Source organism: Anoplolepis gracilipes, unplaced genomic scaffold (genome assembly GCF_047496725.1).
Source record: "Anoplolepis gracilipes unplaced genomic scaffold, ASM4749672v1 Contig18, whole genome shotgun sequence".
NCBI lineage: Eukaryota > Metazoa > Arthropoda > Insecta > Hymenoptera > Formicidae > Anoplolepis > Anoplolepis gracilipes.
The window spans coordinates 956227-1028315 of NW_027328669.1; the positions used below are offsets into that span (position 1 = coordinate 956227).

The 72089-nt window shown below is 35.8% G+C and overlaps 2 pseudogenes; one reads left to right on the top strand and one right to left on the bottom strand.

The window, feature by feature from the left end:
- Positions 1-37939: 37939 nt before the first annotated feature.
- LOC140675778 (uncharacterized) lies at positions 37940-40409 on the top strand (annotated as a pseudogene).
- A 2246-nt stretch (positions 40410-42655) lies between these two features.
- Positions 42656-52437, bottom strand: LOC140675779 (uncharacterized; annotated as a pseudogene).
- Between the last annotated feature and the right edge of the window lie 19652 nt (positions 52438-72089).

Genomic DNA, 72089 nt, shown 5'->3' on the forward strand with positions numbered 1-72089 from the left:
AGTTTCAAATTTAGCTTGCCGTCTAATCTGCTTCAAACCAACAAATATCTGTAAATTGCTTATACTATAACTAGGAAACTCAATTTTATCACATTCGAATAAATTTTAGAGTATCGGCTCAGATCCAAATAAGAAATGCACAAATTAAGCAAGCTGTAAAAAAACCAATTAAACTTAAATTAACATAATAATTTTATTTTATAATGTCTACGGTTAAATGATTAAATAATCATTTAAATATGGAAAAATTGTAAGATCAATGTCAAGACACAAAATAAGATTGTAATAGTTAAATAAAGTAGAAAATGGAAGTCTAACGTCAGCAACTGTTTCAAATCAAGCAATAATTCAAACAAGACAAATAAACAAAATAAAATATAAATGACATTAAAAATTTTACTATATAAATATTAATTTGAAATAGTAGAACTTTTTACATAAAAAGGGTTCTTAAAATTTGTTAAAACTTTTCAAAAAATGTTAATGAAATACTTTAGTCCAAAAAAAATTAATTTGCTCTTAAAATGTGTGAGAACATATTCATATTATTTGATTTTAAAAGTAACATTTTATTCCAGACAGATATTTTTTGTTACGTCCACACTCGGGAAGGATGTGTTGGGAAAACCTGTAATACCGACGCGATACAGACATACATACCGCAGAGAGAGCGCTGACGTAAAAAAGGCCCTCTCGTTTTCGAAAGCTCGAGTGGGACTGTCAAGGAGGTTCTGTGCTTTTGCTTGCGTTGCACAATACGTATCACACGCGATTTCCTTTTAGTTTTGGTGATTTTCGTTGTGTTGTGATCTATTTGGAACCGCATTTGATTGTATCTCACTGACCTAAGTCCAACTCCCCAGTTGGGAGAAAGGGACAAAAAGGTGACGTCTCGCAACGAGATATTTGCAACAGAATTAGCCGAAAGGTGACAAGGAGACTGCAAATCTGAGCGGCTCTCTCAGACTCGATAACTCTCCGTGCCACAAGGTGATAGAATCCACGTTCGATTCTTTTCTAACATCTCTGCCGACGACCCCCGCAACGGGGCGAGGTGCGTTAAGCAGTAGCTTTTCCTGCAATACTCTTTCATCAGGTAACAGGACAAAGAAAACTCAGATTTTGACTCTCCTCTGTCTTGTTTCAAAGCGACGTAAATACTCTCCGCCCCATACTGAGGGGAAAGGGGGATGAGACAGTATTTCTCATTCTATCCAATCACGGTCTAATTGATCTTTTTTCAGGTTTATCTTTTCAGTTAGTTATATAAATATATAATTTCCAAACGCCGCTCAGACAATATAATAATAAAAATAGTATATTTTCAAGACTCACTAGTCAGTTCGTTACACATTTTATTACATTTATTTGTAAAAAACAGATTCGCATTACATCTGTTCTCTTTATGTTTTTTTTGTAAAGCGTCATTAATTATACTAAGTTCATAATAAATCTCCTTTTTTGTCATTAGATTAAGCAACATTCGGATATTTAAATTTGTTAGTACAAGTATTCAACTTATTCTTTTGTTGTGTACATTAAGTACATTGTGTATTTTATTTTATTTTTAATGCTGTTATGCAACACATTGTTTTATTGTTTTATGAAAGGTTAATTACATGTAATTTTTGCAAACACGTCCAGCATTAATTCTTTGTAGTATCCAAGCATTCTTCAAGTAAAGAAACGACATTATTGGCGCACGACAACCAGGATAAAATAAAAGGGAATATTTGACTATAATACAACAGATGAGTTAGAAGGAAGGGTGTAACAGCCAGTTCTCGAAATCGTACGGATTAGGATGTAGGTTTCGAGTCGAACGAATTATAAGGTTCAAAAACAAGTCAACGATAATGAATATCGCTATTACTTGTTATTTCGAACATTCGTCGAAAGGTCCTTTTTGTTAAAGGAAATTAATCCTTATTACGCGGGATAGGACCAAGTGCAATCTTTCAACCGATAGAGGGGTTAGAAGTCACGGAGAGAATTGAGTTTTAATATTACATAAATTTATTCATAGTTTTAAAAGTATATTACATTAAATTATTGCTAAGTTTGGTTATAAATGTGTGTATATAATATGTGTTTGTAATTGAATTATAGTCATTCTCTAATTTGTGTTCAGGTGAGTACGTGTGTGTGTGTGTGTGTGTGTGTTAATCGCGGGTGTTACATAAGTACGGAGGTCATCACCCAAAATAATGAGAGGGAGAGTGAGAGTCTAAAATTTTATGTTCTGGGTGGAAAGTTTACATATTTTATTTTTGTTGTAATAAGAAAAAACTGTGTGTGTGTTTTTCGAGTTCGTTTCTGATTCTAATTAAGCTCGCCTACTATTTTGATGATATCTTACGTTCGGTAGTCTCGTTCCCTTCGTCTCGGTGTTGTTCTGCAGCTGAGCGTTGAAGGTTGTGCTCGTGGATCACGCACTGAATTTGCGTTAAAAGGAGAGCCCGAATAAAAGTCAAGTTTCCGAGGCAAATTACTGGTACAACACTACTGACTATCGATCCCGAATTTCTGAAATAATTGACTTGGAAAGTTCTAAGAGCTTGAAGAGTGTTAAGAATAATGTTCATGAACGTTTTCGAAACTCTTCCCTTTTATATATTTTTTCTGAGGCATGTTGGGCGGACCACGTATTGAGATTGGTCCGAAGGTATCTTTTCTCCGTCTTGTTTTGTTCGTTGCTGAGCTCGAGAAAATTAGGAAATCTTAGAATTCACTCAGCTGTGTTTATTGTTCCGTTACAGAAGAGATTGATAATTTGTCGTTGGTCTTCTGCACTCATTTAGAAATCGTGTCTAAATATTTGAGTTACGGTGTGGCAAGAACGGTCTATTTATCACGCGACTTTTCTTTATTACTAATTGGGCGGTTATCATTTAATCCTACGTAGTGACGAACATCGAACTGTAATGTATTTTTATCGTGTATTCATTGTGAAATTGTGTTGAAATGTTTAAGGTGTTGTGTAACAAGAACGGTCTATTTATCGCGCGACTTTTCCTTATTACTAATTGAGCGATTATCATCTAATTCTACGTAGTGACGAAGCGTAATGTGTTTCATCATCGAGCCCTTCCGTATTCGTTGGGAAATCGTGTTTTAATGTTTAAAGTGTTATTTGACAAGAACAGTCTGTTTGTCGAGTGACTTCTCTTTATCGCTTATCAATTAATTCGTGTGAGAGGAAGAAACATGGAGCCGACAGGACGTAACATTTTTTAGAAAGAAATAATATTCATACCTTCCATGAAACAATCTAATTCATTCAAATTTTCACCTCTAGAGAAGTCAAAAAAGCTGAAACTAAAAACGACAAAAAATTAGCAAACTTTTACATATTAAAGTTTTAAAACAATATATATTATCATTGAATTATTAGATCTTGTTTTACAATGAAAAATTTACATTTTTTTCATTATTGCAGAGAGATTGATTAGGCATATAAAATAATTTAAAAAATATTAATTAATATAAAACATACTTTTTTTCTTTTTTTTTTAACGTAGGGGAAATGCATCCCCCGGGGATCGGGAACTCCCCGGGGATATGTGGGATTCTTTCTATTTAACGGGCATACCCACTAAAACCCCTACGAGTGCCTATACTGTCTCTTCGCGGGGAGGGCGGGCCTCGTCAGCGACACTATCCCGCGAGCGGCACCATCCCGCGTAATATAAAACATACTAATTGTTTTTTTCATATCAAAATTCAAATCAAGATTGTAGATCTATATACAGAGTGTCCGGTAATGACCACCTCACCTCTCTAGGGCAGATAGAGCAGGTCAAACTGAAGATAAAAGTCCTGTACCATTTTGCGATTTGCGCAATAATTATTAAACTATTAATTAAAAACGCTCAGCGAACGATATTATATATTTATACAGAGTGTCCGGTAATAATCGCCCCACCTCTCTAGGGCTGATACAGCAAGTCAAACTGAACATAAAAGTCCTGTATTATTTCGCCATTTGCGCAATAATTATTAAACTATTAATTAAAAACGCTCAGCAAACGATATTATATATTTATTGAAAGTGTCCGGTAATAATCGCCCCACCTCTCTAGGGCTAATAGAGTATGTTAAACTGAACATAAAAGTTCTCTACCATTTTGCGATTTTCGTAATAATTATTAAAATATTAATTAAAAATGCTCAGCGTATGAGCGCGCACCATATATAGAACTGAGCATACGCTGAGCGTTTTTAATTAATATTTTAATAATTATTGTGCAAATGGCAAAATAGTAGAGGACTTTTATGTTCAGTTTGACTTGCTCTATCAGCCCTAGAGAGGTGAGACGGTCATTACCGGACACCCTGTATATGAAAGAATAGCTTTCCAAATAAAAAATTAGAGAAAAATTGATAAAGATATAAATGTTATGATGCATTGTGATCACAGACTAACAGACGGAGCATTAACCGCTATCTTGGGTAAAGGAAAGTAGTAGGAGAAACCGATGCAGTTCGGTTTATTTCGGCTCTTTTCGGATATATTCGATTATTAGACGAAGTAGAGGCATGGCCACGGCGTAGCAGAGAAAGAGAGAAAGAGAATACATGCGTCAAGCTTATTATCAAAATGAGTTATTGTTGGGTTGATGGATGTCGTAATCGCAATTCTCCCAAAAGGAAAAACTGGGAACAACTATAAAAAGAGAAGAATAATAATAAATTTTCTTTTCACTTGTAAGTAAAATATACAAAATGTAAGGTTAGGTTATATAATTTATAATTTTTAATAAATTTAATAAATGATAGTCAATGTTTATTAAAGATAATATTGTGATTATTATATATATCACTACTGAAAATAATATTTTAAATAATCGTTAGGTTTCCTAAAGATACGAACAAAAAGAACAAATGGTTAGAAGCTTTAGGTATGAAAAATTATAATCCACCCAACACAGCAACTGTATGTTCTGTTACGTCCAGGCCCGTAGAGAGGATGGGTCAGAGGAAAGGCGTAACAAGAACTGTTTCGATGTCAAAAGTCTTATCGACGAGTGACTCGGTCGAGCGAGCTGCAGGTTAGCAAACAGGTAAACGACGGGTGTCGTTATTACTCTGTTATGCGAACGCTCTCTCGGTGGTCCCTTTTTGGTAAGAGAATCGAATCTCTTTTACGCGGGACGGGACCAAGTGTGATCTTTCGCGTGGAGAGAGTGAGGGAGTTAAATAAATTTACCGATCATTTAATATTTAATTTAACATTTATTCAATTAATTCCTAACGTTGTACATATAATCTTATTGATATCGGCCTTAAAATTATTTGTATGAGTGTGTGTGTGTTTGTGTGTGTGGATCGCGGGTGTTACATAAGTACGGAGGTCATCAACCAGAAAAGAAGGGGAACGAGTGCGATTCTAAAGATTTTATTTTGGTTGGTATTTGTTACAATAGTTTATAATAAGAAAAAAAATAATAATAAAGATTTGCGAACAGTGTTATGTATGTTACGGCGCGATTTCGCACATGGTCGTGTCGTCCGATCTATGGTCTCGGTTGCACGCGAGAATCGCCGGGTCGGCGCGATTTTAGGCACTTTAAATAAAGAACAGGGTTGAATAAAGGGGAAAGAACGGCGGTGAAAGGGAAAAGAAACTTACTACTTAGGCAGATTTGTTGCGTTTTTAGCTGCTGGTCAGGTCGTGGCCCAGTTGTGGCTCTTGCTCGGCAGGTGGTCGTTGTTGGGCACTGACTTTAATAGTTTTCAAAACTTAATCAGGACTCCCGATATGTGAAACAAATTCTTTGTCAGCGAACGACCAAAAATAGGAATGAGTAACTGTGCCGAATGAATCTAACGTTGTACTATCGACTGATTTGAATTTTTTGGTATTCGTAATGCGCGAATCTTCCCTTTTTATATTAAATCTTGAGGGCGTGTTAACAATTTGGGCGGGAGTATTTTTGAAATTTTGACGTGTAAAAAGCTGTCGTTCGGTGAGATCCTTCTCCTTCTTATTTTTTATTGTTGCTGATTGGTGGGCTCTGTACGGCTTCTTAGGAAATTTGGAGATTCTTCATTTGGTTATCTCCTCCTTGGGATTATGCAGCTGTTTTTATCCATTTATTTATTTAGGGGATCTCGCTATCGATCCTTTTCGGTCATTTCTTTGAACATCGATTTCAATGTTTAAAACATTTTTTCGTTCCGCGGCCCTCTTATGACTGGTCGGGCAATTATTGCTTTATCTTTATAGGAGGTAAAGACGTAGAGCCGACAGTGCGTAGCGGCGTTATTTGTTTCTTTCTTAAGATTATGCAGCTGTGTTTGTCGATTTATTCATTTAAAGGATCTCACTATCGATCCTTTCCGATCGTTTCTTTTGACATCCTTTTCAATGTTTTGAAATATTTTTCGTCACGCGATTCTTTTTATGATTAGTCGGACGATTATTGTTCATTTCGTGGGAGAAAAAACGTGGAGCCGACAGGACGTAACAGTTCCAAACACTTTAAAAAAGAAGATTACAAATCAAATTCTGCCAAAAGAAGACTAAAAGCAAATGCTATTCCATATGTATTCAAATAATATATATTTAGTATACTTTTTAATAACAATAAATATTTTATATTGTAAGTTTATATATTTTTTTTATTGTTTTACCGCGTTTGCCCGGAGGGCGATAATAGTCACACCCAATCACGGTAAGTTTAATTAACGTTGATTATAAATCAGGATCAACAGGATGCGGAAGAAGGACACGGAAGACGGACCGTTCGAGATATCGCAAGGAGCGTTCTTCAGGTAAGTAAACCAGACTGATTCATACAACAATCGTTTTATTCACAGATAATCACTTAAGGGGGGAATCTCTTTTTTTTGGTCAAAATAATCGATTTTTTTACGGAATCTTATAGTTTAAGGTCTTGAAAATATTTCTGTAAAGTTTTAATTTGAAATTAATTAAATTGTGAAAGTTATAAACCGTAAACCGACTCGGCGCGCAGATATATTTTGAAGCGCACAACAGCTGTTTGAACTACCTGTTGCGCGGTCAATACAATGTAAATAGATTTCATTGTGTTGACAAAAGGAAAAGAAGAAAGAAAGAAAGAAGAAGGCATACTGTATGGCCCTGGTATAACAGATTAGCTGTAAGTACTTGATAAACTCAACTTGGAACTTTAAACGCGTTTTTCTCAAAACAGGTTTTTTACAACTGATTACAACTGATCTCTAAAAAACTCAATCGATTGATTTAACTGTATGTTCAGAAAACATCCCTCTATCGCGTGAACTAAAGAAAAAGTGATACGTTATATACTTTTTTTTATTGCAAAAAAAATTACCAATTTTATGAGTAAAATCGATTATTTAAGTTTGACAAGTCGCCATTTTCTCAAAAAAATTTTTTTTGCTTACTTCTAGTTCAGGCGATAACATGTATACAGAAAAAAACACCGTTTGATTTTTTTGTTTCAGATGATCTCAAGGGTAGATATCGTGTCAACCAGCGATTAAGGCACTCCACGCGGCATCATAAATGAGCAGGAATAACAGGCGATATTTTTAATAAAAAAAATATTTTTAAATAAATAAATATATAATAAAAAACATCTAGAAAAGATGAAATTAAAACACCGCATAGTTTTACTAAAAAAAAATTCCCAAAAAAGTCGTTTTTTTTTTACCAAAAAAAAGAGATTCCGCCCTTAATGCTGTACTTGGCCAGATAACTATCTCTCTGTGAAACTAACTTCCGGATATCGACACGCTCGCTAAAGGATTCGCTCGACTGTACTATTAGACGTCCGGTGCTCAACAGCCCCGATCGACGTTCAGACTGCTGGTTAAATTCTCTCGGTCTCGCACGTGGCAATTTCGTATTCGGTGCCACGCTTGCTCCGGATTGGTGATGATATGATATGTCCGGAAATGGCGGTTCGATACATCTCGCACCGCTATCGATTGATATCGTGTTAATATCTTACAATATTATAACAAAAACATTTGATTTTAGTTGTCTATATTTAGCTCTAATGTACAAAGTGTCGTAGAACAAAATGTTCTTAGTCAGTCTTCGTCTAAATCTTTCTTTACAGAAAGTTTAGAAAATGCTAAAGTTGGTGAGTACAATATTTTATTTTTCTGTTTGCATAAAAGAAATACACTTGTTATCACTTATTACATTATATTAATAAAACATCTAATAACAAAATATTATTTATAGATACTAATAATAATGAAGAAATCTTAGCATCAGTAAATGAAACTACAAACTCTAATGTACAAAGTGTCGTAAAACAAAATGTTCCTACTATGGTGGACCAGTTATTTATAGATACTGATAATAATGGAAAAATCTTAGCATCAGTAAATGAAACTACAAACTCTAATGTACAAAGTGTCGTAGAACAAAATGTTCCTACTATGGTGGACCAATCGACACGCATTTTTCCTGAAAGAATATTTAATTCTCCTATCAAGAATAGATTTTGGAAGATTCATGCAGAAGAAATGCAAAAGCTGAGGAAAAAAGTACATATAGAACAAAGAGCGAACGAATGACGAAAAGAAAAATTAGTAAAGCTACTTTACAGAAATTACAAAAGCGTAATTTGATCACAGTAAGTGAATCTAACATTTTGCAACATTTCAGTAAAGGAACAAAAGAATTAGTAAGACTTGCAATAAGAAAACAAAATAAATTGCCTATAAAATATGAAAAAATTTGTATAAAATACTTTTATTATCAATATTTATTACTTATTAATTTTTATATAAACTTTAAATTAAATAAAATTTGCTAAAACATACAAAATATATGAAATATTAACCCTTAACAGTCACACTGGGTAAAATACACCCCAGCGTTTTTTTGACTTCGAAAACGACCCAGTAAACCAATGGAAATGGGCCTTGTGTCGCCATCTATAGGTAGTTGGGACCTTCAAATATATTGCTATTTTTTTCCATAAAAATGTCTTTTTCATTTTTTCGCAAAAAATCGCACCTTCATACCTCAAAATAAATACAAAATAAACTTTTTGGAACATCCGCATAAACTGCAATAATCAGTGAAAAGTGCATCATCTGAGGATGAGAAAACCGTTTGAAAAATTGAAATATCTTAAAAATTGAAAAAGTTACATTCGTTTTTGTGAAAAAAGTCACTTTTCCGACTTTTTTTTTCAACAATTTTTTACATATGTTAAATTAATTTTTTGCAAATCAAACCTATACAATCTTTTTAAGGAAGGCTTAAACTACAACAGGATATTTTTTTTTTAAGGTCACCTACAATTTTTTATACACGTGCAAACACGCTGGGGTGTATTTCATTCAGTGTGACCGGTACGGGATTCTCAGGAAGTGTGACTGACAAGGGTTAATATGAATATATAATATGAATATATATGATAAAAATTAAAACTATATATAGCTGACTGACAAGGGTTAATATTATAATATGAATATATATGATAAAAATTAAAACTATATATAGCTGAAAATATAATTTTCATTATATAATTATGTATATGTGTGCATGCATATAATAAAAAAGAATTAATATATTTTGTGTATTTTTTATTGACCTTTAAATATAACAATTTTATTTAACTTATATCTATCGCTTAAATTTACATTTTGTATATAATGCGTTAATCTAACTTTGGCTATATAAACTTATAATAGTTTTGACTAGGTGATTTAAATGATTGCTAAAAAAACATTGATCATTTATGTAACCATTTAACTCATTAAATATATCTTGACTAGTATAGGAAAGAATATTTTGCATTAAGTCATTCGAAAAACTATTAATATTAATATCATTTAAATTTTTATTTATTTTAATATACATAGTTATCGCGCTATCAACTTTTTTGCATATATAAATAACATCTCTTGATGGATATATTAATGATCCTCTGTTTTTTATATTTATCAAATTTTGATTTGTTTCATCATTTTTTTCTATTAAAGCATTAATACATTCGGCGCAACGTAGATTTTCCATTAGCTTTTTAACTATAAATCCTGTTATGTAAGAAATGACTTCATTTTTATATGTGTTGTATACAAGAGTAAGCACATATTAAATGAATAATCATGATCTACTTCAACTGTATGAAAAACATCCTACTATTCTTTATGAGAACTTACTGTTTTATTTATAATATTCACTGAAGTTTGTACTGATGAAACATGTAATATTTGTATGTTCTCTAAATTAATGCAGTTACCAGTACTTTTTTCACGTATTTCTGTATTTATAATTAATTTTTTTATAGCAGATTTAAATTGTTTTGTAGTTGGATTATTATTATATCTACCACAAGATCTTATACTTCCAAACATTAGTTCAAGATGATCTTGACTAACTTTATACATACTTATATATTTTAAATAATTATTGTCAACACAAGCAAACTTGTACATTTCAATCATACTTTTAATATTGATTAAAAATCCAAGAAAACCTGTCCTTACTCTGGAATTTAATATATTTTATTTATTAGGTAATGACAATTTTTTAATATATTCAGCAAACTCTTCGAGTTTTGTAATTATTGCCGAAGAATTGTCTACACTTATTGGTTTTTTGAATCCATGCTGTCTCTGATTTTTGGAGTTTAAAATGTCAAATAAGTCATTAAAAATGGATATAAATTTAACTGTTGCCAAACAATCTTGAAACTGTGACAATTTTAATGTATCTTTTCAAAAAGAAAGTAAATTTGCAACTGACATGCTTAGTAACTGAGCAGCTAATTTGACTTTCATTTTATTTTTCTCAAATGCTATATGTTTACTTCTAATTTTATTGGCTAAGTGCAAATCTTCTGCTTCTTGTAATTGATGCAGTTTTTCAAAATATTTCCATTCAACTGTATTCTCAGCTTCATCAAAAAATGTTTTTAATTTGGCAAGGATATTAAGTATTAACTTTAGCATATGACTAGAATCCAAATATACATAAACATTGGCTGCTTAATCGTTAGCTGGATGTTGAAACCAAGTCTGGATTATCAACGTCATTAAAATTACAACCTAAACTCTCTAACATTGTTATATTACTTTGCAAACCATTACATGTTAGAGACACAATTAACATTCCAGTTTCTTGAATAGTTGTCAAGCATTGCACAGTTAAATTTCGTTTTTGTTCAGCAGTCATGCTGAACAAGTCATTTATGAGATAATACGCAATAGGTATTTTCCAGTCTTGATTCATGCAAACAACGCAAAACACTAATGCTTCTTTAGCAATTTTTGTTGAATCACACTCTATATAATCACCACAATCAACGTAACCAATAAATTTATCTTTAGAAAAGTCAACATGCTGACGAATTGCCATTTCGTCAAAAAGTAAGGCACCTATTTATAGTTTATATGAAACTGATTGTACATGTAGTTTTATAGCATGCAGAGGTTCAGTAAGAATGCCAACTTTTCCATCAATTGAGCAATACCAGTTAGAAATTGTTTTAGGCAAAACATTTTTAAATTTATAACGAATAAAATCATAATCCCTTCGTGAGTAGAAATGTAAAGATAGTGCAAATTTACGTAAATTAGGATTATATTTTCTAGAGATAGGCAAATTATTTTATTATATATGATAAATTAATGATTGTATAAATTTCAATTGAATGCACCATTGGCAACTTACATGCAGAAACAAAATATGATATAATAATGTTACGTCCAGATTCGGAAAAAGAGTGAGATAACAAAAGGACAGAACTTACCTTTGTCGAAACGCGTAAAACCTTAACGCTCTCGACTCGAACGAACTGTACAAGGCCGGATCTGGTCAAAGACCTCGAGGATCTCGTTTACTAGGTCAGTAGGCTGTTCGTTCGGTGGTCCCTTTTTGGTAAAGGAAATTAATCCCTATTCCGCGGGACGGGACCTTGTGCGATCTGGGAGTCAGGGAATGTGTTTGAAAGGGTTAATAAATTTGGTTAAAAATTAAAAATTTTTATTTTTATTCATTTATTAAATAAAAATGAAAATATATATATATGATTTTTAGAAAATTATTAGCATTATAATTAGGTTAATTATTCTTATTAATGGATTGAGTGTATGAAGATGGGGGTGAATCACCCAAGATGATGGTGGAAGCTGATGAGGGTGGACGTGGAGGGGGTTCAGAGGTAGAGGGAGTTTCCTTAGAAGGTCGGTAAATCGAAAGGAGATGGGGAGGGGTGTTCGTGAGAGGATGATACTATGGGTTCTGAAGGGGGAGAGAGATCGATGGTGGTGCAAAGAGAAGGGTCAGGTGAGCGGGAAGGTCCCGGCTCTCTTGAAGGAGGAAGAGAAGGTTTATTGAAATAGGAGGGGAAGTGTCAGTGTTAGTTCGTGAGTTTGTTTACTTAGCTATAAGTAAATTAAATAACTCTACATTTATTTTTGAAAAATCTACTATGAAATTTTTATCTGCTAAGGTCCTGGCCGCGACTCTGAGTGTACGATGATTAGGGCGCCGTTTGTTTACTCTGGCGGTCGACTTAATTTTCTTGAGGGTGGCAGGATCCACTAAGAACCTCCACGAGGAAACATTAATACTTTATTTTTATTTGGGGAAACGGTTCTTGGTTAATTTATATGTTAAATTACAAACTAGTAAGAATAACGAGAGAAACGAGAACAAAATAGTATGGAATACTATCGATAATAAGTGCAATAGCATTAAAATAAATAAAAAAATTGACAATAGTATTGAAATAATAGGTCTTAAGTTGGTTGTAGTAACAGTACGACTGTAGAAATTAAGGTTTATTATCAGTATTAGGAGGAACGAGGAAAGGGTATAAATTCCCTTAACTATATTTAGTAACCTGAGTGTGAACTCCGGTGTACATAAATACAGATATGAAGAGAAAAATAGAGGAATTACCTTTAAATAAATTTAGTAACCTGACGTGTGAATGTCGGTACACACAAATACAATGGTAAAGAGAGAAATAAAAAGATTACCTTTAACTGTACTCAGTAACCTGACGTGTGAATGTCGGTACACATAAATACAGTGGTAAAGAGAGAAATAAAATGAAAGTGAGATAAAGGAGAGGAGGAGAGGACAGACAAACAAAAATTGAAATATTGATACTTAAATCATTTACTGATAGACCAAGAACTGCTTCAATGATTTTTAATCTGAGAGGGGTAACAATCAAATAAAATTATTTGCTAGAAACTCACTACTTATTTCGTACGTCGGTGATTTTGTTATTGAAGAGGACCTCGGCAGCGGATCTCGTGGCGTCGGTTTGAATTTGACAGCAATCTTACGTCTATCCCTTTGGGTTGGATGACACAATCACTTGAAACGTCTAACACTCGATAATGTCTTGAAATTTTAATTCACACTCAACCACTTCACGGAGAGTCTGCGTTAAATATCAGCCGAAGCACACGTCGCAGAATCGAAAGTATTAATACCCGAAGGTGTTCACACTCGAATAACTAACAACGAAGCTGGAGTAATCAATTCCGCGTCTCGAAGCCGAGGTCGAAGAAAATAATTAGTACCGTGGACGAGAGATCAAACCGTAGTAGTGATCAGAGAAGCCAGATTCAGGGCGCGCAACATGCCAAATAGAGGAGATACACCGGTAGAAGGGATGATGCATACAAGCGCGAACCGTGTATCTGTGTCCTCGGAGATTCGGTTAGCTTCGGATAATTGAAAAGAACAGATGTACTGTTTTCTGTCTCTTTTCTATCAAGCCGACGATGAAAACGACGGCAATGCTGCTCTATTCTGCTGTTCGCTTCTCGATTCTTCATACGCGCAACAGTTAATAGGGCGAAATGCTTTCTCAAGAATTATTTAAAAAATGATTAATAATATGTAGAACATTAAAATTATAACTATAAATTATAAATTATGTCATTAAATTAAAATTAAATTAAATTAAATTTGAAATTAATATTAATATTAATATTTTTAATAAATTATTCAACTGTTAAATTGATTAAATATTTAATTTTATACATAAAAATTTAATAATTAAATAATTATAAATAATTTAATATTAAAAATATTAAATAATAATAATAATATTAATATTATATATAATTTTATTTAATTTTAATTTTAATAATTTAATTTATAAATAATTTTATAAAAGAGACTATAAATCTCGGAAAAGCATTTAACACTCACGCATATTAAGAACCAAGCCGCGTTGTACTAAAAAAAAATAATAATAGTAACAAATATATTAGTAATAAGAAACTATCTATTTATAGAAAATATAATATAATAGCGATTACATATTTAATTTAATTGTACTTTTTTATACGCGTATATGTTTGTAACACAATACGACACATAAACATATACTCATCACACGTATCGTTTTGACAATATTAAAATAACAAATGATGGTGAGTTTTCACACCAGCCGTGAGGTATCACCAATGGCGCGTTTGGTTTTTTTTTAAGTGGACCTTCGCCTAAAGCCCTATTATACCACATTATATTATGTTGCATTATGTTATGCTGCACGCGAATGTCATACAGATAAGATATCTTTTACACACCTATTTTTTTCAAATGTGATATCTTTTGCAGACAAGATAATTTTTACATATTTGTTCTTTGCAAAAATGTTGTCTTTTATAAACAAAATATCTTTTACACATTTGTTTTTTTAAAGTGTGGCGTTTTTTACAGACAAAATATCTAACACATCTGTTTTTTTCAACTGTGGTGTCTTTAATAAACTTTACACCTCTTTACACATCTTTTTAGGTATGGTCTCCTTCAAATATTAAAATAAAAATAAAATAAAATAGAATATGTAAAATTAAAATAAAAATATATAATTAATAAATTATTAAATAAAATAAAAATAAAAAATTAAGTAATAAAATAAAAAAATAAATAAATAAATAATTAATAAAATAATAAAAACAAATAAATAATTAATTAATAAAATAAATAATTTAATTATTTGTTTATTATTTCGAAGAGGGACCAGCTTCGTCAGTATCCGCAGCATATAATCTTAAAATCCTTTTTTTTACTTAACAGCGGGAGCATATAAATTATCTGCTGACATAAGAGACAAATGTTTTTTATTAATTATCATGTTTAAAACTGTTTCTCCTTTCGTTTTTAATGCTGATTTAAACACGCAAATATCATTAACAGAAACTGACGAAAATTTATTTCGCTTTTTAGTTTTAACATTATTTAAACAAGAAAACATTCTCTCCGAATCAGCATTTGAATTTGGAAGTGATCTAATGCTACTTATAAGTTTTGTTAAACTTGGATATTTAGCAATATTATTAATATACCGTTGTAAAATTTCTTTCCACATATTGTGGAAATTTAATTTAGAGATACTGTTTTTTTTTCCATTGTAAAATCTAATGGTAACGCAATCCATTCTTGCTTTAAACCATTTTCATCAATACTGCCGAAAGTTTTAGCCACGAAAGAAACATCATTGAAAGATGTTTCTCTATTATTACTGACTAAACTTACACATGGTTGAAAAACTTTTAATTTTGATAAGAATATATCATTTATAGGTAATCTTTGACGAATTTCCTCTGCAGCAGTCACATAAAATGTTGAACATTTTTCTCGAATAGTTGTAATTATGTTTACGTGACCTTTTATTATTAATTTATTAAGATATTCTTCACATTCTGATCCTAAACTAATTTCATTAAGACCTTTTTGATTTTGCTTTAGAAAAAATATAATATCTGTAGAAAATGGTTTTAAATGTTCCTCTTTTAAAAAATTTTAACAGATTTGGAAAAGAAAGTTTACAGATTTCGGTTGCAACAAATTAATTCTCGTTTCGGACGCTTGAAAAAAAGTGTTAAATGCGTTAAAGAAATTTAAAACGTACTTTAAAAAAAGAAAATAAGCTTTTGTTTCTACATTGTTCATCTTAGACAGCAGCTTTCCTGCATTGTCTGTTCTTTCACTCATTATCATTTCAGTAAGAAAGTATTTAATTGTATCCCAAGATTCAAGAAGTCTTTCGACACATAAATAATGAGAAACCCAGCGTGTATCACATAATTGTAATAATTTAAGATGTTTTTCTTGAAAACATTCGCAAAATTCTTTAAAAATTGCCGTACGTTTTGAACTAGTATTAAGATAACTAACAATTTTTTTTAAATTTCTCGCAAAATTCGGGCAATTTATTAGATGCAGCATGCGCTACTAATGCGGCAGAATGACAAGGACATGAAAATGTTAATAAATGTGGACATTTTTCTTCTAATTTTGCTTTAAAAGATAACATTTCCCTCTCATAACTGACGCATTGTCGCATGATAAGGCAACAATATTCAAAAATGGTATTTCTAACTTATACATTTCATTTTTAAATGCATTAAATAACTTTTCTGCACTTGAATCTTTGGCATCAATATCAATTAATTTAACTAATTGTGAGTGAATATTTAACGTCTCCGGATCAACATATCGAACAAAAAAAGTCATCCATTTTTCATTTGTAACATCGGACGTTTCATCAATAAAAATTGAAAATTTGGTATTTTGAAGCTTATTAACGACATGATTCGTTTCAACCGGACACAAAACATTTGTAATAATGTTTGTACATTTTGTTCGACCCATGCTCATGTTTTTCAATACATAAGAATCTTTACCTATGTTTTGAAAGAAGCTAAGAATCTCTTTCGCAGTTTGATGGGAAATATTTTTGTCAGTAATTAATGCGTCATACCTTATTTCTGCTGCTTTTCTACAGTCATCAAACGACAAAAGCGACTCAATATTTGTATCTTCGATTACATTCGATTTATTTTCATTTATTTTATTTTCTTTAAATTTAATTGTGTGACTTTTACATTTTGCGTGTCTGTGTATTTCCGACAGACCGCCAGCAATTGATTTATTACACACCAAACAAAAAAAAAGCGGTGTTTGGTACTGTAACGGTGCACCTTTCCCGACGTCTCGGACAAGCTCGTCGGTTCCAAGATTCGGGAGAAGGGGAAGACTTCAATTGACGAGAACGGGTTTTCGTATGACAAACGTTTATTTAGCGGTCGTATTTACATGTGGTAGGGTCGTGTGCTATATACATATGTAGTTGGGTACGTGTGAGGTGTGTATGTGAGTGTGCGGGGGATGTGAGTATGAGCGCAGGCGGACGCGGTCGGCAAGCGGGATGGGCGCAAACGGTTAGCGGCACGAGTGACAGCGGTGCTTATCTACAAGCTAGGTGTGCGGTTATCTACAAGCTAGGCGAGCGGTACATGCGGTTATCTACAAGCTAGGCGGCGCGAGTTGCGGGCGTGTCGCAATACAGCGTGAGTACCTACAACCTAGACGGCGCGGGTTGTGAGCGGGTCGCAATACATGCAAGTTTCTACAAGCTAAGCGAGCGGTAAATGCGGTTATCTACAAGTTAGGCGAGCGGTACATGCGGTTATATACAAGCTAGGCGCGGGTCGCGAGCGTGTCGCAATACGGTGCGAGTACGTACCAGCTAGACGGCGCGGGTTGCGAGCGGATCGCAATACATGCAAGTTTCTACAAGCTAAGCGGCGCGGGTTGCGAGCGAGTCGCCGTATGATGTGACTATCGCCGCGCGGGTGTTTGCAAGCGGGCCGCTGGGGCGGCGATCAGGCGCGCTGTCGTCGGTCACCGGGAACACCCGGCAAGAGAAGAGAACACCCTTCTCCCGGATCGACGGTCAGTCGGGATCGCAGCCGCCGGGAACACCCGGCAGAAGGAGAGCACACCCTCCTTCCGGATCGCGTAGTCGAGAACGGAGTCGGTCACCGGGAACGTCCGGCAGAAGAAGGGAACACCCTTCTTAAGGATCGACGGTCAGGAACTTGGAGAGAGGATTGAATCTAGCTGCTGACTTCGCTTCGGAGCTTAACTCTGAGGCTCTTGCCCGGCCGGATTCAGGATCAGGACAGGTGTCTGGTCGGTCGGTCGGACTTATATATCCGGGAGCCTTCCTTCTCTCTCGCTGCGTTCGAGAGAGAGAGGGATCCCAGTGGCGTGCGCGATAGTTCGCGCAGTGGGGGAGCCCATTGGCGCCGGGTCGTGATATCGAAGCGGGTGTTCGGCTCCGCCACCGCTAGTGACGGCGTGTCGTCACATCACTCCCTTTCAACGGGGCGTGGGGCGGCGGTGTTGTTCGTAGCCACTAACCGTCGTGTGGATCGTGGCCTCCCTTGGTGGTCGAACCGTAGTGGTATCAACCAGCGCCCGGTCGGTGTTGTGGCCCGGTACTTTCTGGCCACGTGGGCGGCGAAATGTGGCATGTCCGCTGTGGTCCCGTCGGTCAATTGGACCTTCAATGCTGGCGGTCGGAGCGGTCCCGCGACCGGCAGCAGGATGGTGGGCTCCCCCGGCTTCCGAATGGCGTGTCCCGTGATGATCGGGCGGGTGTGCTGGGTGGCCGGCATCACTGCGCGGGGTGGGCGGTGTTCGGCCCGTGTCTGGTCCTTGGTCGCGGTGGTGATGCGGTTGGGGGGGTCCGGTGGTCGGTGCCGTCCCCATACTTGGTCTTCTCGCCCTCGGATTTCGGTCGGGCTTTTTTTGCCGCTAGCACTTCCGACCGCCGGCGTGGCCGAATCGGAGGTGGCGATGCCAGGAAGATTGACTTCCGGCTCTGGTTGGCGTCCGATCGTTGCACCCTGGTCCCCGGGTGCGGGAGAGTCGGTGGCCCCGTAGGGGCCGCTTTGGGCGTCGTAATCGGCTCCTCTTCGGAGCTGGATATATCGCCGAAGAGGTCCTGGATGGCTTGCTTGCGCTCGCTCATTTTAGACTTTGGCATGGCTGGTGGTCGCCGTTGCGACCGTGGTCGGTGGGGGCGGTCGCCGGGGTCGGCGGCGGTCGGAGGCGGTCGGAGGCGGTCGCTGGGGTCGGCGGCAGTCGGAGGCGGTCGCCGGGGTCGGCGGCGCGTTGCCGGCTCCGGCTCTCCTGTGTTTACCAGGGCTCTTTGTCGGCCCCTTCCGTCGTGCTGGTTGCTGCGGGTGGTGCGTCTTTGAGGTCCTGGAGATGGACTCGCCGGTACCGCTTTCCTTGCCCGTCTCGTAAGTTCACGATCACGGGTGAGATGAACCTCTTTACCGTGAGTAGGCTGATATACCGTGAGGCGAGCTTAGCAGCGAAGTTCGCGTCCTTGGCGGACATGGGTCAGTCTTTCTTCCACACCTAGTCGCCTAGCTGGGGTCGCCAGCTTCGCCGGCGCAGGTCATAAAGGCGGACCTGACGTTGGAAGGCGCGCGCCAGGTGTATGCGTACCACCTCGAAGGCTTCCTCCAGAGCTTGTCGATTCTCGGTGGGAGTAATGTCGGTCGGTGCCTATGTCCGGTCCTGCGGATGTGGCGACGCCAGTTCCCGGCCGTGGTTCAGGAAGGCCGGAGTGTAGCCCGTTGCCTCGTGCCGGGAAGTGTTGACGGCGAACTGTAGGGCGGCGATCCTTTCGTCCCAATCACGGTGGTCCTTGCCCACGTACTGTGCAATCATGGTCTTGACGGTGCGGTTGGCGCGCTCCACCGAGTTACAGTGGAGAGCATAGGCAGGCGTCAGGCGGTGTTCGATGCCAAACTCCAGGAGTAATTTCCGGAACTGGTGCGAGGTCGTCTGTGTCCCGTTGTCGAAGATGAGTTGTTTAAGGCATCCGTGGCGGTAGATGATGTGTTGGGTCACCTCTCGGACGAGGGCGGGTGCCGTGGCCTATCGAAGTGGCACCATCTCTATGCATTTGCTAAATCAGTCCTGCATGTTAAGTAGCCAAGTATGTCCGTGGTATGATCGGGGTAATGGCCCCACGAAATCAATCGAAACTTGCTGCCACGGGGCGGTGGCCGCGGTGGCATGTAGGTGTCCAGCCAGCTTGCGTTGTACTGCTTTATGGACCAGGCAGCTCGGGCACTGTCGGACGTACCGGGCGATCTCCCGGAACATGCCTGGCTAGTAATAGGCTCGAGCTACGCGCGCGATGGTTTTGGCCACTTCGGCGTGTCCAGCGGTCGGGTCGTCATGGAACCGGCAGAGGAGCGCGGGTCGGTGCTCCTTGGGGATCGCTTCCATTGCTCGATGGATTGCTAGTGTCTCGCGGAAGTCGAGGTCGTGTAACCGGTGTCGTGTCAGTTGGCCGTCCTGGATTCGGTAATCGGGGTAGTCTCCGGGCCGCTCCTCGACCGCGGTCCATAGGCGGCGGTACCACTTACCGGTCAGGTGGCCCTGCATCGCATCGACCGTTAGACAGGGTGTCGGCAACCTGGTTGAGGCTGCCCTTCCGGTAACGGATTTCGAAGTCAAATTGCTGCAGCTCAAACAACCACCGCCCCAGGCGTCCGCTGGGAGACTCGAGTTGCTGTAGCCACCGTAGGGCTTGGTAATCCGTTACTACGGTAAAGTGGTATCCCTCCAGGTAGTCACGCATTCGGCGGATGCCCCAGACCACGGCCAAGCATTCTAATTCGGTGGCGCTGTAATTCCTCTCGGCCTGGTTGGGGGTGCGGCTGGCATATGCGATGACTTGTTCGCCGTCTTGATGGTATTGGGTCAGTACCGCTTCTAACCCTTGGGCACTGGCGTCGGTTTGCAGGACGAACGGCTTTGAAAAATCCGGGCAAGCTAGCACTGGTGCGGTGGTTAGTGCCTGTTTGAGCTGCTGGAATACAGTCTCCTCTCCCTCGGACCATGTCCATTTGGCCCCTTTTTGCGTCAGTCGAGTGAGCGGTGCTGCCACTGTTGAAAAGTCGGCGATAAACCGGCGATACCACGAGGCGATGCCGAGGAACTGGCGGATCTTGCGGACGATGGTGGACGTGGGCCAGTTGCGGATGGCGGTTACTTTCTCGGGGTCGGTCCGGATGCCGTGTCGATCCACGATGTGCCCCAGGTATTGTAAACTGTTTCGGCAGAACTGGCATTTCTCGGCGTTAAGCCTCAAGCCAGCGTTCCGCAGTCGGCGGAATATTTTCGCCAGGTGGCGCAGGTGGTCGGCGAAGGTTTGGTTGGCGACGACGATGTCGTCTAGGTAGACGAGGACGTGGGGCTCGAGGTCGGGTCCCAGGACGCTGTCGAGGAGTCGCTGGAACGTGGTCGGTGTGGAATGTAGGCCGAATGGCATAACCCGGAACTGCATCAAGCCCCGATCCGGAATGATGAATGCGGTGGCGGGCCTGCTTTCCGGGGCCAATGGCACCTGTCAGTGTCCGTTTTTGAGGTCCAGTGTGGACAAGTAGCGAGCCCCCCGGAGCTTGTCGAGGGTGGCCGCGATGTGAGGCAGCGGGTAGTCCTTTTCTGAGGCGGCGTTTAGTTTTCGGAAGTCGATGCAGAATCGGTGGTTCCCATCCTTCTTGCGCACAATGACCATTGGGGAGCTCCAGGCACTGGTGGAGGGTTCAATCACTCCCTCGCGCTCAATTTTTTCGATCTCCTGGTCGATAATTGCCTGCAGGACGAGGTTTCGGGGTCAGTACCGTTGCTTAATTGGCGGGCCGGGTTTTAATCGGATGAGATGTTCGGTTCGGTCGGTAGGTCCTCGAATGTGTTCGAATTTTTGAAGCTCCGTTGTTACGGACTCGTTCAGTTGAGTGGTTTCGTCGGCGGTGGTGACGGCTAGTCCGGCGGTGATACCGCCAAGGCGGGGACTCGCGGAGGCGGCAGGCGTGGGGACTGCCGCGAGGTGGGTCCCCATTTTGGCCCACAGATCGATCCCAACCAGGAGCTCGTTGTCCAGCGTAGGGAGGACAAGAAACCAGTGTTTCAAACGTTTGTTGGCCAGCTGGAGCGGTAACTCTACCGTTTCCTGGACGGTCACCACTGACCCGTCGGCTAGGTAGATCTGCTCCGGGCTCATGTTTGGCCGGGGCGCTTCGCCGCCCAAGCGTCGGGCGGTCTCCTGGCTAATGAGCGAGATCTCGGAGCCGGAGTCGATTAGTGCCCAAATCGGTTGTCCGTGGATCTAGACTAGTATGTGCGGCCGGGGCGTGTACTCTATTCGGGCTGAGCGGTGGCCGCGGTGCCTCCGGCCCGGTTTTCGTTTCCCTTCGGTGGGTGGCAGTCCCGCGACAACATCCCGTTCTTGCCGCACCGGGAACAGAACTTGCGAGCCGGCTTTTGGCAATCCCGACGCGTATGTCCTCGCTGCTTGCAGCGCCAGCAGCAGTTCTCTCGGTTATACGTGGCGGCGGCGACGGAGAACTTGGCAGTAGTCTGGGTGTCCGGGCGGCGTTTCTTCTTTCGCCGCCGGATGAGTTCAAGTTCGGCCACCTTGGCGGTCAACTCATTCCCAAGTCCCGCTCGGGAGATGTGTAACTGTATGTCCGGATCTATGTTTTCGTAGAAAACTGGTCCAACTGGTCTTCCACCGTGAAGCCTCCGGCCCTTCGCATTGTCGTGAACATGGCCGTGAGATATTCCGGGAAGGGTTCGTTGGGGCGTTGGAGGCGGCCATGAACCTCCCTTTTTAGTTGACGGTGATACCCCGACGGCAGGAAGTGTGTGCGAAATGCTCGCAAGAAGTCGGCCCACCTCGTCCAGCCCGGGTAATTATTCCGGTACCTAAGAAGGGTACTGCAGCGAAGCATCTCTGGCAGCCCGAGCAGCATCTGCTCGTCGGCAAAACCGTAGCCGAGGCGCAGTACCTCTACTCGTTCCAGGAAGGTAAGCGGTTCCTTTTCTTCGAAGTGGAGTCCTCACTTTCGGATCTGGTTCAGCGCCTTAGCGCGGTCGGGTAGGCCGTCAGGGGGGCTTCAAGTCCTCATAAGACTCCTCCTCGGAGTGGGGTATGGTGAGCGCCTGTCGTAATTCCGGGTGACGGGCGGTGAGTCGGCGCAGTCTCTTCCGGAATTCGTCGAACGTACCCGAAGGGTTCTCCCCGTAGTGGTCTAGATATTGTATGACTTGTTCCTTTGACAGGTAGTTGATGCGCGCGCTCATTAGGGGTTGACGAGAACTGGAGTCTTCACGGATCAGGTCCCTGTTCGGGCGCCATGTAACGGTGCACCTTTCCCGACGTCTCGGACAAACTGGTCGGTTCCAGGATTCGGGAGAAGGAGAAGACTCCAATTGACGAGAACGGGTTTTCATATGACAAACGTTTATTTAGCGGTCGTATTTACATGTAGTAGGGTCGTGTGCTATATAAATATGTAGTTGTGTACGTGTGAGGTGTGTATGTGAGTGTGCGGGGGATGTGAGTGTGAGCGCAGGCGGACGTGGTCGGCAAGCGGAATGGGCGCAAGCGGTTAGCGGCGCGGGTGATAACGGTGCGTATTACAAGTGGGCTGCGCGGTTTCTTACAAGCTAGGCGAGCGGCACATGTGGTTATCTACAAGGTAGGCGAGCGGTACATGCGGTTATATACAAACTAGGCGCGGGTCACGAGCGTGTCGCAATACGGTACGAGTACCTACCAGCTAGACGGTGCGGGTTGCGAGCGAGTCGCCGTATGATGCGACTATCGCCGCGCGGGTGTTTGCAAGCGGGCCGCTGGGGCGGCGATCAGGCGCGCTGTCGTCGGTCACCGGGAACACCCGGCAAGAGAAGAGAACACCCTTCTCCCGGATCGACGGTCAGTCGGGATCGCGGCCGCCGGGAACACCCGGCAGAAGGAGAGCACACCCTCCTTTCGGATCGCGTGGGCGAGAACGGAGTCGGTCACCGGGAACGCCCGGCAGAAGAAGAGAATATTCTTCTTCCGGATCGGTCAGGAACTTGGAGAGAGGATTGAATCTAGCTGCTGGCTTCGTTTCGGAGCTTAACTCTGAGGCTCTTGCCCGGCCGCATTCAGGATCAGGACAGGTATCTGGTCGGTCGGTCGGGCTTATATACCCGGGAGCCTTCCCTCTCGCTGCGTTCGAGAGAGTGGGGGATACCAGTGGCGTGCGCGATAGTTTGCGCAGTGGGGGCGCCCATTGGCGCCGGGTCGTGATATCGGAGCGGGTGTTCGGCTCTGCAACCGCTAGTGACGGCATGTCGTCACAGTACTTTACGTAACCATGACTGATATTGTTTAATTTCTAGCCACTCATGTCTAAATGTTTTTTTGTATTGTGTTTTAGGTTTTTTATCATGATTATCATGATTATCATCATGATTATCATTATTATCATTATTATTATTATTATCAAATTTAATATTATTTTTATGACTTAAAGTATTTGCATGTCTGAGAACAGACAAATGACATGAAAAAATTTTTTTACACACAATACAATAAAACAAAGAATTATCGAAAGAAACTTTCTGTATCCACGATTTGGTTCTTTCATCATTAAGCCAAGCTTTGCAAAACTTTTGCTTAAGTTTTTTTAATATTATATTTTTGTCACACATTTTATTACAAATTAAAAAATGGCAAGACAGAAGAAAAAGAAGAAAAATTATATATATATATATATAATATATATATAATATTTATAAAATTGAAATATATATATATATATATATATACCAAATTATTAAATTCCAATCGCTAGTACTCAATTAATAGCAGGTAATGTAAGTAGAACGACCAAACTAGCCAATAATATCTTTATATTAAAACGACGTTTCGACCATTTGGTTGTGGTCCTTTTCAAGTTTAACTACAATGAATAACAAATAAATTATAAATTGAATCAAGACGGTAAACGCAGTAAATCAATCAAAATCCAAATAAATTTAGTACATACATTCGAGTGAACAAAGATGTATATCAATGTGTTGTACAAGTAGCAGTTAATTAAACATATTGATTTGACGAACCAACAAGTGACGGAACACGTCTTGTCAAAACTAATGTCGAAACTAAACTGTCGATTTTTTAAAAAACATTTTAGACGACCTTTATAATCTTGTCATAAATATTATGTAGGTTTTCTGTGTCTTTTTGTAAGTTTATTGTGTTGTTGTTAAATTTCTTGATAAAAAACATTTCTACTATTTCTCTCTTTTTTATAAATTTCTCGTTATGTAAAATCTCTGGGCTATTCCACTCAAAGTCATGTCCGAATTCCGATCTATGCTTACTAATTACGGATTAACACGAAGGATGCAATTTGATATTTTTACAATGTTCGTTAAGCCTTGTGCGCAAATGTCTTTTTGTTTGCCCTATGTAAAACGCATCACAATCTCTACAACGAATTTTATATATGACATTAGTTCTATTATCAATATTTAACATATCTTTGCCACGTCTGATCAATGTGTTAAGCTTATTCGTTACTGTCGACGCTACACTCAAACCCGTGTCTTGTATTGATCGGCGCAAACATGAACTAAAATCTTTAACAAAAGGTAGCAACATAAAAAAGTTTTTTAGTTGTAATTTATCGATAGATTCATCAGTGTTAGTGGTTTTACGATTCTTCAAAACATATATTCTTTTTTGTATGTGTCGCTCAACAAATTTTTCAGGGAAACAATTATTACGTAATGTTTTACGAACTATATTTATATTCTCTTTGTGGAATCTGACATCTGAGAGTAGTAAGGCATGATCAACGAGATTATATATAGTATTTATTTTGTACTTTGTTGGGTGGTTAGAGTGAAAGTTAATGTATCTTCCCGACCAGGCTTCCTAAACCAATTGGTTATAAGTGTGTTGTCGACACGCATAATCGTTGTATTTAAAAAACTAATGGAATTGTTATGTTCTATTTCAACGGTAAACTTCAATCGGGGGTGAAAATTATTAAAGGTCTTTATTATTTCGTCTAAGCTTATGCGCGGAACTACTGCGAAGATATCGTCAACATATCGATAATAGGTGGTGACGTTAAAACTTCAAGAATGTAAACAATGTGACTCTAGGTCATCCATGACTTTGTCGGCCAAAATCGGGAATAATGGAGAATCCATTGGACTTCCAAAAATCTGTTCATAAAAAAGGCCATTAAAACTAAAACTGGTTGAGTCTAAAATCAGTTCAATTATATGTAAGAATTGCGGGAGAGTAAAGTTCGTGACAGAAGTAATGTCGTTCCACCGTTTTTTGATGGCACTCAAAACTAAATCTTTAGGGATATTCGTAAAGAAGGAACTCACGACCAATGAGATCATCAAATCCTTGTTATCGATAATTGTATCTTTGATCTTAGCAGAGAAGGACTAACCGTCTTTAATGTGTGAGGCTGGCTTTTTAATTGATCTATGTAATATGTCATGTACGTACGCGGAGACGTTATAAAGAGGCCCACCAATAGATATCACTTTCCATAGTATTAGTATTAATCGTAAGTTTCATAAATTTATATTGACAAACTAACATACGTTGTTAAATTTCGAGATAGAAGACGTAAACATTAATTTAAAATATCTTTCAAAAAAGATTATTGATATTGAGAAGGGACTTTTTGACTGTTTACCACATGACTTGTTGTCTAACTTTTTCGAACTTAATAAACAAAGAATCTTATCTTTTGACCTTAAAACAAAGAATAATTCGATTAAAAAGATTAGCAATTTAAAACTAAAACATAATTTCAAAGAAGATCCTTTTTCAAATGTTGACACATCTAAATCGCTTGTGAACATTAATGGTAAGACGGTTCCCGATAATATATCCATGCTTCTAAGCTTAGGCGATAATTTTGCGTTACCCATAAATTCGTTACGCAGTAATGATCGAGTCAAAGTAGTATTAGATGTTGTCAAGAATTTTGAGTTCTGTTCAGATAAGATTCCCACTGATTTGTTAGAAACAACGAGAATTTCGGTTGCCAATACACTCCAGAGATTCTTGAGTTCGAAAAAACATATGAGTTATGTCGACAAGCATATTCTTGGCATATTGCTTTTTCACGTTCTAAAAGGTTTTTATTTGACAATAAAGACATTTTAGTCACCAAGGCCGACAAGGGTCAGGCCACCGTGGTAATGAATAGGACGGATTATTTGCAAAAAATGGAATTGTTGTTGAATGATTAATCTACCTACAAAAAGATAAATAAAGATCCAATTAAACCACTTACGAATAAGATAAATACACTATTAAAATCATGGGGGGCTAATGAATTGATTGATGAAAAAACGTACAAACATCTTAGGTACACTAACAGTAATCTACCTCGTTGTTACGGTCTACCAAAGATCCATAAATCAGGTTTTCCTTTAAAAGTTATTGTTTCGTCTATTGGTGGTCCTCTTTATAACGTCTCCGCGTACATACATGACATATTACATAGATCAATTAAAAAGCCAGCCTCACACATTAAAGACGGTTGGTTCTTCTCTGCTAAGATCAAAGATACAATTATCGATAACAAGAATTTGATGATCTCATTGGACGTGAGTTCCTTATTTACGAATATCCCTAAAGATTTAGTTTTGAGTGCCATTAAAAAACGGTGGAACGACATTACTTCCGTCACGAACTTTACTCTCCCGCAATTTTTACATATAATTGAACTGATTTTAGACTCAACCAGTTTTAGTTTTAATGGCCTTTTTTATGAACAGATTTTTGGAAGTCCAATGGGTTCTCCATTATTCCCGATTTTGGCCGACATAGTCATGGATGACATAGAGTCACATTGTTTATATCCCTACTGAAAAAAATCACATCACGAAATTACATGATGAAAACACGTAACAAAATCACGTAATTAATGACGAGACTAAATCACGTAACGGATTGTTCCAAATCGATACGTGATTTTTAAAAATAACATGATTTTAGAAAATCATGTAATTTTGAAAAATCACGTAAATTACGGGAAATTACATGACATTCTTTTTAGAAGACATTAAGGTATTGAATTAATAAGGTCTACCATTTTTTGCATATTATTAATGTATTAAGTTGTAAAACGTCCAGTTAAATCGCATAATAAAATTATGTAATTCCATCCCAAAAAGAAACATTTTACGTAACATATTACGTTATATATTATGTAAAAAAATAACATAATCAATTACTTAATTTACTTTATAGAAATTAACATCATTTTTATAATTACCATTTATTTATAACATTATAATTATCATTTATAAGTAAAAAATTATTAATAAAAATACAAATTTGGCACTGGGCATATATACATCATGTCATCTATCTTCATAAAAACGCAAATTCTTTCAATGCTGTTGGTATCTTTTACAATTAAATTATCAGAAATATTTACAACTTTTTTCAATGGTAAAGAATTGTTATTAAAAACATCTTCTGTGTTTACTAAATGACAGATGATATACTCTTTTCTGGTTAGTACATCGATAATAAAGTTCACAATGCGAATAAAATCCCCTTCTGTTGTTAAAGCATGCGAATTATCTGATCGAATCATTTTATAATTTAAAAAAAAGTATAAAAACAGAAGTACAAACAACAAAAATTAAAATTTTAGGTAAAAATTAAAAATTAAAATTATAAGTTGAAAGTTACATGAAAAAATTTATGCGTGACAGAGAGACGTTAGATGAAGTCAACTTTTATTTCGGAAACCGAAGATTTCGAGAAATATCAAGAACCTTTATATGCATTGTTTAACAATATAATTCCGCCTTCATAAATTTCTCATTCGTTTGTCAGATTCCATAAATCAACATTAGTACTTTCCAAATCTCAATAATTAGTCCAACATAATAACAAGTATAATGCATATCTGCATCTCTAACAATAAGATAACAAGTTATCTAAAATGGATTTTACGTCTCGTGTTTATTTATACCAGCGGTTATATTTCATTCTTTTCCATTTTTTATAAAGCGCATAACCATTAATCTTTAACAAAGAAGAAAAACATTGATAATAACATTGTTTAATTGTCAGCGGGTCAGGTTTAATCACACACTCGTGATCTATCATATTATTGCACGCTTGGCGATCTCTCGATGCAGAATCTGCGCGAACAGATTTTGCTTCTTCACACATCACGTCCCGTATAATTATATGCTATCTTATCATTATGGACTCCCGCCCATTCCGCCGTTTTTGTGATATCGCGGTTTTTCGGTGTAGATCGGCAGATTAACAAAAATTGAAAAAACAATTCAACATTTTAAAAAGATCAGCTAATGTACTTTACGGTAAACAATATATAAGTCCGTATTTCAAAACTGCAAGAATTATTTCAGCTTTACTACCTACTACTTGAGCATTTATAGTTTCATTAGCTTCTTCTTTTTGTAACATTTCTATTAATTTACTAGATTCAATATTATTTTCCCTATTGCCATCTTCAGAGTTAACTTCAAGAATATTATTGCTGTCATCTTCTTCATCGCTAGATTGAAGTAATTCTTCATGTGCATCGTAGATCCATGAATCCTGTAGATAATTATGTTTATTATTATAGAGTTTAACAAATGATTATGAAAATAAGAACGCGGTAATATTTTTAACATTAATGCATTATTCAGTAATTTATTAGTATAAACATTTTGAAAATAATAGATTATTAAATAATTTTTGGCATTAAAAATAATATTTAAAAAAATTAACTGTCAATATATTGGGAGCGGTATTTTGAACTGTAAAATTTTAAAAAATTTCAATCTGCAATTAAAAAAAGGAATTAGAATTCTACTTGCAATTAGATTCTTCAAACGACTTTTAAATACATACAATATTTTAATATAAGCTGATACAAAAATGTCTGGTATAAAAGGTATAATAAAAATTTGTGAAGATTAAAATTTATAAAAAAAATAAAAATAAAAATAATTGACGTGTTACTAATTGATGCAAATTACAAACATATTGAGAAATCATATAAAGTAAAAGAAGTATATTCTTACATAAAAATTTTCATCCTCAGAGTCGGATAAATCGTACAATTGATTCCTATAATTTATTGAAATCTGAGTTGTATCTACTGTTTGTAAAAAATAAATTTTATATTTTTAAAAATATACTAAAAGATTCTAATTTAAACTTATAATTTAACTTCTAATTTAAACTTATAATTTGAAAAATTAAAAATTAAATATTCTATTTAGAATAATAAGAACTTTAATGTCTTTCATATACAAAAGTAAAATTAATTAAATTGAAAAACATAATAGTTAGTTCTTCCGTATTTTGTTAATTATCAATATATTTTGAAAATAATATAATAAATGTTATTAATTACTTATGACTCCCATAAGTGTTTTTCAAACACTTTTTAAAAAAAACCTTTTTTTATGTATGTTAACTATTTGTACAAATTCTAAATAAAGAATTATACATATGTAGAAATAATTTCAAATATTTACAATGCTTTTATATATTATTTAAAAAATACAATTCCATAAATAAATGTTTTGTAAAAAAGTTTATAGTTTTTGTAAAAAATAATATACACTAATATACCTGCTCTAATGTTGACAATGATTATTGATCATTTTGCTCAATAAATGGATTTTCATGTATTGATGAAGATTCATGACAATTATGTTGTATGAGATTTATATGCTCGTCTTGTACTAAATGCAACGAGTCAGAACTAAGTTGCTCATTATACATAATATTTGCTGACCCTTCATTGGAGAATAATGAGCACATACTATTATATTGACTTGTGCTAGTAGAAGCTTGACAGCTTGTGTTGTCACTATCACTAAATGATTGACGATTACAGTATTCCTAAATGAAAGAAATAAATTAATATTAATATAATGCAAAATAAAATGAACATACTTTTATATTTTACATTATGAGAATAAGGCCCGTTTGCACCAACATTATTTTGGCTTTAAACGAGACTTAAGTGTAAGTTTATCTTTATTTATTTAGAAAGAAAGATAAAGATTAGTCTCTTTTTATAATCATAAAATATAATAAAAAGAAAAATAAAGAAACTTTTAGAAGCTTACATAAGAAATTTTTAGAGCCTTACTACTCTCAGATGTCAGATTCCACAAAGAGAATATAAATATAGTTCGTAAAACATTACGTAATAATTGTTTCCCTGAAAAATTTGTTGAGCGACACATACAAAAAAGAATATATGTTTTGAAGAATCGTAAAACCACTAACACTGATGAATCTATCGATAAATTACAACTAAAAAACTTTTTTATGTTGCTACCTTTTGTTAAAGATTTTAGTTCATGTTTGCGCCGATCAATACAAGACACGGGTTTGAGTGTAGCGTCGACAGTAACGAATAAGCTTAACACATTAATCAGACGTGGCAAAGATATGTTAAATATTGATAATAGAACTAATGTCATATATAAAATTCGTTGTAGAGATTGTGATGTGTTTTACATAGGGCAAACAAAAAGACATTTGCGCACAAGGCTTAACGAACATTGTAAAAATATCAAATTACATCCTTCGTGTTAATCCGTAATTAGTAAGCATAGATCGGAATTCGGACATGACTTTGAGTGGAATAGCCCAGAGATTTTACATAACGAGAAATTTATAAAAAAGAGAGAAATAGTAGAAATGTTTTTTATCAAGAAATTTAACAACAACACAATAAACTTACAAAAAGACACAGAAAACCTACATAATATTTATGACAAGATTATAAAGGTCGTCTAAAATGTTTTTTAAAAAATCGACAGTTTAGTTTCGACATTAGTTTTGACAAGATGTGTTCCGTCACTTGTTGGTTCGTCAAATCAATATGTTTAATTAACTGCTACTTGTACAACACATTGATATACATCTTTGTTCACTCGAATGTATGTACTAAATTTATTTGGATTTTGATTGATTTACTGCGTTTACCGTCTTGATTCAATTTATAATTTATTTGTTATTCATTGTAGTTAAACTTGAAAAGGACCACAACCAAATGGTCGAAACGTCGTTTTAATATAAAGATATTATTGGCTAGTTTGGTCGTTCTACTTACATTACCTGCTATATATATATATAATTAAAATTAAAATTAAAATAATAATCTTACAATTGATTTGCTGGCGAGACTGTTTGACACCGACACTGACACTAATACCAAGTATACACATGAGCAAGTATACACATGACAACTTAGCACAGTACACTAGACTTCTTTTAAAAAATCTTTGTTTTATTTACGTTCTAAGTACCAAACTAGGTTATCATTTGCTCATGTTTATTTTCATCGTTTAGTATAGTCTTTACAACAAAAATAAATAAAACAAATTTAAATACAGTTGAAATAATTATATAAAATTATATACCTCGATAACTCGAAACTGAACCTCGAAAAACCTCTCTAATTCGAATTTTTTTTATTTATAAAAAAACCTTTACAAGTCGAAGAAAAATAGGAAATTAATTAAAAATTAAAGTTTTTTTACAAATTAAAAAAACACATTTGCAAAAACAGGTGTGTAAAAGATATCTTGTCTGTACGACATTCGTATGCAACATAGTATAATGCAACATAATATAATGTGGTATAACAGGGCTCCAAGCGAAGATTTAAAAAAAACGCGCCATTGGTGATACCTCACGGGTGATGTAGAAACTCACCATCATTTGTTATTTTAATATTGTCAAAACGATACGTGTGATGAGTATATGTTTATGTGTCGTATTGTGTTACAAACATATACGCGTATAAAAAAGTACAATTAAATTAAATATGTAATCGCTATTATATTATATTTTCTATAAATAGATAGTTTCTTATTACTAATATATTTGTTACTATTATTATTTTTTTTTAGTACAACGCGGCTTGGTTCTTAATATGCGTGAGTGTTAAATGCTTTTCCGAGATTTATAGTCTCTTTTATAAAATTATTTATAAATTAAATTATTAAAATTAAAATTAAATAAAATTATATATAATATTAATATTATTATTATTATTTAATATTTTTAATATTAAATTATTTATAATTATTTAATTATTAAATTTTTATGTATAGAATTAAATATTTAATCAATTTAACAGTTGAATAATTTATTAAAAATATTAATATTAATATTAATTTCAAATTTAATTTAATTTAATTTTAATTTAATGACATAATTTATAATTTATAGTTATAATTTTAATGTTCTACATATTATTAATCATTTTTTAAATAATTCTTGAGAAAGCATTTCGCCCTATTAACTGTTGCGCGTATGAAGAATCGAGAAGCGAACAGCAGAATAGAGCAGCATTGCCGTCGTTTTCATCGTCGGCTTGGTAGAAAAAAGACAGAAAACAGTACATCTGTTCTTTTCAATTATCCGAAGCTAACCGAATCTCCGAGGACTCACATACGCGGTTCGCGCTTGTGTGCATCATCCCTTCTACCGACGTATCTCCTCTATTTGGCATGTTGCGCGCCCTGAATCTGGCTTCTCTGGTAGTGATGTCGTGACGCATTGTTCCTCGCATTAAATGCTAGAATTAGTACCTTCTCTTTATTGAACAATTGGACGAATTAGAATTTTAATTAACGCCTCCATATACATAGAGAGGTGTTTCTTTCGACTTCGAGTCTCAAAAAATTCTTCTCTATTGGTTCAAGAGATTTTTCCGTTTGGCCAATGAGGAGTTTGGTACCGTCAGAGTCGCTTATCGCTATTTAGAAATTTATTATAAACAACTGTCACTTTAGGTGGTCCGTCAGGCGAGCTCTCTTATCGAATGCTTCTTAAGTTTTCGTCGCCGTTTCAAATTTTCGATTGCAGTTCTAAACAACTGTTTCGAGTTACGGTGACTCTGTTTTATTTAAAATTCTTTTAGAGTTTAGAGAGCAGTTCAAGTGTTTATGCTCTATTCGATTTCTAAGATTTCTTTGGTTGTCTTATTTAGAGTTGGTTTCGCCTTACGGAGGTTTGTTAAAAATTTTATCGTCCACGTAACGTAATATTCCTGGAGTGTGACTAAAGTGACAGCTCTCACGGTTTGATATTTTGCCGTAGAGCGTTCTTAGAATCACTGTCTCTATATGTTTATGCATTCCTTTCGAAAAGAAAGAATCGTGAAGTCTACAAAACGTAACAAAGTATTAAATTAACTTATTAAATATTAAAGTAACTTGTTAAATATTAAAAAAAGAGAGAGAGTAATCTATTTAAGTAGTTAACTTATTGTTTGTAAATATAAAATAATCTATTAAGCTATTGTAGTTATTGCATAAAATTTTGTTTATATTTTATTATTTATTTATTTATTTATTTCCTTCGTTATTATATTTTTATATATTTCATTGTACTTGGATTCTTCTATTTTATTTTTATTTTATTTATACAGGGTGTCCGGTAATTACCGCCCCACCTCTCTAGGGCAGATAGAGCAGGTCAAATTGAACATAAAAGTCCTGTATCATTTTGCAATTTGCGCAATAATTATTAAACTATTAATTTAAAACATATGCTGAGTACTATATACGGCGCGCGCTCATACGCTAAGCGTTTTTAATTAATATTTTAATAATTATTGCGCAAATTGCAAAATAATAGAGGACTTTTATGTTCAGTTTGACCTGCTCTATCAACCCTAGAGAGGTGAGGCGATTATTACCGGACACTTTGTATATATAGATAATATCGTTCGCTGAGCGTTTTTAATTAATAGTTTAATAATTATTGCGCAAATTGCAAAATGGTACAGGACTTTTATGTTCAATTTGACCTGCTCTATCTGTCCTAGAGAGGTGGGGCGATTATTACCAGACACCCTGTATATTTATATATTTATTTTATTTTATTGTTATTATTATTATTTTATTTATATATTTATTTTGTTTTATTTTATTTATTTTTTTTATTCTATTTTTATTTTATTTTTATTAAGAATCGAATAAATCATGCAACATCATCGTCATGTTGATTATTGCACTGAAACAAATTCTTTATTGCTCACACAAATAACTTGTTCTTGCTTGCACTAGTCCTGTTCAGTGCAGTGCAGTATGAACTCAGCGAATTCGATCATCCGCACTACACCACACTAATGCATATTAAAGGTTGCTATATATGAAGTATGTAAGATAATGACATAATATATAAACACTTTGATGAAAAATAATACTACAAAAAATGACGGACAAATATATCATGATTGAATTTTAATTACTTAAAATGTTTATATGATTCCTTTTTATTTAGATATCTTAATGTATAGCAGTCTTTAGTATGCACTAGTGTGGTGTAGTGCGGATGATCGAATTTGCTATCAGTGGAACAATAAAAAACAAACTTTATATCTCTCTGGCTCTGTCCTCTTCATCTCTTTGGGTAGTCTGAGTCTGAGTCTGCGTTTGGATCCGCTCTAAAATATCAAAAACTGCGCATTACGCACACACGAATAGACAATACAGCCAGGTTACTTGATTTTGTCTCTTTCTAATCGTCTGATGTTTCCACTTACACGATTACCTATGGCTCCCGCGCTCTATTCTATCTTCTCTCTGATTGCCACTACGTAAAACTTAACCTAACTACCAAAAACATTCTGAATGCAACTGTCGTAACAGCATTATTGAAGAATATCTGCGAAGAATCTGTGAGAGAAAATTACTGAGATAATTTGCAAATGTAAAATATGATATTGTTAAATTATAATCTACTTTACCGAATATTTATATTATGCCTGCGTCTGAAATAATGGCCATAATAACAATATTTATACTATTTCTCATTCTACTCTATGAAATTTTTCTGCTTATTAATTTTAAACCATTGTTTCTATAATTACATTCACAATAAAATTATTATTATTATTATAATTATTCGACTTTTCTTATAGTTAAGAACTCTGCCTTTTTTTAAAGACGGGAAAACGTAAAAACAACTTTTGCATCTCTTAACAGTGTAAAATATATTATCAGTTACGTATTATAAGATAATATTGTTATCAATTAATAGACACATTTTTACTTACACAGATGGAACAGCGACCAAAGCGTATAGGTAGTAAACACGGACCACTTCATTATCAGATGAAGCTCCAGTAAAGAAAAAGGCTGTATCTGCGTCAAATATCACCGCTGGAACTACAAAAGAAGATATTAAGGATATAAAAAGAATCCTGGAATATACAAACAGCGATACAGCAATTATTAATAATTCACATGCACAAACACATACACAATACTTCCCTGATAGCACAATAAGTTTTAGTTATGTTGTAGTTATATTGCAAAGACGTTTTAATGTCTCAATTGTGTATCATCACATTTGTAATATCTCTGAGACCATCTTTTTTTAAATATTACAATCGTAATATTTTTACAATTATCTTGATTGAAACCTTACATTTAAAATGTTTCTGCAATGTAATATTTTGCAATATTATAAATGCAAAATTTCTGAGCTAACTATATGTTATGCTATCGCGCAGAGCGCTTTGCGCAGCACATATATGCGGTTTTTGTGTGTCTATCTATTTTCTGATATCACTGACCACGCGGGTATCGCAATAACATTATTTTGCCTCGAACGTTGGACATTTTACAAAAGGTATGTACAATACTTATAATTAACATATCAAAATATGAAAATAAGTTACACAATATCGATTTTATATTTATATATAGTCCTTAAAAAGAAAATAATAGTATTTTAACTTCCGAAAGAGGAGATTAAGTTTCTGAAATTTATTGTGTAAAAGTTATAAGCATATACGATTGTTTAATCAAAAATTGAGTATCATACTCAAAAATAGAGTATAATAATAATAAATATATAGTTATTTTTCACATAAAGACTTCGAGTAGCATCGAACAACAATTGTCTTTTTTCTCTAATTGCGTAAAGTTTTCTAAAATGTGATTTTATATATGTATAATATGTATAATATGATATTTCTGTTAAATATTTTTAATTTTCGGTTTGATAATAATAGATTTCTCAAATCAAAAATTAATATCTCAAAATAGAATAAGTAGAATAAATTAAAAGATTTGATTATTAGAATAAATTAAATTATATTCTAGCGTACTACTATAGACATTAATAATGCGTGTAGCATATTTGACTATAATTATTATCATATGAACATATATGAACAGATATTTAGACATTAAAAATATATAGTGTATATATATATATATATGAGAGAGATATGATGCCTGTTCACAAGCAATAGGACTGACCAAATCATCTGTCCGCACTTGCAACAGCGCCCGAGCTGCACCGAGAGTGCCGCACTCGGTCCTAAAACAGACTATATCTCGAAAACTAAAAGTCTGCCCATCTTGATCCTGGCCTCACTTTAAAGGCGAAGATTTCTACTTTTTTAAAAAATATTTTCAAAAAAAATCGAAGATGTCCAAATTTGAGAAAAAAACGATTTTTGTTTTATTTTTAAAAAATCTTGAATAAATTTTCATTTAAAAAAAAATTAATTCTACCAGATTAAAGGGCGTAAAAAGACCTTTTGAAATCACTACTATTTTTTGAAAAATCGAAATAGTCTACTAGAATTTATCAACGTTTGAAGTTAGACATGACGGCCCAAATGATAAAAATTCGAGCCCCTGTAAATAGAGAACCCGTTGGTCATAGGCCAAAATATTTGGGCAATGATTTTACTTTTGATAGAACTACAATTTGTGTAAATTTCAGCGTGATCGGAACACTTTGATAATTTGGGGTGGATCACTTCATAAAGAATGCCCCATATACCAAAGTTGTTTCGGATCGCCGGCCGTCGGACATATCGCGTGTAGCAATTAGCTGATTGCAGCGTCTGATGGCCGGCGATCCGGAACAACTTTTGATCATTAAAGTATTTATTTACTATTTGAAATAATTTTAATTTTAATAATTATTTATTTTTTTATTAAAAGGACAGCACTAAATATTACTGTAGCAGTTTTTCCAGTAGAAAACGGCAACAAATACATATGTAAACATAAATATAAATATTTACCTTTTCGACAACTCTATCGTCATTTTCTTTTTGTCTTCTTTCCGGCGCCACTGAATGCCGTCCTACTTGTTGTTGCTGTATCCAGCGTTGCCCTCATTGATGGTGTCGGTGGCATCAAGATCGAGGTTATCCTCGCCCTTGATGCTATCGTTGACGGCGTATCCTGCTGACAATAGAATTGTGTTCGAGCACGTTGGCCTTGATGCTACCATCAAAAATGTACTCGAAAATGGTGCAGATGGTAGCACATTCCATAAACATGTTGTCAAAGATGATGCACCCAGGGCACGTTGCCGATGGCGGCATATTCAAAGACGTCGTTTTCGTCACTCGTTCGCTTTTTGCTAAGAAAGAAAATTGTTTATAATAAAAGATATTCCGTATAAATATCTCTCTCTCTCTCTCTTTCTCTCTCTTTAGAGCGATTTATATTTATTTATATACTTACGTTTGTTCATACTTGCGCTGCTCTCTGGAAGTAACTTTTGATGCGAAACGCGAGAGCACTCGCGCACAAATAACGAGCCGTGAAGTTCACGGCGTGAACTTGTTGCAGAGAAACCAGATTCAGGGCGCGCAACATGTCAAATAGGGCGGTATTCATAGTCCGAGTTGAAGCATTATTTTAAGTTTTTCTTGATTAAGTTTGTCTTATTTATGTAAACTCGACTTAAGGTCCCATGTATTTACAGTTTTTAAATAGGATAATTGATAAAGAAATTAGTACTTTTTTTGCTTAAGATTTTCTTAATAAAGTAAGCAATTAAGACGATCTTACTTTATGTTCGGCAATCTTCGGAATTTCTCTAGTGTATTAGCCAATGAAATTCAAATATTTAAAAAATTCTACACGTCGTACGTCTACAAGTTTTATAATTTGTGGATCAAATTCTCGTATATTGTTTGAAATAATAAGTAAAAATTTTAAAAGAGAAAGAAAGAGAAAGAGAGAGAAACGTGGCAAGAAAAGTGATAAAAAAACAAAAATAATAGCAAGTAAGAAACATTATACCGATACGGAAAAAAAATTTTTTGTACGAATTTCAACAAAATACTTATATATTATTAAAAGAAAAAAAGTGATGTTACGACATTAAAAGATAAAGAAGAAGCATAGAATCAAATTTGTGATGCATATAATATATCATCTATTATTACAAGCAAAATAAGCAATCTGCATATCTTTTTCAATTAGCTGTGTTAATTATCTAAAATATATACATGTCAATTGTATGTGATAATATTTAATATAATATTTGAAAAAATAATTTTATTTAGGTTAGATTTTATTTTAATAATTAGATAAATTATTACAGAGAAGTGTTCAGCAACTTAAAAAATTATGGAGTAATCTCAAATAGATGCTCAGAGAGATGCCCTTACGCATGAAAAACGCGATTATCAACAGGTGGTAGTTCTGAACCTTCAGCTGCTGAAATTGATCCCGATATTGCTGCTATAACACCTAATTTGATGACAATAGCACCGACAGTATTTTCATCAAATGTATCAGATGAAATATCACAAGGTATTTACATCTTTCTTTTATTAATATCTATATTCTTTTATTTATATTTTTATAATAATAAAAAAATAGAAAAGTAACAAATAACATATTTTTTTAGAACGAAAACAGAGAATTTTTAATGACGATTGTAATCCTGAACAATTATTAATTAGAAATGAATCTTCCATTTTTGATAATTCCAAAGTCATTATCATTAATAATGAGATAAAAGGTTTAATGATTAATTTTCCTGATATTTGCTATTAATAAATTTGTAAGTTATATTTATAATTGAAAATAATAATAGCAATTGAATATGTTACAGACTCAAGTAGTGAGAGTGATACTGAAAAAACAAAAAATCTAATGTTAGATACAAAACGTGCAATACCTAACAGCAAATATACCGGTAAATTTTATCAATGTATTTCTCATTGTGTCAATTAATTTTTTTATAAAGTATAGAATATCTACTTATATAAATCCAATAAAAAAATTGATAAAAAGATAAGCAATTATAAATGTAGGTATATATTAAGAATTATTGATTGAAAATAATGAATCTTCCGTCTATGATAACTCCGAAAAAGTCATTTTTATTAATAATAAGATTGATATAAAAAATTTAATGATTAATTTCACTGATATTTTCTATTAATTGTAGATTATATTTATAATTGAAAACAATAATTGCAATTGAATGTTACAGAGTCAAATAGTGAGAGCGATGATACTGACAATGAGAAAACAAAAAATCTAATATTAGACGCAAAACGTGCAATATCTAACGTGCAATATCATGCATCTACATCCAAAAATGCATCAAGAAAACATTTATCAGAAAACATAAATGACATTGGTAAAATATGTTATATTTGCATCATTATATCTGCATGTCAATTATAATAACTTTAATGATAAATATTGTTTTTATACTGTAGCACTCTTATCAAAAAATAAAATAAAAAGACAAGAAAATAAAAAAAATGTTGATGAGAATTCATTAAAAATAGAACGCATCAAACATATCATTCAACAGGAGCAAAATGTAGCAAATTTAAAGCTACAACATCAAGAAGCAATACAAAAACTGGAACTAGATTATCTCAAAGAAAAGTATGCCTTAGAAATTCGTGCAGCTACTGCTGCCACTGAATTATCTGAATTTTTACTTAAAGAAAAAGTAAATTAATAAAAATGGTCATAATAGTAAGTCCTACCAGAAGAGAGAATTTTTTTCTTTTAAAAATGTTTATATTATAAATTTAAAATGTTAAGTGATAAGTTCTACAGAAAAGAATAATTTTGTTTTTTTTTATAAATGTTTATATTTAAAATATTCAGTACTGCAAAGAGACAATAATTTTGTGTTCCTTTAAAAATATTTGTTTTATAAATTTAAAATTTTAAGTAGCAATTAAGTACTGCAAAAAGAGAATATTATTTTGTTTTCTTTTAAAAATATTTATGTTATAAGTTTATAAACGTTTATTGTATCGAGTAATCTTACATGGGTACAATCAATAGCTCCGTTCACACCAGGAAGACCAAAATAGCTCCATTCTCTTTTCCAAGGTTGTTAAATAGCCGATTTTTATTTCATAGATCTTGATTTTGTAGCATTTTTATCTATTCTTGAAATAAGCGTTTATAAAAATATTTTATTTTAAAAGTATTTTATCTACATTAAAGTTATGTCGAATATGGCTGTGAATTCCCTGTCATTAATAATAATCAATAAATAAATAAAACACATGATACAATGGATAGAAAAGTAATTGTGTTATACTTTTTAAAAAATTACTATTTTATTTTACGTATATATATGTATACACACACACACACACACACACACACACACACGCGCGCGCGCGCGCGCACACGCACACGTATACGCATGCACGCGCGTGCGTGAAAAAAGTAAATAAAAGTATATATATATATTTATATATATACAGGATGTCTCAAAATGACCGTATCACCTCTCGGGTGACCACAAAAAAGATGGCGAGAAAGACGGCCCACCGCTAGGCCGGTCGTTAAATAATAATCGCTAATCTATTGTTCTTATCAATGCTTCTCGTCTATACCCCTAGTAACCGCGAGGCAATGGCGCCAATTTACGCCGCGCGCGCTTAGCGACCGTCCTTAGGATCGTCCTTCTCGCCATTTTTTTGCAGCGGCCTGATACTCGCGCCGGATTTGCCGATCTTTGTAAATTAATTTCTCAATAATTATTCCGCAAATCGCAAAATGGTACAGGACTTTTCTACTCCATTTAACCCGCTCTACCTGCACTCGAGAGGTGATACGGTCATTCTGAGACACCCTGTATATATACATACAGGATGTCCGGTCACGACCGCCCTATAGCTCAAGGGCAGATAGAGTAGGTCAAACTAAACATAAAAGTCCTTTACCATTTTGCGATTTGCGCAATAATTATTAAACTATTAATTAAAAACGCTCAGCGAACGATATTATATATATATACAAAGTGTCCGGTAATAATCGCCCCATCTCTCTAAAGCTGATAGAGCAAGTTAAACTGAACATAAATGTCCTGTACCATTTTGTGATTTTCGCAATAATTATTAAAATATTAATTAAAAACGCTTAGCATATGCTGAATGCTATATACAGCGCACGCTCACACACTGAGCGTTTTTAATTAATAGTTTAATAATTATTGCACAAATCGCAAAATGGTAGAGGACTTTTATGTTCAGTTTGATCTGCTCTATCTGCTCTTGAGCTATGGGACGATCGCAACCGGACACCCTGTATAAATCATACATAATATATATATGTATGTATACATATATGTATATAAATATATATATTATTTTTATAAACAATTATACGTAATACTTTCTTTGCATAATTAAAAAATTAATATGCGAATATACAAAATATCCCGTTTTTTTTCTATTTTACTCTCTTTCAGTTTTTCCTCCCTCACTCTCATTCTCAATATCTCTTTCTCTCTTTCTCTTTTTTCTCAATTTTTCTTTTTTAATCTCTCTCTCTCTTTTCTTTCTCAATATCTTTCTCTCTCTTAAATAAAAAAAGTCATTTTATTAAATTTATCATTACACTTCAAACTCTTTCCGTACAAGTAACTATAACCGAAAAAAAGTTTTAAAAAACCGTAATTTTTTCGGTTTCGGTTTTGTTCACGGGTCAAGAAACCGAAACTGAAACTGAAACACTTATTCGATGTTTTATTAAACCATAACCGGAACGGAACTGAAAAAAGCTTTTGGTCCAGGTCCCTGGCTCAGATATTGACAAAATTCATATATGGCCAATTTTATATGGATTTTTTTTCCCGGAGACTTACGCGGATTTGTTCATTTTACGCGTTAAATAATGGTATTGTAAAATTAAACGAATGCAATATCTATAAATATATATTAAATTCATTATTGTTGGTGGTTATTGAGCGATTCGTTGCAGCAACAACGAGATTGTTACGATCATTCCGGCAGTTGTGAAAAGCGAGCCTGCGAGAAGAAGAAAAGGAGGTAAAAACAAATAGTTTCGAAATAGAATCTCGAACTTGGCCGAATTAGCTTGTAACGATATAATGAAGCGCAATTAACCTTTGGCACACCGCGGCTTTCCTTCCTTGCACACGCATTGACCATTCTTACACTCCAAGATGTCCGGGGATTCCTCGTCCATATAACATTCATTATCATGATAACATTAGGGGAGAAAGTCTAAAACAATATACACTATTAATGTATATTTCTTTAATATATGTATATTTTTTTTCTTTTTTTTTAACCGCTTGCGGAACTCAAAGTTACAAGATGTAACTTTCGACATCTCTTTGTTCTTTGCAAATAACGATCAAAATCATGTGATTACTTACTAGAAATGCAGTTTGACGAATTACTGAAGTCTAAGTAGAAATCGTCCTTGCAAGCACATTTACCTTGCCTGCATTCGCTATTCGGTATAGTTTGACACGTTATATGATCCTTGCAGCTCAGTCCGTACACTAGAAAAAGAAGAAAAGAAGAAAGAAAAAAGAGAAGAAAAAAGAAAGAAAAGAAGAAAAAAAGCACTCTTATTATTCAGGAAAACGTAAAATAAGCATTGACAAAACATAAAAATAAATATGTGCAAGCATATTTAATAGATGCAGAGAGTGTGTCTAATTCTGTCCTTGATTTTATGCAAACATGTGGTGAATTTGAAAAGTATGAATTATGCCATCAGCGTCTCGAAGTTAATTTACTCGTAGAAGCTACTTCTTGACGAATAATATACATAACGCGCTTTTCGTGTAACCACCGCGTTTTGTCCCTCGTGCGACAAAGATTTTCTAGCACAAACACTCACTGGCGATGCATCTCGAATTATCGAATATCGATACTCGGTGAGTAATACGGATTGCACACACAATTTTGTTGCCTTCGGCAAAATGCATTCTGGATACATTGGGCGTCCCTCTCACAGTTACCACTGATGTGCACGTTCACGCGCTTTTCTAAAACAAGCAATAAATTAGTAGTAAATAAGAATAGATTAATTATCCAAGAAAAAATGGATCACGAATTATTGAAAATTGAAACGGTGGAGTTTTATCTACTGTACTGATAAGTAACAGATACTTTGACGCGATAAATTCCATATAATTTTAATATTTTAAAAAAGAGTATCTAAAGGATATTTTAAAGAGTCTCCATTAGATTAGAATGTTTGATGGATATCTGAAAAATTGAAATTGAATTTGCTTCAAGTGTCTGAGCGATATGTAAAAGGTTATCATATATAACTATATTTAGCAAGATATGCTCAGATCAGGAATCCGGACCGAACTGGAATTGAAACCGAAAACCGTTCCGTAACCCTTTTTTTAGATGAACCAATATCGAAACCGAAACCAAATTTTACAAAATTTATAACACGAAATCATAACCGAACCAATAATATTATTTACGATTAACAGTTTTTTTCGGTTCTTTTTCCGGTTTTTAACTTATCTATATATGTATAGATCTGTTTTTTTTATAGTTTAATCAATATGACGACTTAATGCTCGATTGAAAATGTTTAATTTTTTAATAATAAGTTGTTAGAAATATTAGTTTGGAGTAAAATAACATTATGCTTTTTTAGATTTTTTAACTGTTCTAAATATTTTATTATTACTAGAACACCACAAGCGCGCGCTATACATATATATATATATATATATATATATATATATATCGCAAAATGGTAAAGGACTTTTATGTTTAGTTTGACCTGCTCTATCTGCCCTTAGCTATAGGGCAGTTGCGATCGGACATCCTGTGTGTGTATATATATATATATATATATATATATATATATATACAAGGTGTCCGGTCGCGACTGCCCTATAGCTTAAGGGCAAATAGAGCAGGTCAAACTAAACATAAAAGTCCTTTACCATTTTGCGATTTGCGCAATAATTATTAAACTATTAATTAAAAACGCTCAGCGAACGATATTACATATATATATATATATATATATATATATATATATATATATATATACAAAATGTCTGGTAATAATCGCTCCACCTCTCTAAAGCTGATAGAGCAAGTCAAACTGAACATAAAAGTCCTCTACCATTTTGTGATTTACGCAATAATTATTAAAATATTAATTAAAAACGCTTAGCATATGCTGAATGCTATATACTGCGCACGCTCACACGCTGAGCGTTTTTAATTAATATTTTAATATAAATAAATAAATAAGAAAGAGGCAATAAGAGCGAGGAGATGTGAATCAAATTATAAGTTTTTCATATAGGTGATGTGTCGCAGGTATATTGACATTAAGTACATTAGTAACATTCTATAAAAAGACGGAAATTATAATAAAAATCTGAACGTTTCGATTCATGTTTTGAATCCTCTTCAGCATAATATATAAAATAAATAAGTAAATTATAAATAGATAAAAACGAAATTAATGAGAAAGCATCGCATAATAAAGGCGTAAGCAATGTGTGAACTAAAAATCGTGATCGTATTCGCATGATTAAATGGATCAATGCCTTAGAACCGCTGTACATATTTGTCGCATGTTAGTTGTATAAATTACATATATATAAGAGGATCCAACTTGTTCGGCTCTTTTATTGTACGGCTTGCATAATAATCCCGTGAGGCAATTCTCCGAGGTTTCCAGACCGAGGGAGGTATGCAGTTAGATTGAGGGGTTAAGTCTGTATTAATAAAATGAGTATAATAAATACCTGTTTGTAATAAAGTTATTTACCACTAGTTTGTGTATAATGGTGGTGACTCAAAAAAAGCTTACAGGATATGCATTCCGTTTGCGTGTTGTTGAATCTATGGTATATATATCGCGCAACTGATATTTAACGTGTGGTTATGCCGATGGTACAGATGGTAATGAGCTCAAGGGCGAAAAAGACATTTAAAATGGAAAGAGTTAGATAGGTGACATTAGATCTTAGGCAGTTTGTTTATTATATCATCGTAAATAGCTGGTAAACATTCTATATCTGTTTATAGATTTATGCTGTTTATTTGTCGTTTGATGTGTAACATTTCAGATATCAGTCTTTTTGTGTAATAGGGCTCATTGTCTAGTATTTGTGCATTGTCCCAGTCAAAGTCATGATTGTATGTTAGGCGGTGGTCAGTGATCACTGATTTGTTGTTATTGGGCTTCATTATGTTGGTCTTATGTTCTTTTATCCTAGCATTCAGCTTTCTGCTCGTTTGACCAACATATGAAGCGTCACAATTTAGACAATTAATTTTATGTACCGTTTGTTTTCATGGGAATAGGGATAGGATCTTTGTGTGTCTTAATAAATTTGTTGTTTTTGTTTATACTGTAGTAGGTTAATTTGATGTCGACATCTTTTAGAGCATCCTTTATTTTATTAGTTACTGAATGCAAATATGGAATTGTGAAGTATGAGTTATTTTTGGGTGTTTGTGATTTTCTGTCGGATGGTCTATTGTTAATTAAAAACTTTATACGGTTGTTAATTGTTTTGAATATAAAATCGGTTGGATAGGAGTTGTCCAGTAAAATCTTTATTTTAAATTTGATATTCTTTTCATGGAATATGGGATGTGATAATAAGAATACTCTATCGATTAAGCCTATTATAGTAGTAAATATAATAAGAGAGTTCTAATCCAGGGATCTGAGAGGGGTGAGGTAAGCGGGAGGGACGAGGCGAAGTACTTCGTCCGCCGTACTGACGGGGGAAAGGGTGGTACCAAAAAATCCCCCTGATTGGGGGGGGCATACATATGGTTCCGCACGTGGAGGGAGTGTCCTCTCCGACTGACTGCGGAGGTCTGATGGTGAGAGAGAGGAATGTCAACTGTTATAGATAAAATAATCACCTCACTCTGTTTATCCATAATGTATATTTGCAATAAATAATTACGTTCGCAACGCGTTAGAGGGAGACGGTGCGATAGACGTTCGCAACGTGGTAGAGGGAGACGGTGCGATAGACGTTCGCAACGCGATAGAGGGAAAAGGTGCTATAGGCGTTCGCAACGCGGTAGAGGGAGAAGGTGCTATAGACGTTCGCAACGTGGTAGAGGGAGAAGGTGCTATAGGCGTTCGCAACGCGGTAGAGGGAGAAGGTGCTATAGGCGTTCGCAACGAGGTAGAGGGAGACGGTGTTATAGGTGTTCGCAACGCGTTAGAGGGAGACGGTGCTATAGGCGTTCTATATTGCATAGGACAAGGAGAGTATGACGTGGTGTGAGAAGGAAAGCGCTGTATGTGTATGACAAGGGAGTGCATGATGATAGGAAAAGGAGAGCATGATGATAAGAAAGGAAGAGCATGATGGTAGGAAAAGGAGATATGGGTGCGAGAGAAAAGAATAGAGAGGAAGAAGGATAGCGAGAAGGAGAGCGTGTTATGGGGTGCGAGAGAAAGAATAGAGAGGAAGGAGGATAGCGGAAGCGCGATAAGACGGAGGCTAAGGCGTACGCGAGAAAAAGATAATTTTTGTATGTTAATTTTTTTATAATATTAAATCTTATCTTATTATCTAATTATATCTAATACAGAGGAAGAAGGATGGGATAGATGATGAAGGTGGATAAGTAAGAAATATACACAAGTTTAACATAAATTTTTATTTAAAAATGTGTATGTGTATACATATAAAGTGTGTGTGTGTGTGTGTGTGTTTTAAAATTAAAAAAGAATAGAAATTGTAATAGAAAATTTAAAAAATTAAAATAGTTATATGTTTAATTATAAAAATATAAAAAAGAATTAAAATTATAGTAGAAAATTTAAAAAATTAAAAATTTGTAGGGGCGAGGCGCCAGGGGAACTCTTCATAGCTGCGTCTGTAACAGAAATGAACATTTTTATTAGTACTTTAAAAATATTTTCTAAAATGATAAAAATTATAAATACTCACAATCTATTCGGAGTCTCTCATCTGACGACCTGGAATCCTCCTACAGAGTTTCGGGGAGCCACGGTTCCTCTGTCTCCCACACCTCATACGGAAGCTCACCAAAGAGTTTCCGCAAACAAAGACGATCCTTGTTAAACTGAGGAGTTACCTCCTCACACCTCCGGTTCTCGAGAGTGTCACCCCAAAGATCGTCACGCACCCATGCGTATAACTCTCTCTCATGGCGCCGGAACATCCTATTAATTTGTCTATCGTAAATAATTACAAATCCCTTAATTTTTACATCAGCCTGTGACTCGTATTGTAAAAAAACATTATTATTAGTACTATTAGTAACGCTATTAGTACCAATATTATTAAAAAAGTAAATACTTACGTTTTTAAATGCTATATTTAGCACAACTCTTATTAATTCATGTGCGAGATCCCTCATCGTCCTTGCCAAATAACGCCAGTTTTGAGTAAAAATTATATCCACTAACGAACACATCTCGTGGTGTGGCATCCTTAAAACTTGCGCACTTTCGTTCACAGACTAACACAGTTTTGATGAAAGTTCTAACGGAGTTAGCCAACGTCTCGGGAAAGAAAAGTAGGGGATGTATAGCAGCGAGGTCGATAGATAAAAGATCTTTTGAGCCTTTTTCAGTTTTTTTTCAACACATGTGTGTGTATTAAATGAGTTATGACAAGGAGAGTATGATGTGTAAGGAAAGGAGAGAGCATGATGGTAAGGAAAGAAGGTGATAGTAAAAGAAATATAAATGTATAAAAATTCCAAATTTATTTAAAATTAAAAATTATAATTACAGAATATAGAAAATAATACTTAAACTATAGTTTTTAATGTAAATATGGGTTGATTGAACCTTCATGATGATGATTCGACCATCAATTGAATATTTTAAATACATTTTGTAAAGCGCAATTTCGTACATGTCTATCGCAACGCAGAGTAGCATCTAAAGCAGGAACGTCAATGTCTCGATAATAAGACCAATTCTCGCATCGTCTTCCAGGAAATTTGTCAACCATTCTCGTTTTTCATGTCCTTTGACATACACTCGAGAAGATGCATCTTTCAACGTCACAGCCTCAGTGATTAAACGTTTAGCCATGTAGTATGGAACGTTTCCATCTTCCCATTGCAGATTGTGATGTTTTCCAACCAACCATGCAACCTGAAATCTCTCAGACCTCGTGAGCAAACGGAATGGTGTAAGACTCGTAAAAATATAATGAGACAGTACAGATCCTTGAGTCAGAATCGCAATTTCTTTCACGATAAATTTTTTATCGATAATAAATCCTTGAAGATCCACAAACGTTGGCACAACCATAATGAAAAGATATTAGCGAGAACTACGACTGACGTTAATCATCGAGTATCGCAAGTTTTTATGTTATATGATCCGGTATGCGATTCTCCAATTTCGTTTACAGAAGATTCGAACGTTAGTTGGTTGATAAGACGAGCGTTCCTGCTCGTGTTAATTCATGTAATTTTACGTACTACGTTCGTTAGAAGATTGTATTCGACAACGCGATCATGCAAAATGAAACAATAAGCGGTAGTGTTTGCCGGCACATTTTCCTTACAATCAAATTCTATTCTTACGTTTACGGTAGCATTTTTTACCGATTCGTTTTGTCGAGAACAATCGATGATTACAAACGGACCGTAAAGTAGAAACAGTGAGACGGTGAGGCTCGGTTCGAGGTACTCGTATCCGTAATAGTTTTTGCAGAAACGCGCGTACGTGTCGTATAGAACCGACCATCTGTTTTTATCGAAATCCAGATGATGTCGTCGTACGGATAACATTCCGAGTTCAGATAAAGTTTCACGTTTGTTAATTTGCAGTCGTCGAATTTACTCATATCCTCGAGCATAACATTCTTCCGACCTGTCTGCAGAGCAAAGATAACGTATTGTGGTTTCTCCAGCTGAGTCGCAGTCTTAATGGCCCACGAATGCTTGGTTGTACGTTGCAACAGCGGAAACTCGTACAGATCCCACGAGCGAAAACCCATGCTGAGGTAGCGTCCGCTTTCCAGAGCGCGCAGCATAGACAACTTCTTAATTTCACTCAACAGCACATGTGGCATTCGCCATAGTATCTTAAATATGTTGATCACAGGCTCCACCGCCGAAGCTCTAACCAGACAATTGTTGTCATTGCACGATCGTATTAAGATCAACTCGTGACAAGCGTTAATTACTATGCGTCTGTAATCCTCGCAAAATCCCAATAACATGTAGAGCGGTACGCAAAAATTAAAGTGTCCATTCACAGTAATTGGATCACTTCAGCATTTTTCATAATCACGCTTCTATCGGATGATATTGTTACATAGTTTTTGAGCATACTTGTTATTTCCACGTTTCTGTTGCGATCAATCTCCACGCCATTGAGTTCGTATCGAATCTCGTCAAACATGAATGCTACGCAATTATTTTGCAGTACCACATTAGATCCGTCAGTTGGATTGTTTATCTTCAATTCTCCCTCGATGTATAAGAAACTCTCGTACGGCAATGTATACAGATCCTGTTGTTGTATGGGTATTCTTATCTCGTCACTGTGTCCGAACGTTGTGTTGGCGAATGGGTTGTATGCGTGAGTCTCAATCTTGACGATGCGATCGTCAAAGATTGGTTCGTCCGCGATGTTGAGAATGTCAGTCATCGTTCAAATGTTTCGCACCGCGAATCCCAAAGATTGTAAAAACGCAACGTTTGATGCGTTCAATTTCTTTTTCTTAGTGCAAGATGATTGCGTATTAGCAAATCTCGATGTTGTTGTTGTTGTCACGGGCGTCGTAAAAATTGTGTTGTCTCTCACGTCTTTCGATCCGTTCAGCACGAGCATCACACGCTAATTTTGCCGCCATCGTACATGCACTCTAATGGTGATCTCTTCTCCTCGAAAATCGAGTAATCGTCTTTCCTGATCGACAACGCGTAACGTTAAATCCGTAATACTCCGTACGATGATCGGTAGGTAAATGATGTGCGCCGGTGTTTCCGATATCTTATATCCTGGTGGTACCTTCGGTGAAAATTCATGTATCGTATGAACGAGTTTACCGTTGTTGTACGCACCCGCGGTAACATTACATTCGACGCGGATAATGTTCACGTTGATAATGTTAATCGGCATGTCCGACTCGTACCATTTCTGCAGTATACGGTTCGAGAATCCTAGCAGCGATCCAATGTTATTAGGCTTGCTAAAATTTATTCTGTAGGCGCATTTGATCTCGCTCCGTATCGTATTATAATTAGCGCGGAGCACTATCGGCCATTCTCCAGTCTCATCGTCGTCATCAAAGTCATCGTCGTCAGTTCGTTTTTTATCACCATCACGAACTGTGTGTTGCGAACGTTTTCGTGAAATTGTTTTTTTAAAAAATTCATGTATCGTTTGCAGCTCGTACGATCCCTCGGGAATCGTAATTTCCGCATCGTCTTTGCCAAAGTAAAATTTATTATTCGAGGAATTCACGTTCGATAGCGTGTGATAACTCTCAAAATCCGCTAGACCGAGTTCGTATTCACCATCGCTTAAATGTACGGTGGGCGAATAATTTGCCGCGAGAACACTGCTCTTCCCAGTCAGCGTGAATGTTATAGACATGTTGACCAAACTGTTTAACGAATACTAAATTAAATAGCGCAATGTATGTCTTTAAATTCGCGTGTATCGACCGCTCGGAGAAACTGCAAGCACAATAGAGCGTAGGACAAGGAGAGTACGACGTGGTGTAAGAAGGAAGGCGCTATAGGCGTAGGACAAGGAGAGCATGTTGATGAGAAAAAGGCAGCGCTATAGGCATAGGACAAGGAGAGTATGATGTGTAAGGAAAGGAGAGAGCAAAGGAGAAGGCTGCAGTAAAAGAAATATAAACGTAACTTATTAAGATATTAAAAGTATTCTTGACACATTTCCAATAAACTACGCATTTCGATTAAAAAAATATATCAATGTAACTTATTATTATATAATATACAGGAAGAAGGATAGGATTTTGTAAAGAAGATACATAGGGATATAAATGTTTAATATATAATTTTTATTCAAAATGTGTTTTCATACATATAATGTGTATGTGTTAAAATTTAAATTCGCGTGCATCGACCGTTCGGAGAAACTGCAAGCACAATTGTCCGCAGATGCTTTGATTATAAGTTTGATAGGATGTATGATTATAATCTATTTTTGACATATTTAAATATTGTATCAATTCATTCGGCGGGCGAAGATTGCCAAAACTGTCAAAATATATAGCGCGATTCCCTCTCTTTGCATACCCAGTGAGTACCCGAGCCTTTAGCGTTATCCAAATTTATGATGCCGCTCTCGTTTCGATATATACCGCCGATCGGTAATGAGTCACGCATAAAAACACCTCTAAAATACGGAATGCGCATACGTTTTGCTAGTTGCAGCAGTTGTACGTTGGTAGTTGCACCCTCTGGCATTTTTAATGTCTCTTTGACGTTTTTTTTTTCTTCTTTCTCATTGAGACTCCTCGTTCGTATTTGTATGGCGCGAGATACAATCCGCGACCTTCCATGGCGCGATTGTGACGTAGCATCTCTTGCAAACTGACGTTGCGTAGCTTTTCCGTCGTTTACCATCTTTGCTACACCAGCCGCTCCACCAATCAGAGATCCGAGAGCACCCAACACTGGTAGAATCGGTAACACGCCCCCGCGTTTCGCTACCGGAAGTATTCGTTTTTTCGTAATCTTCTTCGTCGACGACTTTTTCATCCTCATACCCATTTTCGTCTTTGCTTTCATGGCCGTCTAAACGGCCGTGGCGACTGCTCTTTCGCCAAAATTCGAATCTTTCGCGATAATACGTTCTCGCGCCCTCGCAGCTAGTATACGATCCGCTACGTGTCGTTCGCCGAGGTCGTTGCTTCGCGAGTAAGCTAAATCGTGTTCACGACACGCGACGTCCAATGGGTTGATGCCTCGATCGCCTCTAACCAATCGTTCTTATAAAAGAAGTTCCCGGTCCGCAAAACTAATATCCAGGAATATGTAATTCGATAGGGAGTGCGTTTATCGCGCGATTCAACAGACCACAGCCTCTTACGGTTTTCGCTGACATTCGTAACAATCTTTTATCATCGGCGCTGGACCGTCAATGTGCGTTCGTTGCCACGGTCGATTGTAATGTTCGAAATAGCGACGATAGGTCTGAACCTCCGAAGCCTTTATGTATTCCGGAAGTTTGTCCCACAGACGTTCCACGTAACGACCAAACTGTTTCAATAAAATAATCTTCGGTATATATTGCAACTGTTCTGAAGTAAGGTTGAGAATATCACAGTCATCCGACAGTGAAAGAAACATGTTTGATACTGAGCGGTTTCGATTTGATGCGCATCTATAAATAGGCTCTCCTCACCCTCCTCCTCCTCAGAAAGTATCGTTAAGTCTGATTAGACAAGTCATGCGATTCGTGCTACAACGAACGGTAATTAAAGTAACAAATTTTGACAATAGGCTAATGCCTGAAAAAGAAATACACAAACATGGAAAAATGTTACCGAATACAATACGCGGTTTCATTTGCGGCCCTTCGAATTGTGGTAAAACTAACTTGTTGATAAGCTTGATAAAAAGTCCAAACGGCATACGCTTTGAAAATTTATACATATATTCAAAATCGCTTCAACAACCAAAATATCAATATTTGGAAAATTTACTATTATCGATAGATGAAATTGGTTACTTTACGTTCTCTAATAACAGCGATGTCATTCCATCGAGAGAGGCGCTTCCGAATTCGGTTTTTATCTTTGATGACGTGACATGCGACAAGCAAGATACGATAAGAGAGTACTTCTCAATGGGTCGACACTCAAGCGTCGATTGTTTCTATCTCTTTCAAACGTATGCCAAGATACCCAAGCATCTTATACATCTTATCAATGCTAATCTGTTGATTTTATTTAAACAAGACGGTACAAACTTGCGACATGTGTACAACGATCATGTAAATACTGACATGTCGTACGATGATTTTAGCGCGTTATGTCAAAAATGTTGGCAGCACAAGTATGGATTTCTAGTAATTGACAAAGATAGTTCAATGAGCAATGGACGTTACAGAAGAGGTTTTAATGAATTTGCGGTACCGTAAAATGATCAGTTGCTATCGAAACATTGACAGAGCAACGTCTACATAAAAAACATGAGTGATAACAGTGATCGTGAAAAGATTCCGCGAAAAATTGTACAGACGAGCGAGTCAATTCGCAAAAAATATCGCGCGTTAAAAACTGGTAAAATTGAGGAAGATGTAGCGTTGGAGAAACAGTTTAAGCCGATTAGCGAGCCTCTAAAACAACTTGTTCAAAATACCATCGATGTAGAATCGACGTATCGAAAATCGAGCCGTTCGATATACTCGAAAAAGACCATGTGGAAAAGAAAATTATTAAAGTTAAAAAACGACCAAGAATCTCATTGAATGATTTGAGCTCAAAGCAAAAACGATTAAATGTCTCATTAAATGATTTGCCGATAACTTCTACACCGAATCAAAGACGAACGGACACATCAGATAGAAATTGCGTAACCGCGTCAATTATCGTACGAGCAACCACCCGCCGACGAAATTTTTGAAACTACACCCGATTCGTTGGTTACAACGGTTCAACGTGAATTGCAAACGTCCGCAGGTGTAAACATATTTCGAGAGTATTTAGGTCCACTCGGACAAAAATATATACTAACTGTTATGAATCAAGATAAAGATAAAGCTATGGATTATGTGTACGGCATTAAGTTTTCTAACGATGGAATAATCCTCGGTGATAAACATTTTGACGTAGACAAAAATGATAATATAATTATCAATGAAGTAAAATATACGGGAACGCCGGTCTCTATGAATTAATTTTCAAAAAAATCCCCGACGATGAAATATACATCGAAGATGATTTACTTAAATATAAAAGTATATTACTAGCGACGAATGCGCATAAACGTGGGAATAAAGCACATAATCTAGTATTAGGGACTAAAGGATATAAGTATAAAAATGTAATTGCACCGTTATTTTCTAGCAGAAAAGCTGGAAAAGGTATACTACCGCGCGCTATAACTCTAAACGACAATAAGATCGACTACGTGCATTGGAACGATCCAAACGAGTTGGTAGATCGTCTGCGATTACTGGATGCTTTGCGTCGAGCCGGTAACAATGCTCACGACAATGAAATCATGTCGATTATCAAAGAACTTCGCGAAGATGGTCTTATTATAAGTTGAATGATGTCTCGACAAAACTAATCAGTCGATCAGCGTCGCGTGACACTTTACGAAGCGTCAGAAAAAAATGCCTATCAACAAATTTGACTTATTCGATTCAAGAAATGATGCACCTAACCGGTACAAACGGCTCTTGGGATAGATTGGTAAAAAGTTATGTGCACGAAAATGCTCTGTGTCGTTTCAGACTTCGATGTGAGGTCGCATAAGATTCGCCGTGTAGCGCAACCTGAGGCTGACACCAATGCCGTCAACAAATTGTACGTGCAGTTCTGCGTTAAAAGATTAATGAATCGACAGAAAGAATCAGACGAGAAGCTTACTTCGCATGAGAAGGACGTGCGAACATTACAGATTGCTAAACAAACTTCAACGCGCGGCTAACGCTAACTCAGAGACAGCTATCAACCTGAATGAGCATTAGTGAATGGGTTAGGAGCGGCTATCGAACGGTTATCGAACAGCTACGAAGGATTATCGAACCGCTACGAAGAATTACCGAACTGCTATCTAACTACAATGAGTGGCAGTGGTAGTGAACGATCTAGCAGCAGCAGCAGCAACAACAGCCTCGAACGAGGCTATGAGCATCTCAAGGAGGGCTGCGAACGAAGCTACAAACACGTTCTTCACGGCTACACTCAAGGTTACAAACAACTCAAGAACTCCTACGATCGTTCGAAAGACGTCTGTGAACGAGGTCAAAAGCGGCTACGAACGAGTCAAAAACGACTGTGAAAAAGGTTGCAAACGGGTCAAGAACGATTTTTAAATAGGTGAAGGACGGCGGTGAACAACGCAAGAACGGATTAAGAACGGGTCAGAAAACGTGAAAAAACATAGAAAAAACGGAACTTAAAGAACGGTTATTAAAGGACGATAAACGCAAATGAGTGATAAAAAAGCAAACAACAAACCATCGAGAAAAACTGACAAAACAAAGAATCAACATAGTTTGGAGAGACGGCAGATGGTAAACGAACTGCACGCGCCAGCGAGAAAAAATTTTCCCCAAAGACACGTCATAGTGCGGGGATACGATGATCTGTGGCAAGCCGACATCGTCGAGATGCGTCCGTATGCTCGAGTCAACAAGGGATACAATTACATACTCACTGTTATCGATGTGTTGAGCAAGTATGCGTGGGTCGTACCGCTCAAGAGTAAAGGTGGAAGCGAGACGGCCGATGCGATTGCAGAGATAATTCGAGACGATGCGAGATGCCCGAAAAATTTTCAAACCGATCAAAGAAAAGAATTTTACAATGCAAATATACAAAATCTCATGAAGAAACACAATATTAATCATTATTCGACATATTCGTCATGAAAGCCTCGATCGTGGAACGCTTCAATCGTACTTTGAAGAATAAAATGTGGAAAATGTTTACGCTCAATGGAAACTACAAGTGGATCGACGAACTATCGAGACTCGTTGAAGAGTACAACACGCAAAAACATCGCGCTATCGGTATGAAACCTGTCGATGTTACTCCAGCCGTCGCGGAGAAACTTTTAAATACGGTGTACAGCAACGTAAAGATTGCGGCGCCGGCGAAATTTAAAATAGGCGATTCGGTGCGCGTGAGTAAATTCAAGACTTTATTCGAAAAAGGCTACACACCAAATTGGACCACCGAAGTGTTTGAAATTGTTAAGATACAGAAAACTAATCTCGTGACATATATATTAAAAGATTCGCGCGGAAACCCGTCGCCGGTGGATTTTACGAATACGAACTACAACGCGTTGCTAATCCCGATATATATTTTGTGGTAAAGATATTGAGGAAGAGGGGGGATGAAGTTTTTGTGAAATGGTTGGGATTCGATAGTTCACGGAATTCTTGGATACATAAAAATAATGTATTGTAAAAATATAACAAATATTATATAAAGTTTACATATATATAAATATATATAATATTCAAATATATACACTTTTTTCTTTTTACAACGGTATTCTGTAATGCCCCCATGGTAGCGTATCGATACTTTTATCATATACCGTTTATCAACATGCGTACTTAGAGCAATTTTTTTCTGCCACATGGTATATACTTTATGCATTTTTGATCTTATAGTCGATTGCTGTCGCGTCATTTCAATTCCTTTGTTCAAACACTGCATGTAATCGTCAAATGTTCGTTTTCGCGACGCTATTCTTGACACCTTTTACCTTTTTCGTATTCTTTTTACCATCTACTTTTAGCGCATACATTTTTGCTCTAAGCCCGACAAATTCTGTCATTATCATACCGTTGTTTTCATCCTTCATCAGACCCGATACCTTTCTATTCACGAGCGGTATACCGTACGCATTGTCTATCGCATAGTCGCTCGTGTCGAACTTGCCGATGTCGCGCTTCATATTCTCGTATACGTCTTTGCACTCAATGTGATATATGAGACTATCCGTGTCGGTGTACATGACTTTACATTTTTCTTTATACATTGGAATCATTTAATCGTGATGAAATTCGTACAAACACATCTTGGATACATCAAGTATACACATAGCTACATAGATTGGTTTGTAAAACTTCACCTCGAGTCTACGCAATTCTACAGCGATTAAATTTTCCGAAAAAGCGCTCCTGCTATGAAAATTTGGTTTCGCGATCATTGCCTCTGCGCCGTACCTATCGTCCCATTTTGTTATAAGTTTAATATCTACGCGATTACGCACATTTTCCATCGTTTTGCCGAAAACTGCATTATTCATTAATTTGTATAAATTCTTTTCAAAATCATTTTTCGCCATTGTTCTAAATTGCGTGTTTAATTCAATATATGTACGTAACCATGGAGATTGCGCGAATTGTAATATGCGATGAATTTTTGTAACGCGAAGACCGTGTCGCATACATTGCTGCAGATTGCGGTAGAGTATTACGTATCGTTTCTTATCGTATAAGGTTGCGAGCGACTTGTTCTCTCTCTTGCCGGGTGGCTTGTCACACGTCAGACAAAACGGTAAGTCAGTATGCGCGTCGTGAAGATGTTGCGGGTACTCGAGATCGACTTCGAGGATATAGCCTGTAGGCGAATCGGACGCGATCAATGATAGATCAAAATTGCATACATTGTCGACCCATTGAAAACTAGCGTAAGGCAAAGGTTGACACATTGCCCATCCGTATAAATTATTTACATCGAAATACATTAGATACGATGACGGTTTCAATGGGTCGTATGACTGCATGTACTTGTTATTAGCATGCGCGTATCTGTTGGAACATTGACTCAAACCACCGCGTATACCTCGTTCTATAAACATTACCATATCGATGTCAGTGAGCAATTCAAACTTAATATTTGTATGCTTCAACATGGCATCCCACGTGTATCCGGGCAGAGTATAGTAATGCGCAGGGTCGAGCCCGTAACTCTTGATACAATTGTCACGAAAATTTTCAAAAACATCGGCTAATAACAAGACATCGATTTTTAAATATAGATCGCTATATTCGCCTAGCGTTCTAATGGAGAATCGGTTCCAAACAGTCTCAGCGTGCGCGTAATCGCTCTCGGATACTGTGTCATCGGTCAAGGAACTGTAAAATAATTCGCGCGGAGGTAAACATGTATCGTGCAATTTATCTACACAATCGATATATTCGTACGGAAAGACACCTTTTCGCGTTAACAGATCAAAGTCTTCTACCCGCAAATTTTGATATTCAGATTGTAAAATTTTTAATTTATCTTTACTGAGAAAAGATGCTAATTTGTTGAGACTTGTTGTGAGAAATTTAAAAAAATCGATGAAACGTAATTTAATGTGATTTCGTGATATGTCTTCCGTAAGTTTAACATCTTTCGTAAATGAAATGTATTTTTCTTTAGTTATTGGAAGTAGATCAATTCTTCCTTCGAACGCTGTGGCTATTTCCTCGATTATAAAATGTGAATCGTAACCGGATAAATTGTGGAAAATAATTGGAATATAAAAGGATTCCTTATAATTTAGATTGCAATTTGAATGCGCGGGACCTCTGTACCGTCCAGTGAGGTGGCAATGATCGTGTACGCGCGTATCGTCTTCCACGAATGGTTTCTCACATATATGACATTGAGTAGCGCTGTTAAACTTTTCCAATTCTTCACGCGTCAAATTTATCATGGGAAGATTTGTAGATAAAATTGTTTTCACGCGCGTTGCTAAATTTTTTAATTCTTCAGCAAACCATGCGACGCAGTTGGCTTCGCGACAAGAATGATACGCGGACAACGAATTATCGTACGAGCAATGTACATAATAAGCGATACTAAACACTTGATGATGCTGGTATAGATTTTTTTCTGCTTCTTATTTGTCCGTCTTTCTCAAAACACATTCCAGGTCGGCATACACGACGAAAGGAACCTGCTCCTTCCTGTTATAGTTGTTAAAAGCGAGCCACTTATCTTTATCGCTCGGTAATCGAATAGCACAGTCATTCATCTTCCCGCAGTCTACAGTATGTGACTGTAGTTTCTCATTCGAATAAGAATAATGTAGACATCTATAAAATAGAAATAATAATTATATATATTTTAACATCTATAAAAAATAGAAATAATAATTATATATTTATTTTGAAGAAAAATCAATAATATTAAATATACATACCGATCGCAGATATATTTTTGTCCATTGTGTTTATTGAGTTGCGAACTCACGAGCCGGGATAAATTTTTGATCCACGCGAAATGTCCGATATCTTGCGCATCTTGAATGTAGAGCAAATTGGCGTGCTTGTCCCTCTTTTGCTCCGAAAGACGAATAGGAACAATATTTTCTTTTTCGATGGTATACACATTGATTGAAATATTGTTGTTAATTTCAAATTTTTTAATTTGATTAAGAGTGACTGGAAATTCAATGTCTCGAAGATTTAGCACATCTGTATAACGCGGGTACGATAATTCTCGTTCAACGCTTCTTTCAGCGGGATACATAGCAGCAGTTATTGCCCATGCAAAACATGCATCGTCTTTGGATCGCACGTTAACTTACCGCTCGCTTCATCATTATCTTTCGCGGTAATATAATATGACATCCCACACACATAGGATTATATTTATTTATATTTACAGTCAAATTAAGTATACGCGATAATGCCCACCCACTATCATGTTTTTGAAATTCTTCGAGAGATGCTAAAGTGGGCTCGATAACACGTTGCTCGTACCATTCGCGTAAATCAGATGTACGAAATAGTTCACAGTTTTTTGTACTTACACTTTTATTGTCGTGCTTTCCACCCGCCACAAACTCACCGTTAAACACAGTATTCACTTTCACACTGCAGTGTGTTTCGATAGCGTCTCGCACATGTTCGAGCACGATATCACTTGCGTCTTCGAGAAACTGGCGAGGTTCGAAATTATTGATATTGATTATCGCACCAGTCGATATACGGTTCTCGAACGCTGTATCAATTTCTCGCCAAAATAGTGCAGCTTGATGCGCGCTGTGTCTGACACCCGCATGTACGAAACGTTTGCGCAACGCATTTTTCAGTTCTTCGAGTCGCGCGATCTTTGCGATCAACAATTGTCGATATCCGATCAATATTCGCGGTCGTTTAATTCGACTCTGCTTTTCCAATGACTTGATATAATCATCGCATCGCACCTCTCACGCAAAGTACTCCTTCACTGAATTTATCAAGGTGGATTGATGCGTTAAAACCTGCTCCATTTTTTTTTACATATAAGGTACACTCGTGCAAGCTTCGACAATAATGGCGAGATGTGACTCTCTGTTCTGATTTATATCTAATCGTTATATTCTTTTCACGTTGCGAAAACGTTATTCTTTCGTGTAAACATCCGTCATTTCTATAATATCACGTCTCTTTATCTCACACATATTTCGTGGTAATGTAATATAATATGACATCCTGTATGCATAGGATTATATTTATTATTTATAATCAAATTAAATATATATGATAATGCCCACCCACTATGCGAAACGTTATTCTTTAGCGCAAACATTCGTACTGTCGACGCGTTATTCTTTAGCGCAAACATCCGTACTGTCGACGTTCTGTTTATGTTATCATTTAGCCAAAATTTTATCTCACGCTTTGCCGTATACATTTGTAACCGAATATTTCAATCGTCGTATACATTTGAATCGATTTCATCATACGGCAGCCACACATGGCGCTCGAGAAAGCACGTGGGGATGCGATTTTTAATAATTTTTAGCAGCCTTACATTGGCGCTTGCAAAATTACGTCACAAATACTCCCCTCCTCATTACGTTTTGCGATATTACAAATTGATCGCAGTACTTTCAATAGTTTAGTATCGCATCAGTTGTCCGTGCATAAGGTTGTGCTAAAAAATGTGCTCCACAGAAGAAACCAGCAAGATGAATTTTTACATTCCGATTGAGAACGGTGAAATTCAATCAAAGAAAATGTAAGTTTCAATTATTTTCTAAATATTATTTCCTAAAAATTATTTTCTAAATATTATTTCCTAAAAATTATTTTCTAAATATTATTTTTTAATATATTTTAATATTTTATATAGCGTTTCATCTCGTCGTGCGGTTTGCATACTTGGGAGAAGGTATATCTTAACCCCGACATCTTACAAATATTTGGAGATTGGAATAAGCGTTGGAGCTATGTTGTATGTCGAATTGATACTTGGTGACAACCGAGGTAATCGATTAGTATTGCCTATCGTACTCTGGCACTCATTGATGCAGAAACGTACAGACATTGAACGACATGTACAATCGACTGAAAGTCAACCATTATGGATCTGTGATCTATCTATCCAAATGATTGCATTAAACGGATCGAGGATTATTAAATTAACATTATCTAATAAGTCTTTGTATATGCAACCTCAAACATTATTACATTTATTCGATTTTGAAGATTGTATCGATCATATGCATTCATGGTTGTGTCAAAATACACATTTCGTGAATGAAAAATTTAAACAATTTTGTAACGTTTTGCAACGTAACAATATTACTAATGTAAATGATGCTGTGAAAGCGATTCGCGAGAGTGACGCGTTCGATAGCGGATCACTCGTAGATTGCGAATTGTTGGCGTGTGCTATAAATGATATACTTTATGATACTTGTAACAAATAAAAAATAAAAAATTATTATTAATGTTTCTCTTCACACTATTTTATTCTACGACTTTTCCTCCTTCTCCTCGCGCTCTCTTAGTCTCAGTCAAACAAAGACGTATACCTCTCATAGGATCATATGCATAGTCTATTTAGAAAGAGATACTCTATTTAGAGAGAGATGAGATATGGGATCTCGTGTATATATTTGAGATAAATGCGCGTGGTTAGTTTTTTCTTATACGCTCTAAGAAGAAGCTTATTACGTGCTCGTGTCGCGAGGAAATCTATGAATTGTGCTCGTGTCGCGAGTAAATCTGTGTATTGCGCGTGTGTCTTCCAAATATGGATGAAAATAATGGTGATGATTACTTAATGATCATTTCCGATGAAGAAGACTCGGACATTGAAGTGCCGCTCTTAGAACTATCTAGTGATGATGATGACAATGATGCCAATATTGGAAATATCGGTTTAGATGTTATTGAAAATAATGGTGATAATAATATGAACAATTCTGACGAAGAGGGTGATTTGGACATTGAAGTACAACGCTTAGCGGACAGTGACTATGAGAGTGACGAAAGTGTTTTCGAGGAAAATATCTATCGTGATTTGGACTTACCGGAAATTAATTCGTATAATGAACAAGGATGTGCTGCATATATTTTTGTTATGCAACTGCAGATGGCACATACTTCTGCACATCATGTTTAATAAGAATGGCGTACCTATTTGATGAGATTCGTGCTGTGCGGGAACATTCAATTAATATTTACGCTTTAATTCTCGGACTATTTTGTAGCGAGTGGATCGAACTCCATTATTTCAAATATTACCTTGCAATATGTGTCCGATTTGTATGACTTAAGACTTGTGTGAATACTACAAAAAACTATTATTATTGTGTAAGTGTCGCACATACACCGAGGACTTATGTGTAAAAACCAAAAAAAACTATTATTGTTACGCATGGGTGCGTGACGATCTTTGGGGTGACACTCGCGAGAACCGGAGGTGTGAGAAGGTGACTCCTCAGTTTAACGAGGATCGTCTTTGTTTGCGGAAACTCTTTGGTGAGCTTCCGTATGAGGTGTGGGAGACAGAGGAACCGTGGCTCCCCGAAACTCTGCAGGAGGACTCCAGGTCGTCAGATGAGATAGACTCCGAATAGATTGTGAGTATTTATAATTTTTATTATTTTAGAAAGTATTTTTAAAGTACTAATAAAAATGTTCATTTCTGTTACAGACGCAGCTATGACGAGTTCCCCTGGCGCCTCGCCCCTACAGATTTTTAATTTTTTAAATTTTCTACTATATTTTTAATTCTTTTTTATATTTTTATAATTAAACATATAACTATTTTAATTTTTTAAATTTTCTATTCTTTTTTAATTTTAAAACACACACACACACACTTTATATATATACACATACACACTTTTTAAATAAAAATTTATGTTAAACTTATATATATTTATTACTTATCCACCTTCATCATCTATCCCATCCTTCTTCCTCTGTATTAAATATAATTAGATAATAAGATAACATTTAATATTATAAAAAAATTAACATACAAAAATTATCTTTTTCTCGCGTACGCCTTAGCCTCTGTCTTATCGCGCCTCCGCTATCCTCCTTTCTCTCTATTCTTTCTCTCGCACCCCATATCATGCTCTCCTCGCTATCCTTCTTCCTCTCTATTCTTTTCTCTGGCACCCATATCTCCTTTTCTTACCATCATGCTCTCCTTTTCTTACCATCATGCTCTCCTTTTCCTATCATCATGCACTCCCTTGTCATACACATACAGCGCTTTCCTTCTCACACTACGTCATACTCTCCTTCTCCTACGCTACGCTATATAGAACGCCTATAGCATCGTTTCCTTCTAACGCGTTGCGAACGCCTGTAACACCGTCTCCCTCTAACGCGTTACGAACGTTTATCGCACCGTCTCCCTCTACCGCGTTGCGAACGTCTATAGCACCTTCTCCCTCTACCGCGTTGCGAACGTCTATCGCACCGTCTCCCTCTACCACGTTGCGAACGTCTATCGCACCGTCGCCCTCTAATGCGTTGCGAACGTAATTATTTATTGCAAATATACATTATGGATAAACAGAGTGGGGTGATTATTTTATCTATAACAGTTGACATTCCTCTCTCTCACCATCTGACCTCCGCAGTCAGTCGGAGAGGACACTTCCTCTACGTGCGGAACCATATGTATGCCCCCCTCAATCAGGGGGTTTTTTGGTACCACCCTCGCCCCTTAATCTGGGGGGACATTTGATACCCCCCCCCGTCAGTACGAGGGGCGAGGTACCACGCCTCGTCCCCCTCCCGCTTACCTCACTCCCCTCAGATCTCAGGATTAGAACTCTCTTATTATATCTACTTATAGTGCCTCTTTTTTGGTTGTTAGGATGTTGGGAATAGAAATTGAGATATCTACCCGAGAACGTGTTCTTATGGTACCAGTCAAATATTAGATGGTTATTAGTTAAAATGAGTGTGAGGTCTAAAAAGTTGATCTTGTTGTGGTCATTTTTTTCCACTGTGAACTGTACTCTGTTATGGAAAGAATTAAAAATTGTCAATGTCTGGTCAATAAATTTTGGAGGTACCGATATTAATATGTCGTCTACGTATCTAAAGTAAATGGGAGGGGTAAAATTCAATAACGTCAATGCTTTCTCCTCTATGTCTTGTAAGACTATGTCGGCGATGATCGGAGAGAGGGGGAAGCCCATTGGTGTGCCAAAAGTTTGTTGGTAAAATTTGTTATTGAAAACAAAGTATGTAGAATTTAAGACTAAGTTTATTGCTGTTAAAAATTCTGGTTCCGGGATGTTGCAATTATTTGTGATATATTGCCATCTCTTTGATATGCTTTCTACTGCTAAATTGATCGGGATGTTAGTGAGATTACATCTAGCGAAAACAACTCATAATTATTATCAATATGTAAATTAGATAATTTGTTGACTAAATCGAAACTATTTGCAATATGACTATTCGGTTTCGGGAAGCTGTCGTACATGATTTTCTGTAACCAACTGGCTAAGTTGTATAATGGGTTTGATAGATGATACAATCAACCTGTAAGGGATGTTAATCTTATGGATTTTGGGTAACCCATATGCTCGCGGTAAATTACCTTCACTGAAGGACATTTTACGATATGCAATGATCGAGATGTATTCTTGTTTTTTCCACCGTTTGAGTATGTCATTGAGGCTTGAGATTAGTTTATTAATAGGGTTTTTATTTAATAAAATATAGGTCTCTTTATCTGACAATAAATTTTCCATTATTTGGATGTATTTGTCTTTATCCAAAGCAATAGTAACATTACCTTTATCCGCTCTGATAAGGATAAGATTCGAGTTTCCTTTTAAGAAGTTGTTAGTAGTTAATTGTAAGTTGATTAGTTTTTTAGTGGTTTCATTTTGTGGAAAGGATGATGTGGAAAGGGATTTAATGATGGTTTGTGTTCGACTTCTCAACAATGTCCTTTTTTCGGCAGGAACTTTTTTTAGACTGTTTTCGAAATTTTTGATAAAATCGGTAGTTATCTTAGATCTAGAGGTGAAAGGTACGCTGAAATTATCGCCTAATTGTAGAAAGCCTTGTATCTCTTTAGGAAAGTGTGGGGGATAAATTTATAAACCAATTGTCTTTGAGGTCAAATATGTTGTTCTGATGTAGATTGTCAAATTTTGGTTACGATTTCAATTTTTGTGTCGATTTTATCGTCAAAAAAAGGAAGTTTTTTTAAAGAGTAAAAAGCATTGACAGATTGGTCATAAGTTGATTTTTGTCGGTGTGTTGACATATTATGTAGATAAAAATATCGAATAGGTTGGGTAGTTAATTTTTGTTCTTTTTGTTGTTTATTTATTAGATAATCGAATTTTTTGTTAAGTCTGGATCGTTCTCTAATGAAATAAGAGTATAGAGGTCGACTTTGAGATGTAAAAAATAGGTTATAGACTGATATCGGTGTGTGTAATTGGATTAAGTGTGTAATCTCAAACATTTTCCTGTGTGCCAGCCTAACAGAGTCGTATAAATCTTTGATTTCTAAGCGTATCACCTTCATGAGGAAATTCTTTCTAAAATGTGTAAAGATGTTATGGGATTTATGGTTAAGAAAAGTTATGTTGTTGTTTTTTATTAAATTATGGCAATGCAGCGGAAGTATGTTATAGTTCATGCATTTGTGTAGAAAATTGATTTTTAGCTTGTAAAGAATAATTCGCTTACAGAGTTTAATCCACGACTTTAAATAATCTACCGCTATGGGTCCATATAAAAAGTTGACTCTGTCAAAGTATGAAGAGTGAGAGGTACGCATTTTTTCGCCGGCGTTAAAATAATAAGATTATAGAAAGAGCCCCGAATTATTAAATATAAATAAGTAAATAAGAAAGAGGCAATAGAAGCGAGGAAATGTGATTCAAATTATAAGTTTTTTATATAGGTGATGTATCGCAGGTATATTGACATTAAGTACATTAGTAACATTCTATAAAAAGACGGAAATTATAATAAAAATCTGAACGTTTTGATTCATGTTTTGAATCCTCTTCAGCATAATATAAAAAATAAATAAGTAAATTATAAATAGATAAAAACGAAATTAATGAGAAAGCATCGCATAATAAAGGCGTAAGCAATGTGTGAACTAAAAATCGTGATCGTATTCGCATGATTAAATGGATCAATGCCTTAGAACCGCTGTACATATTTGTCGCATGTTAGTTGTATAAATTACATATATATAAAACGATCCAACTTGTTCGGCTCTTTTATTGTACGGCTTGCATAATAATCCCGTGAAGCAATTCTCCGAGGTTTCCAGACCGAGGGAGGTATGCAGTTAGATTGAGGGGTTAAGTCTGTATTAATAAAATGAGTATAATAAATACCTGTTTGTAATAAAGTTATTTACCGCTAGTTTGTGTATAATGATGGTGACTCAAAAAAAGCTTACAGGATATGCATTCCGTTTGCGTGTTGTTGAATCTATGGTATATATATCGCGCAACTGATATTTAACGTGTGGTTATGCCGATGGTACAGATGGTTATGAGCTCAAGGGCGAAAAAGACATTTAAAATGGAAAGAGTTAGATAGGTGACATTAGATCTTAGGCAGTTTGTTTATTATATCATCGTAAATAGCTGGTAAACATTCTATATCTGTTTGTAGATTTATGCTGTTTATTTGTCGTTTGATGTGTAACATTTCAGATATCAGTCTTTTTGTGTAATAGGGCTCATTGTCTAGTATTTGTGCATTGTCCCAGTCAAAGTCATGATTGTATGTTAGGCGGTGGTCAGTGATCACTGATTTGTTATTGGGCTTCATTAGTTGGTCTTATGTTCTTTTATCCTAGTATTCAGCTTTCTGCCCGTTTGACCAACATATGAAGCGTCGCAAATTAGACAATTCATTTTATATACCACGTTTGTTTTCCCTGTAAAAACTCTATTAATAAACTGATCTCAAGCCTCAATGACATACTCAAACGGTGGAAAAACAAGAATACATCTCGACCATTGAATATCGTAAAATGTCCTTCAGTGAAGGTAATTTACCGCGAGCATATGGGTTACCCAAAATCCATAAGATTAACCTTAAGGTTGACTGTATCATCTATCAATAGCCCATTATACAACTTAGCCAGTTGGTTACAGAAAATCATGTACGACAGCTTCTTGAAACCGAATAGTCATATTGCAAATAGTTTAGATCTAGTCAACAAATTATCTAATTTACATATTGATAATGACTATGAGTTGTTTTCGCTAGATGTAATCTCACTGTTCACTAACATCCCGATCAATTTAGCAGTAGAAAGCATATCAAAGAGATGGCAATATATCACAAATAATTGCAACATCCCGGAACCAGAATTTTTAACAGCAATAAACTTAGTCTTAAACTCTACATACTTTGTTTTCAATAACAAATTTTACCAACAAACTTTTGGCACACCAATGGGCTCCCAACTCTCTCCGATCATCGCCGACATCATAGTCCTACAAGACATAGAGGAGAAAGCATTGACGTTATTGAATTATACCCCTCCCATTTACTTTAGATACGTAGACGACATATTAATATCGGTACCTCTAAAATTTATTGACCAGACATTGACAATTTTTAATTCTTTCCATAACAGAGTATAGTTCACAGTGGAAAAAAATGACCACAACAAGATTAACTTTTTAGACCTCACACTCATTTTAACTAATAACCATCTAATATTTGACTGGTACCATAAGAACACGTTCTTGGGTAGATATCTCAATTTCCATTCCGAACATCCTAACAACCAAAAAAGAAGCACTATAATAGGCTTAATCGATAGAGTATTATTATCACATCCCATGTTCCATGAAAAGAATATCAAATTTATAATAAAGATTTTACTGGATAACTCTTATCCAACCGATTTTATATTCAAAACAATTAACAACCGTATAAAGTTTTTAATTAACAATAGACCATCCGACAGAAAATCACAAACACCCAAAAATAACTCATACTTCACAATTCCATATTTGCATTCAGTAACTAATAAAATAAAGGATGCTCTAAAAGATGTCGACATCAAATTAACCTACTACAGTATAAACAAAAACAACAAATTTATTAAGACACACAAAGATCCTATCCCTATTCCCATGAAAACAAACGGTACATAAAATTAATTGTCTAAATTGTGACGCTTCATATGTTGGTCAAACGAGCAGAAAGCTGAATACTAGGATAAAAGAACATAAGACCAACATAATGAAGCCCAATAACAACAAATCAGTGATCACTGACCACCGCCTAACATACAATCATGACTTTGACTGGGACAATGCACAAATACTAGACAATGAGCCCTATTACACAAAAAGACTGATATCTGAAATGTTACACATCAAACGACAAATAAACAGCATAAATCTATAAACAGATATAGAATGTTTACCAGCTATTTACGATGATATAATAAACAAACTGCCTAAGATCTAATGTCACCTATCTAACTCTTTCCATTTTAAATGTCTTTTTCGCCCTTGAGCTCATAACCATCTGTACCATCGGCATAACCACACGTTAAATATCAGTTGCGCGATATATATACCATAGATTCAACAACACGCAAACGGAATGCATATCCTGTAAGCTTTTTTTGAGTCACCACCATTATACACAAACTAGCGGTAAATAACTTTATTACAAACAGGTATTTATTATACTCATTTTATTAATACAGACTTAACCCTTCAATCTAACTGCATATCTCCCTCGGTCTGGAAACCTCGGAGAATTGCCTCACGGGATTATTATGCAAGCCGTACAATAAAAGAGCCGAACAAGTTGGATCCTCTTATATATATGTAATTTATACAATTAACATGCGACAAATATGTACAGCGGTTCTAAGGCATTGATCCATTTAATCATGCGAATACGATCACGATTTTTAGTTCACACATTGCTTACGCCTTTATTATGCGATGCTTTCTCATTAATTTCGTTTTTATCTATTTATAATTTACTTATTTATTTTATATATTATGCTGAAGAGGATTCAAAACATGAATCGAAACGTTCAGATTTTTATTATAATTTCCGTCTTTTTATAGAATGTTACTAATGTACTTAATGTCAATATACCTGCGACACATCACCTATATGAAAAACTTATAATTTGATTCACATCTCCTCGCTCTTATTGCCTCTTTCTTATTTACTTATTTATATTAAAATATTAATTAAAAACGCTCAGCGTGTGAGCGTGCGCAGTATATAGCATTCAGCATATGCTAAGCGTTTTTAATTAATATTTTAATAATTATTGCGTAAATCACAAAATGGTAGAGGATTTTTATGTTCAGTTTGACTTGCTCTATCAGCTTTAGAGAGGTGGAGCGATTATTACCAGACATTTTGTATATATATATATATATATATATATATATATATATATATATATATGTAATATCGTTCGCTGAGCGTTTTTAATTAATAGTTTAATAATTATTGCGCAAATCGCAAAATGGTAAAGGACTTATTTATATTTAATAATTCGGAGCTCTTTCTGTAATCTTATTAATATTTTAATAATTATTGCGCAAATGGCAAAATAGTAGAATAGAAAATAGAATAGTAAATTCAACACAAACGATGTCAATACGAACGCGATCGTTTGTGTTGAATTTACAATAGTTGTTAATTTTTATTTGTACATTGACGTTATAATACTAAAAATGTGACCCTTTCGACATGCTATCCAGCTTTACTTATAGTTTTGGTTACACTATATACACGTTCACAATTGTATTGGAAAAGGCTGCGTACAGCCGAAACGTTTACGTTTAATACGTTTAAAATTTAGAACAATAAATATAATATTTTTTCCACATATATTTAAAATTGCTCGGTCATTGGCTGTTTACTCAATAATTATTTACTCAATAATTGTAGATAAAAATACGAGCGGTAATAATTTTTGTATTTACTTATATACATATATATTTATATATTATTTTTATATCACAAGGAATCAGAAAGAAAGTTGTTTAAGAGAATAATTCTCTATATATTCTCTATATAGTCTATATTGGTAAATTTCCTAACATATATAATGTTGTTACCTAATAATATCTCCTTTTTTTCATGCTCTCTCTCTCTCTCTCTCTTTTTCTCTCTCTCTTTCTTTTTTTCTCTCTGTCTTCTTCTCTTTTCCTTTTCTCTTATTTCTCGTTAAAATGAATAAGTGTTACAAAGTATTGAAAAAAACTTTGAAATTATTATACTATTGAACACAAAGCAATTGTCAAAATTTGCAGTTTTGACTGTTTTGACAGCTACGAAAGCGAATGAAGCATGTCACGGCAGACGAAATGCTTGACAACCAAGAACCAATCGGCATCGCGGAAAAGAGGCAACAATACACTTCGAGATATTCGATAATCAATAACATGCCTTTTTTACTAAAAGGACTAGATCGTCGCGCGCGCTTTGCGCGCGCCAATGCGATTTTCTTATTTCGTTATTTTGCGGCATATAATTTATATATTATATTGCAAAACGGGAGCATCCGAAATGGCCACGTTCGGATTGGACGTCACCAATCATATCGTCCGATGCTTGAGGTTACCAGCAACGATTAGCCAATCAGAGAGTCCTATTTTGAATTGGCCAATCAGATACGTGGCCATTTTATACTCACTCGATATAGACACATGTGGGCATGCGCAGATGTCTCGGAGGTTGAAACAAAATTAATTACAAGATAACATAAATAATTCCAATTTGTTTTGCATGTTCAATGTACCAACTATTCTCTGCTTTAAAAAAAATATAGTGCTGCTGGCGTCTATTTCAATATTATTAAGGTGCCTTTTCATGCTGACGCTCGACGCTCATTTTCAGCGTCAAAAGACATCACGTGACCAAATATAAAAATACCAATTCGTCAATTTTGATCACGCGATCTGTTTTAACACCAAAAATGTCGAGCGTTAACATGAAAAGGCACCTTTAGAATTCAGTGGGGCCCGTATGCAGCGTTCTCGTTCTATTTCGCTATCGTGTTCTCGCCCCCCTTCCGTGCTCTATATCTCTCTCTCTCTCTCTCTCTCTCTCTCTCTCTCTCTCTCTCTCTCTCTCTCTCTCTCTCTCTCTCTCTCTCTCTCTCTCTCTCTCTCTCTCTCTTTCTCTCAATATTATGATTTACATCTTACTATTGTTTTACATGTTAAATTCTTTAACTAAAATTTAATATTTTTTTATAAAAAGTTAATTTTTTTACATTCTTATTTTAATCGTAACATGCATATGCACATATAAAGTTTGTATCACTACATTCTTACTAAATTTCTATTAATTTTACAAATATTATTATATAATGATATAAATATTTAATTAAATAATTTTTTAATATAATTTTAAATTATTTTATATTCAATTTTAAAGTACCTTGATTATTTTCTTTCAAATATATTTTTATGTTAAATATTGAATTCTCATT